Genomic DNA, 60,948 nt, shown 5'->3' with positions numbered 1-60,948 from the left:
TTCTCTGCTTGCACAGAAAATCATACTGAGGCCCGCGTGAATGTTAGAAGGGCTCTTAGAACATAGAACTCATCACTGATTAATTATTGAAGCACTTCGATTTTGGGACATTTACTTGCTCTCTATAATTCTGTTAATTAACATTTCCGAATTCTGTAATTTAGAAGGAGTAATTCAATGTTTATAGTATTTCGTTTGACACGATTTTATTTTTATCAATAATTGCTTTTATTAATTTTTCAATCCAGGAGAATCGGCCAACATCTATGTGCCTATGAAATTGTAAGACCTCGGATTCATCCCAAAAGAATGGCTCAGTCCTTTCTCTCAATAGTTTTAGTACTAACAGCGAATTTTAATAAAATGTCCCTAATTTTTTTTTCGAATTTTATAAGTAAATTATTTATTCAAAAAATATTAAATAGGTTTAATTGAGAAAGAAACGAACAAAATTAAATTGAATTTTTGTATATTTCGTTATTTCGTATTAAAGTTCCGGAATATTTCAGACTGAATATTCATCTAGGAATTGTTATAATTTTTACTTATACATAAAAAAATAATATGAAAATAATAAAAAGGTGAATTTAAAAAAAATGAATATAATTTCTAAATAATTCTTTTTTTAATATGCATTCACAATATGCATAATATGGTCACTAACATTTAACAAAAATAAATAAAGAAATAAAAAAATAAACTAACTGCAAACATTTATCTCTCTGACATTCAGCATAGTCAAGACTGTTCCGCATTTCTGAAAGCTTAACAGCATTTTTGGTTCATTTGTATGTAATTAAAATTAAAAAAAAAAAAAAAGTTTTGAGAGATTTATTGAATAACTTGGTAGTAATGTTGCTTTTTTCAAAATAGAAATTATGATTACTCCTATATAACCATGAATTGAAGAAAAATAGTTGCAAAATATATTGTTACACAAATGCTAATACAAATTAAAAAGCATTTTTTTAAAAGTTTTTATGAAAGCAATGGCCAACTTAGTTTTATAATTCAGATTTATGGTTGCTAAAGTTTACTTAACTTGGCATTGATCGCTTACTCACAAGAGCATATTTAACTTCAAATTCTACTGGACATGTAACATTTACTATTGTTCTTAAAACCGTATACTATTCCGCTTTTTGCGCAATGCATCTTTTTTAATTTTCAGTAATCTCAACAAAAAATGGGAACTTGAAAAACGAAAGTGTTTAAATTTCAACTAATACGAAAACTTTCTCAATCAGCATTGTTTATGAGCATTACAGATAATATACTTATCTAATATTAATTCATTTCACTGACATTGACCCTTATACATACAATAATTTGTTACATTAAGGAGTAACAAGATTTAAAAATGGATACACTTTCTAAAAATTACAACGCTATAACTTCCGAAAATATTAAAACACAAAATTGATTTTTGCATCAAGATAAAGCTAAAAAAATTATCTTTTTAAAGATACCAATGCTTTAATCTACAAATTAAGTTTCGATTTTTAACGTGTTTTTAAAGAAACATTTTAATTATATTTTTCAACAATGTACTTCGCACAAAATAAAAATAAAATTTAATCTGCATGAGCACGTCAATGGGAAAAAAATTAGCTGTTATCCACCTGTTGCCATCACATTGAAAGAAGTTCAAATTAAAAACATAAATCAAATATTATTGTAAATTAAATATATAAAAGTGTAAATTTCAGCTAGTGTCTGTATGAAGCGAACAAATTTGAAATATATTTTCTAAAAAGTAAATGGAGGAAAAGATTTCTATTTTTACAATATCTATATTATTAATTAAATCAAACAATTAAATTTAAGGTAAACAGGGTTTATATATCTATTGGATAGTCACTGTAATCAGCGCCCATCAGTCAATTTTAATCAGGGGCACGCATCTACTAACAAAATGGTCTAAATGAACTAAACAATTACAATTTATGTTACTGGAGTCAATAAAAGCTCCGATGAATTAAGAATTTTAAATTTTTTCATAGGTCCTTTCAATTACCCTTTGTAATCCGTTTACATGTTCATCCTTTTACATTAACCTTTGAATCTTATTTAAAAAATTGTTTTGAGACATGAATATATTTACACTTAGCACTTAGATCTCTCCTCTCAGGAATCATTCAAGGCAGTGCATCATTTTGGCGCTTTATTTAATTATTTTATTAAATTTTGAGTGATAAAAATATGTAGATTAATTTTCTGGGAAAATTCATATACATTAATTTTTCGGAGCAATGAACAAGGCTCTTATTAATAATAATAAGATAAATGATAAGATAAATGTATGTACAAGATCTCATAAATGAAAGATCAAATAAAATTTTTACAAAAATTATCGCCATTTCATTATTACCAATAAGCCCAACCGGAAATGCAGCTATTGAAAACTAAAAACCGTCACCCGCGCCAAGTTTTCTTGCCAAAGGTCCAAATCCCAGTAAACCTATGACAGCAACAGGGGTAGGGAATGATTTACCGAGCGCAAAAGTTCCGATTCCTCATTAACATCACACTTTTACCGTTTCATAATTATTTTCTTTCTGCGATTCATAAATTTTAAAATTTTATTAGTTGATTGCTACATCGCTTATACTATATACAGTTTATCTTAGTTGGTATTAATTTATAATTGATTGATTCAGTTCATATTAATGTGCTCTTAAATTAAACCATATGACTGGCGCAGTATGGCCTCACATGGCTCTTGTGCCAATAAACCATACCTACCTATACTTACCCCAGTAATCAATTCAAGAATTAGAAAACTGAAAATGATTAATATCATGCATAAAACAGCTTTTAGACTTTATTTTAAGGTGAACACAAAAAAGTTACAGATTTTATATATACAACAGTGATTACTTTTGAAGACAAAAGTCATGTTGAATTGACAGTTATTAAATAGGATGTCTCTAAAAGGGGATGGGGAATTTTACCACAGTAGGAATGTTTACCACAAAGAACCAAAATGAAACAAATCAATTTTGAAGTCTCATATAGGAGTCTACTGCAGGCGGTAACTGTAGCTCGCTGATTTTAGTTGAAAACTGCATGTTGTTATTGTTGTTGTTGCTCAGAATATTCCGAATTGTTGTTCGACAATAATGTTTCAGCCGCCGAGGTTGGTAGTCTTCAGTAACATCTTCTCCCGTGATCTGTTTCGTGAAATTTGTGATGTCTTCAATTAATTTTGGGCTTGGTACTCCAGGTAATACAGAAGTCAATTCAGGGAAAGTGATGAAGGGATCAGGAATCGATCTCCACAACATTTGCAGAGCAGTTAATCCATCCGAGGGTGGAAGGGCGAAAACGAGGGCGATCTCTAAGATCAGAAGATGCCTTTCTTCGGTCATCAGTCCATTTTCGACGGGGAAATTTATTGCTCCACCACATATGCGCAAACTGGAAAGAAAATTTTAAAAAATTAAGTACAAATAGAATAAGATTGAATTTTTAATCAATTATTCACAAATTTCCCAATGCTTCACTGTTTTACAGGTTCTTGATAACAATACAATATTTTACCATTATCAGGTTTTAATTACCATTTGATCATATTAAATTTAATTTTTTTATATCGTACACGAAGTGGCATCCAAAACCGAGTCTGAAAAAGTGATATCAAGATATGGAAAATAAATAAAAGAAGAAAATTCAATTTAGTTAATTTATATTGTCAACACATAAACAGCGTGAGTTTCATAGAGTAATATTTTTTATATCATCTGTAAAACGAAAATATCGAGCATTCCGTTTCCAGCGTAATTTAAGCCTTCCATTTCAAGAAATTTCTCAGTTCTCAGCTCTAACTAGGGAACCACACGAATAATGTAATAATGAAAAAAATTTAAATAGCAATCGAAAGAGCACAGTCAGACATTTTTTTTGACGCAAAAATCACATGCCTTCGTCTCCCTAATATCGAGATATAGGGTCTTAAAATCTGGCAATATTTTAAGAAAAGTCGCCAGTTTTGGAGAGAAATGGAAGGTTTTGAAACAGTGATCAGAATGTGGATATCCTGAGTATTAAAGAAGCTACAACGACTGTTCTAGAATATTCCATGCTTGGCTGTGTAAAAAAGTCGCCAACACTATATAAGACAAATGAGACCAAAACTTTAAGATTAGATCAGAGTTTAGTTTGTCAAACAGTAGTAGCTTCCTTTTTATAAGTTAAATGTTCTTTATGTAAATTACCGGTACCACGCGACTTTATTGTTTGCATGTGGCAAGTTATCAATGTCATTCCCATTTTAGATTCAGTATAAAGCGATGCCACAAAATCCGAAATAACTAGCTAACTCAGTACAAAGCGTGTTTATAGTGAAAGATATTTTATGTTAGTTCTCTACTTGTGTGTTCTAAAGCAATGAGTCACTATCAAGCTTTAGGATTGGAAAGTAGAGAGTTTTATCCAGAAGAATAACAGCTTTACAATGAAATTAAATGTAACTTTTATATTCTAGAATTTTACTGAATTTTAAGTATATTTTATTTAAATAATCTCTATATATAAAACGCTAACGCACATGGTACAGAAATCGAGCTTATTTCTAATTAACCAATGGCAACAGTTAAATATAAACAAAACATCATACGAATTTCACTATTCATTCATTACTGAATCAAATGCTTCACTCAGCGAGATAATGGAGCTGCAAAATATTATTCGAAGTATTCTGGAGATATTCCGCCATACCACCAAAGAAGGCATTCCATCTGAGGAAAGAAGATATTAGAAAAATAAAAAAAATAGACTTCAAACAAAAAGTTTAATGAAGTGCAAATATAGGCTTAACCTTTTCAAGATTATCTTAGTAAGACCTACGATTAAAAGTGGGTTTACAATCGGCCAGCTACAAATCATCCAGTAGTGGCATGACCACGCATGCGCAGAAACTATACAGTAGTAAATACTTGTCCCGTCGGGACAAGAACTTTCTATTGTCCACTCTCTCAGTGCATGCGCAATCTTCGTTCTGCGCATGCGTGATTTAATGGAATCTAATAACTGGTGGGAGTGTAAACCCACCTTGACCCTTTAAAGGGCCATTTTTTTGTAGTCATATTATGGTAAAATATTTTTAGTCTTGAAATTAGAATAAGAAAAGGGATTCATTTAGCTTATTAGATAAATTTTGATTAATTAATAATTAAGTAACAAATCAAGACGCATCATTTTGTCTGAGATAAAGAACTGAAGCATCTACGTTTCTGACTTTCTAAAAAAATTTGTCAGAACTTATGCCAACCTACATAATTTCATACAAAGATTGATAAATTGGGTGGGAAGCATACTTCCCACGACCCTAGAAAGGGTTAATGTGCGGTTTCTTGTCAAGCTTGTCAAAATCACACCAATCGTCTCAAAACTCTCCAAGTCTGCAGTACTAGATGTATACTAAAAATGCTAATAGTTTTAAAAACTGCAATAAAAATTATCACGTTATATTTGGTGAGAAAGAGCAATAATTTTTTTAAATTTTGGAGCCATATATTAATCTTCATTCTATGTTATTCTATCGTTATGGCTTGCTTATGGAAATTTATACTCATATCTTCCGAAACAATTATCTTATAAAAAAAAGCTTTATGTATTGTTTTAAGATACAATAAGAGGCCTTTTTAAAGATATAAATTTCACTTTTGTACAATTTTCCTTTTAACTTCAATATTATTTTTAATTCAACTTGCTACACTATCTAAAATTATGTTTTTAAATGCTATAACGGAATTCAAATTCTCCATCGCAACAATCAAGCATTTGCTTTTGCCGATCATTAAATCCACGGTAGGATTTTTATTTCTTAACATATACACTTTGTAAACTGTTTTAATTGAATTCATGTGTTTTAGTAGCATCAAATTATAAGGTGAAATGTTTTTTAAGAAATGCATCCTATATTAAAAATTTAACAATCTAAAGAGTCGGTAATCTAGGTGAACAAACTGATCGCCAAAGGCGGCTAGTTCAGTTTAATTGTTACAGATATAATTCATTAATATTAAGTATTTCTTAACAATGTAGGTGAATTAATATGAATAAGAATAAAATGCAGGCTAATATGAGCTCATATTTAAAATAAAAAGGATAGTCTTTGATGTTGAAGTAAAATGGTCATGAATCATGTTATCAATTCTTCTTATCAGATGAAAATTATTATCAATGCTTGAAGTTTTATCATCTGCACACTTTTAACAAAAATCTTTAGTTTTTAATATAAAATTGAAAAAAAGTTTAAAAAGAAAACGGATAGTAAATGTCAGTAATATGCGCTACAAAATTATCCATGATGGAAAATATATTTCTATTATTTAAATATTTTTTTATTAATGAATGTATTTTAATGTAATGAGTGTAACCCACCGCTCAGGACTATTGAATTCGATGATTGCGTCTGGAAGCGTTGATTTTAAAGTACAGGAAGATTTTTACATTGATGAATTTGGAGATTTTGGTGATATATCAAACGATGGCTTGGTTTTAGTTATATTAATTTCCCGTTTGAAGCAACACTAGGGCTATTTTGGGACGGACCTCGTCATTCTGAACCGCGGTCAGATGATCAGGATGACACCTGAGCTGGCACCCCCCTCTCCACACCACACCACACCAGCGGGAGGACGTTTGATCACGACGGATTTAGCATGCAATAGACCCCCTTAAACGATGGTTCTTTGGTGGAATCGGGTCTCGAATCTGAAACCCTCCTGTTCCGAAGTTGAGACCTTACCACCAGGCCACCGTGATCCTATATCAAACGATGGAGATGAGGTTTTAGAAGACAGCGAAGAGGGGCGAGGGCAAATAATTTATACTTCGAAAATCATGTTTCACTGTACTTTTTCGATTGCTATTTATTTAGATTTTTTTTTAAATCATTACACTAAGGTATGGTTTCCTGGTAAGCAGTTTGGTTTGTTTCTTGAAAATTTATATCAAATTATTTATCCATTTGTATCAAAGTACTCAAATCACTTAATGATCAAAATATATTTTTAAACTTTAAAAATATACTTTATTTATTAAGTGGATTAAAAACCGAGCCATTACGGACCAAATACTTTGACATAAGAGGGTTAGGAAATAAACCACCATGCTTGAAAGAATGAAGAATTTACGGTGAACTCCAAAAAAATTGAACATTTTTTTTCAAATCGGGTAATAAAACTGCTTGCGCTAACAGAAATCAAAAAGTGATTAATTTTTTTATAAGCCTTTGATATATGGGAACACAGAGGAGGATGCCGAATCAAGAAATTACATGATCATAAAAATAAAAATGTGTTAATAATGAACAATACAACAAGGTATTGAAACATTCAGAAAATAAAAAGTGCGATTGAAAAAAGACAAGACATACATACGCCTCCTTAGTTAAAAAACCCGATTTTAAAGGAAATAAAAATGTGAAAGTTTAATAAAAATCGCCAGAATGATGAAATCTCAACAACAATTGATCGTAATAATCCAAAGGAGCTTATAAATAACCCAGAACTTCTCAGTTTTTGGAAGAAAAACAGCTAGGGATTGCAATACCGGTATACCGGGATACCGAATACCGGTATTTTGAGCTATTTGTACGATTTTGTAATACCGGTATTCACAAGTTTAAATACCGGTTTTTCGGTATTTACTAGAAATTTTTAAAATTGTCTCCACTAAATGTTCAGGAATCGCCAACATAGCAAAATAGTATACGTTTTTGCTTTTATATCTCCCTAATGGACGAAATTAATGGCTTAATTAATTGCTTAAATCTAAATTAGCGAAACATGGATTATCCCTGAAAGAAAATATTGTATCCATAACGACTGATGGAGCAACAGTTATGAACAAAGTTAGAAAGTAGATTGGTGCAAATCAGCAATTGTGTTATGCTGATGGAATTCAATTAGGAGTAATAGATATCAAAAAATAAAGAACAGAAGAATCCAAATACTGTGGATATAGAAACTTCGGATTCCAACTTTGAAGAGAGTAAGAGTGAGAGTGAGTGATATTGACAATGAAAATAATGACAATCTCGTTGCTGAAGAAGGTATTTCTAATGAGGATGAAATATTAACTCATCACGAATTGCCTCCTATAGTTTATAAAGTTCAAAAAATTGTTAAGATATTTAAACGTTCCCGTATAAAAAATGACATATTGTTAAAATATATACTAACTGAAAATAAAACAGAATATATGTTAATAATAGATTCTAAGACAAGTTGGAACAGTTTACTCCTAATGATGGAACGATTTTTGAAATTTAGAAATACAATCCAAAAAGCAATAATCGACTTAAACCTGTAAATTAATTTTTCAGATAGTGAATTCGACTTAATAGCCAGAACTGCATCAGCTCTACTTCCAATAAAACTGACTGTTGAGGCATTGTGTCAGAGAGATTCTAATTTATTAACAGCTAATGCAACAATAAATTTCATGTTGCAATCACTGAAAGAACAGCACACATCACTATCTGAAGAATTATATATTACATTGAAAAATCACACAGTTGAAAGGCATACCGAAATAGAAAATGTCTTATGGTATTTACTTAATTATAATGATTTTAAAAATGAAAATGAAAAAGAAGAAAAGAAAATAACCAATTCAAATCTGATTAAGTTTATAGTAAATTTTCTTAAATGTTTTTACCCACAAACCTATACACATTCAGAAGAATACGGTTAACTTATCGAAGATTATGATGACATCAATGTCGATAGTGAAAATGAATTGTCTCGAACAAAAATTAGAATTAGCGATAGATAAAAAAAAAAATTTCAAAGAACCAAACTACAGTACAGAAATCAGCTATATCAAAAACCACCCGACGAGAAATCGATTTAGTTGAAGATGAGGGATATATAGGTAAATACTTGGAAAAAGTATATCGCGCATTGCTAACAGTACCACCAACTAGCGTAGATGCCGAAAGAGCGTTTTTGACAGCTGGTAATTTTTGCACAAAATTACTTTTCAGGCTTAATGATAGTACAAATGATGCATTATGTTTTTTTATTATCAAATTTCAAAAAATTTTAATAGTACCACAGACTGAATAGTGATATTTACACTTTTTTTATGATTTAAATAAATAAGATGTTCCCTTACTTTTTTGCGACTCTTTATATACTGTTATATTTTATAAGTTACAAATTATTTTTTGTAACATTTACACTCTCTAATGAAACTGGCAAATAAAACAAAGAAACACCTGTGTTTTCTTTATTTTTCTAAAATTTCTAATACCGGTATCAAGATCTGAAAAATACCGAATACCGGTATTGAAATTTTGGTCCGGTATTGCAATCCCTAAAAACAGCCTAACATCAGAACTGTTTTGAAACAAATAGAAAATACTGTAAAAATTATAAAACCTATTTTGATGTACATTAAAAACTACAAACTGAGTGAGGTAGGACAGCTTTATACAATATTGCAATGACATTATATTATTCTATATTCAACAACATTATAAAATATTGCGAATATTGTTTAATATTATATAATATATGTGTGTTATTAGGGTAGGGGTTGGCAACTGATTGAAAAGGAAGAGCCAAAAGCAACAATTTGCAAAATTTTCCAATTTTTAAAAAGCCTCTAAAAAATTTCCGCAAATCTTTGGTTTTCAAATCTAGCAACTGCATTTGAAGCGATCCAGCATCAATTCTAAATGGCTCAATGTTGACCTCATTTGTATTTGTGTTGAGATGATTTACTATGAAATCGGAAATGTTTTTTAAAGCTATGCTGAAGTAGGCTCGGATGCCCTTTCCTTGCAGTTTTAGATTTAGTTCATTTAGTTTCATTGTGGTATCTACCATGAAGTTGAATTTTGTGTAGCCATTTGTCTTCTTCCAATTCGAGATGTTCAATGTTTTTTTCATTGAGGAATGTTTTTACCTCTGGAAAGCCATTGCACTTTATTGTGCAGAAGTACGTTAGAAAACTGGCTATGTATTTCTTCAAGGTAATCTTTAAACTGGCGATGGTAGAATGCTTTTGCCAAGATGCTGTTAATAATTTTAATTACCAAATTCGTGACCTCAACTATTTTGGCCGGAAATGTTTGGGCACAAAGCGCTCCTTGATGAATTATGCAGTGAAACGTTAGAATTTCGTGGTTTATTTTTTTTCTCTGAAGAATTGATGTTACTCCTCTACGTATTCCTATCATACTTCTGCTCCATCAATTGCTATAGAAACGATTTTATTTATATCGATTCCATTGTCTTCCAGGCATTTGCTATACCTTCTCCACAAGTTGCCCTGAGTACAGTAGCAATCCTAGCAATTCTTCTTTTGGACCTTCAGACGACATATACCCGACGAAAAGGGTAACTTGCCGTGTCTTTTATGCCCCAAGACTCATATATAGCAAGTGATTAGACAGAATTGCTTATGTGTTACATTTGAAGATTGGATTAGGGTTAGAGATTAGGTACTTAATAATTTTATTTTTTAAGGGGTTTGATAATAAATTATTAATATTTCGTATGGAACTGGAGAGCCGCAACATTACAGCAAAAGAGCCGCAGGTTGCCGACTCCTGTACTAGGGGAATACAATGTTGAATTCTTCTTTCCCCAGTACTTGTATTTTTTACGAAAGTGTTCAATCGGCAAGCATGTTATTGGATTACTTCAAATTTAATCACCTTCCTTTCAGAACTATACTTCAAATTTTAAGAAAAGTTAATAATAAAAAATATAGCCTTCTACATCAAATAAAATTAATATTCTTCTGAAAATGCTAAAAATTAAATTGAAATTTTGTCTTTCCCCTAACATTGCAGGGTTCTTAGACAATGGCTAGTTTGGATAATTTGGCCCTGTTAAAAGATACAGAGATAAATTTCCAGGATTAAATACCTCCAAGGAAAGCAAGTGAGCTAAAATACATTAACAGGGGAAATTCTGAAGGGATCTTTAAGCAATGATGGAGTTCCCTTTTATCTTATAAATAAGCAAGTCGAATTTCAAAACTACACATTTTTTTAAAAATTTAATCATTAATTTAGTAACAAATATTGCAACAAAGTGAGATAATAAAATATCTGATTGTGAGCTCAAAAGAAAAAGAAAAAAAAAAGGCTGGTTTTATTATTATTATATTACATACAAAAAAGTTTAAATTGAATTGAAACACAATGTTGAGCAAAATGGTAAAACAATTACAAATCTTCTCAAAAACATTTCAAATACTATTAAACTAGTCATACTGACTTGCAAACTTTGAAAGAATGCATTATAAAAAGTGCAAAAATATTTTCCTAAATTTAATTGATTTTTGATTTTAATGTGAACAAATTTGAATATATGGCTTTCTTTTATAAAGCAAAACGAAAAGAAAAAAAAAAAAAGGGCCATTTTTATAATATTTTTACAGTATTTACAGTCCCCTACTTAAGCTATTTGATAACCCAGTCCTACATATGAAGAAATTATGTTTTTGGTTACAATTTATTAACGAGATGGTATAAAATATTAATTAATTACTTTATTCATTACTTTTAATAGAATAAATTTAGTTTAATAACAATTACAAAAATTTTACTATTAAAAACTATGACAAAAACCACTTATCAGAAAGAGTTCCCCTCCTTCCCTCGAGTTCAGACATTACAAATAGTACCTTTAAGGGCAGGAATTTATAATCACTACATTTTAAGCAAAACATTCCAATTTTAGTTCCTTAATTTATTTGGGATAATGAATTCCAAACTATGCTTGCTTTATTTCAACCTCTGGTGAATACCTTGTAACAAAACATCATGCAACAGCTCATCAAAACATCTTAAGCTCCATATTCCCAAAGCAAAGTAAGACTTGCATATCAGTTAATGAGTTATTTATTAGAAATCCCACTCCTAAGTGAAAGGGACCTCAAAAAATTATCCAAATAAGCAAGTATTACATATGTTAAATGTACAACTTAAATGAATTTATAAATGCCTGACTGGCATTCCAAGAATGACTATTCCAAATTGCATTGAGTGATGAAAATGCTACTTTATTTTACATTTGAAGCATTAGATAGCCAATCTTCCAATTCATGCTGAATCAAACCTGACTATTTTTCACATTTACTCACAGTTTCAGAGTGCAATAAATTGAATTTAACAGAAAATAGTATAACAATATTCTTGACAACTGGATACAAATATGTACTTCATAATTAAACTCAATTACTTCATTTATTTTTCATTTCAAAAGACTTAAGTGCAGGGGCAGATTAAACTCTTTAAGGATTTTTAAGGCATGCATGTTTTGGAGCCCATTTCCCTTTTGTAATCTCCAAAACTAGATGTTTCTTTATTGAATTTAATTTCATTTCTCTATAAGCAGTTTATAAAGTATGAAATTTTGACAAACTGAAATAGCAAAATATTAAACTTAGAATTGGTTATAAGAGAGATGGTCTCAATATATTATGTGTAAAAAATAGTGCAAAATAAATTAAAAAATTTTATACAGAACAATAAAAATAAATAAAATTTTCTAACTCAATCAAAATATTATTTAATTATGCATTCAAACTTATTTTAAACCATACAGCAACATTTATTTTAGAATAAAAAAATAGCAGAATGCAAAATTAAAAAAAAGTAATTAATTATAAATGCTGTAAGAATAACGTTCCAAAATTTAAACAGTACTTCATTTAATTTGAATAATTTCAAATACATGACCTTTGCAACTTTAATAAAAGTACAAAATTAAACTACTCTGAAAATAAAAAAAAAATTAAAAAAATTGGAGTCTCAAGACCTTTTTTAAAATTATAGAACTTCAAGAAAAATTTACTTTACTCACTCATAATCAAGTCTTTCTTAAAAATTTTTTCTTAGAAAAAAATTACCTTATTTGACTGACCATTGGTAATAATTGACATAATTCATTGATAATAATTGACATTCAATATTCCAACAAATTTGACCATTTTAAACATATTAAATCAAAATTGAAGTTTAAATTCAGAAGCATATCTAATGGAATAATTATAAGGCTCAATTTGTCAATTTCAAAGCAAGCGGATTTCAAGATCAACTAGTTCACCTCAATAAATAGATCAACTAGTAACTCGAATAAATTCACTAAGCAATAATATCAAAAGTACTTACCTGGGTCCACCATTTTTAATTCTGTTATAAACTACCTCACAAAATCTAGGAGCACTGTAATATTGAAAGAGAGCTTCTGTCTTCACAAACATACAATAGCAAATGGAACTATGTATTGGATCTTGGTGAACAGGCAGTGTCCACAAGTCATATCCAGCACGATGTGCATGATATAAAATACGTTCAAAAATATGTATCGAAAGATGAAAAAAGTCTTCTACACTGAAGTTCATAGATGTAAGAAAATCCTTAATGATATTTGAATCTGAACATTGGAAACATAAATAAGCTAAACCTTTGACACGGATGCATTCATTTGAAAGGAAATTCATGCGCTCCAACAGTTTAGAAACAGTGTGAATGAATTTTACTTTGTCTTCGGTTTCTTCAAGAACTTCTGCTATGATTCTATTTAAACAAAGATCATGTATATTGTCTTTATAATCAATCATATTTAGGAGAATTTTTTCTGAAGAACAAGATCTAATTTTCTGATGATGCACAGGACTTCTAAGGCTTGTTTCAAGTTCTTTGGACACATCTAAATGGAAATCATAAAGCACAGAACGATTAATACAAAATCGTTTTTTGCAATCTTCCTCTGTATGGATAGCATTTTTCTCACTTACTCTTAAGTTTAATAAGTGTGCAAGCTTAAGCCTTTTTATCGATCTTTTGGATTTTGTAAATTCACAAAGGCTAAGATCAAGATATGAAAGAGATTTCTGAACGATAAAGCTGTATTTAACCATACTTTTTGCACGAAATATATATTTAATAGGAGGCACTTCATCCATAATGGAATGAAATCTGTAACTAAGTTTTCTTTTCATGGCTCTCCTTGAAACTCCCGGAGGTAATAGTGATAGTATCATGTTAAATCAACGGCAATTAAGATTTATTAGAAAAGTTTTATATTGAACACAAATAGTAAAATTACAGGCCACGAAACACGAGAACACTAAAGCATGTCAGACTCGTACCGATTGTGGAACAAACGAACTTCTTTATTTATTGTCATATCCATGCAAACTATTTGCACTTGGAATGAACGAGTTAGAAACCACTGCAAATAGGATTTATATTACACCAATGATGTTAATTCAAAAGGACTACGCATCCACAGAAACTACAGAATTTTCGTCCCTTCAAGATAAGCATTTGTTATTATCCACTGTTTCAGTACAAACCTAACACCAGTGAACGTTTTCACTGGGTGAATAGAATAGACTGGGGGAGAATAGTTTTATTCATTTCTCGATTGCGGAATACTGGTTCAGGGTCCAGCTGCGGTTCCGTAGTCGTAGAACCGTTCTGGGTTTCGGATTGGAAACTTAAATGGACATATTTCTTACAACAAAATATGGTCTTTTAAAATAAATTTACGGTTCAAAAGAAATCTAATGTATATAGGCATAGCTAGTGAATTGATTCGAAAAAAAAAAAAGTATGTCAGCAATTGTAAAATCAGTGTTTATGTTTTTAAAAATTCCTTTTCTTCCTTCTTTTGCATATTTTAAAAATAATTCTTCTGTTTTTAGGTGTCATTATTATTAGATTTGTGGATTTTCAACAGTCTGCAGCATCCCGAGAAAAATTTTGAAAAAATCTAATCCCTTCGATTGGGAAATAAGCCGGAGTAATAAATAAATTAAAAATCCAATATCGGATAGAGAAGTTAAGTAAGCAAGTTCTTCCTCTTCCTTTTACCTTACTTTGGTGTTGTTTCAACTAAATAAATACATAATCTAAATTAATCTAAATTATTATTTATTAAATTAAAATAGTTCTGGACCTCAAGTTGAAAAAAAAATACATGGATGAACAATAATTGTTGGTTATATTAAACCAGTTTTGAAGAGGAAAATAATAACAATTGGAAAGACACTTTTTCAAACGTATTCGTTCAAAATTTAAATGTATATTAATGTGATAAGCAATAGTTTGTTTAAGACCTATATTTCTTGAAGAAATTTTTTTCTATTATTTTTTTATAGAATAAAATAATGTAAAAATGTATTCATTTTATATTAACTCAAATTTGATAGCATATTTTGATTTCAGAACTTTTTTACTATTTCTACTAAGGACCATGAATAATTAATATTGCCTTTTTAGGTAAATTGATTACTTTTCTCTTGAATTCATCTTTCAATAGTTAAAAGAATTAATGCATATTTGAAATTAGACATTTATTGCAGAATTTTTTCGATACAAATATCCGTTTGAAAATACTGATTTTAATTTTAAATCCAATGAATGAATATGAGTGGCGGAAAGAGAAAGACAAATTCCTGTGAACATAGAAAAGCAAAGAAGTATCACCATGCCGTAAAATAATGCATTTCTGTGCATATACCGTTCATTACAGGATTAGTTTAGTTTAGTTATATTAACGTCCCGTTTTAAAGCAATGTTTGGACTATTTTAAAATGGACCTCGTAATTTTGAACTGTGGATGGAGATAACGAGGATGACTCCTGAGCTGGGACCCCCTTCACCAAACTTCCACACCATACCAGGGGGAGCACGTTTGGCCTCGACGGATGTAACGTGCACCAGACCCGCTTACACGACATTCTTTGGTATAATCGGGCCTCGAACCTGAAGCCCTTGGTTGCGCAACCGAGACCTTACCACCGCGACCCCACTTTCATTACAGGTTCGCTAGAAAAGCACCTTTCGACAATTGTACTTCGTCAAGGGATGATATACATACAGATGATCAGTTAGTATGCCGCCTAATTCTACTATAATGTGTGTTTGCCTTATTATAAATCGTAATCATTCCTTCCTTTCTTCTCACCCCCTTTTTTATGAAATAAGTCCCTCATGCCAATTCACAAAAGTGTAGAGGGTTTTCGAATCCGAAAATAAAGAGTAAAACGGTTCAAGAGCCGTGCGATGACTAACAGTTGCTGGGTAAAACATTTTGTATTGCGACCAAGAAACAAAATAGTAACGAAACGGAAATTGACATCATTTTAAAATGTTGGTAAATAATTTCATTTTTACTTCACTGAATAACTCACTGAAAGAATTCAGAAGTATGATATAAAATCGAAATTAAGAAAATATGCCAAAAAATACATTTCATTCGTTATTATAAAAAAATCATCTTTAGCTGGCATAGAAAATACAATTACGTACATCAAATATATATCTGTTACAAATTAAATTGGGTCGCTAGTTGTAGGCATATGTTTTTGGTGTTTATTATATTTGTTTTACTAACTAAACAATTATTTTTTATTACCTACATTTTTCTGTAAAAAAATTAATTATGATAAATTTCGTTGGACATTTTTTTTGTATTGTTGAATTTAGTTTCATGCAACTTCATCAAAATCCTTTCCTACCAAACAACTTAGTATTATTATTTAAATAATTATCCAGGTTTAAAAAATGCGATACAATCTGGTCTTTAAGTTAAAATGAAATTAATTTTTTGATAATAATGTATATTTAAATTAACCAATATCACATTTATTTAGTAGTTTTAATTTCATTATATATAATTTTTGTTAATTATTTATATTTCAGTGAACCGTCTCTTTTAATCAAGCCTTATTTTGGAATTGTTTAATATTCCTTTTTTTTTAAATGATTGACTTCCTTTGGGAGTAGGCCACTGTAAATTTTTTGATTAGCTAATATTAAGATTGAATTTAATTATTACATTAATTAATCACAATAAAAACAGATAAAAAGAAATGTATGGTTCACCTTAATCATTGAAAATTAAATTATTTCATTGATTTAATTTTATTCAGTATTAATTATCAAGAATATAATGGTTTAAATCTTTTTCTATTTTTTTTGAACTTTTGTTCTCTTTCTTTCTCATATATATATTTTTCTTACAGAGATGTTATAAAAATGTTTATGAAATAAGATAAAAGGATTTACTTTTCTTTGTTTTTACAGGTACTTTTGTTTTATCTTTTTTATATTTTTCTAATCTATTGTTACTATTTAAATGTTAGCTGCAATTTATCCTTTAAAAATATAATATTTTTGATGCATTTTAAATAAATTACATTCATTATTTATATTCAAACTTTTAATATAAAAGTACTTCTGATTTTTATGGCATTATGGCAACTGCATAAAATAACATATTAAATACATTTTCATAAAAATTTTAATCATATATTAAAATAGTTATGTATAAAATAATCATTTATTAAAATAACAATTATAATAATTATTTTATACTGTAATGATACAAAATATATTGATGCTATTCAAGGGAAGGAGTTTTTTTTTAACTAATTAAAAATTATTATATGATTATGAATTCCTTTCTAGTTATTAAATAGGCACATCATGCTTTGTGACACACATCATGCCATTTTCTTTTAACTTATAAAACTTGCTGGTTCTACTTAAGAATTGATAGCAAGATAAAATATATATTTATTGCATATAGTGTGTATTGTATTTAGAAATTATTATTATAATTTTTTTTATTTTAATAAATTATCTGTATTAAAAATATGAGTATTCCTTTATATTTAAAAATGGCATTGATTTTAAATGATACTTTAAAAATTGAAGTCAAAATTCCAATATAGTGTAACTTGTAATGAATCGAGAGAGAAATTCAATTATACAATGAAAGCAGTTTAGAAAATTTGCAGAGGTATAGCAGTAGGATGAGCAAGGGAGAAAAATATGTCATGGTTGCTATTCTGGGGAGGCTGCATGAAGTTAAAATAGTTTTTGTGTGTTTCTTGTTTTAAAGTCTCGGATAACGTGAGGAATACCAAAACAAATTTTATGCTCCAGCTCCCATTTTTCTTTGCTTTAATGGGATTAAATGTAAATTTTAATGAAAAATGTTAATGATATTTATGAATATAAAATCTTTTTTTAAAAATATTACTATGCTTTAAAAGAATACTTTTATCTATTTGTATATTTTTTCAACTAGTTAAGGACTTTTTTTCCTAAGAATTTTTAATGCCAGATCTATATGTATTTTAGAAATACACTGCAGTATAGTAACTTTTTCACTTTTTTTTTTTAATTTCATTATTCTGATGAATTCAAAATGGTTAGTGAGAAGTAGGGTATTTAATTGAAAGACAAAGAGTCAGATTTTATATTGATCTATTTTAAAAGCTAAATCAGTTATATTGACATATTAGAAATAAAATGCCTGATAAAATATATGTAAGATATGTGTAGTTGGTGTGAAAATTTATTCCATATGTCTTAGTGTATTGTGTGTGTGTATATATATATATATATATATATATATAATTGTTAAGAAAGAAAGTGTGATCTAAAATTTTATTCTGACAAGATTCATTTGTATTTAGTTTTTGTTATATTACCAGATAATTTTTAAATGCACACACACATATTTATATACATCAAAATGAAGTATGTTTTGATGATTTTTATTATGAATAATGCATGCAACTACAAATATTTCATTTTGAATTGTTTGAGATTAATATTATATGATGTGTGAGATCAGCAGAATAGGCAGCAGTTTTCGCTTGTTACCGAAAGAAATCCATTACTAAATAGAAGAAATTGTGTTTGACACAGAAGCTTGCTAGAGTTGTGGTGATAAAACTCAAGTATATGTAAATTTAATCATTGCTGAAGCTAAGAAATGACCCAGTTTTTTAAAAGGTTAAGAAGAAATATAAAAAGTAATCTGACTGCAAACAATTTCAACTAAGAGGTTTCTGCACTGAAGTGGCGTCTTCATTTTGTTCAAATTATATCTCTTCAACAATAGAAATCAGTACAATAGGCATCTTTCAGAAACCATATAGGTTATGTAATATTAGATTTTGACATCTTTAAAGTCCTTTAAACAACATGAATTCTTTTCATTTCATTTTTTGGTGGAGGTAACTCATAGCCTCACTTAATCTTATATAACTTAAACTTTTATATAATTAAAATGTCACTTTATTTAAATTATCACTGAAGCTAAAAGACCCAAAGAATCTCTAAAGAAAACATTGTACTCTCTTTTGAAGATTTAAAAAGAGGAAAAACTAATGAGAAAGGAAATACATAAATAAATATAAAGGTTAGAAATGAATTAATTAGAGAGAAGCACCCTTACCGAAATAGATTGACATTACAAAGTAGAGAAATAGTTATGGGATTAGTGATTTATTAATATATGACAATGAATGAACAACTGGGCATTATTATTTAATGGACTAATTGGGTATAGTCCAAGAGTTTCATTGATGAAAAGATGCCAAAAAAGTTATTAAAATGATTTTGTTTTAATTTTTGACACGAATATATTTTGATCTATAGGACTATCTAATTTAAATTATTTAATCAAGTATGATGTATTAGAAAATATAAATAAAATAAAAATTATTAATGAATTCACTAAAAATAAATTCTATAAAAATCTATAAATTAAAATGAGTTTATTTATTTTATACAGAATGTTTATATTTATCTGACCATTTTTATGTTAATTTATATATTATCTATATACATAAAATTTTTAAAGCATTTTTTTACATTACTTATTATTTTTAAGTATTTTATGATATTAATTTAAATTGCATTATTGTACTTTTAAATTAATAAAAATGTAGAAATGAATGAAAATATCTTATGTAAAGTAATTCTTAAAATTAATTAGACATACAATATGAAGGAAGAAATAAAAATTGCTCTGCAAAATATATTTTGAAAAAAATTGCATAATTGTATGGTATCTCACTCACATTGAATCTTTTCATCAATAACATTTTATTGCTCATAACTAGCTATAATATTCAAGATGAGTTTGTATACATGCAAATGTTTTCTTGGAGAAAGATTCAATTTCTGGAAATCCAAGAAAACACCAAGTAGCTTTTGATACTGACTTGAAGCTGATGACATTTTACTTTCTTTCCCTTTCTTTCTTTTTCTTTTTTCCCCCTCCTTCTTTTTTTCTTTTCTTTTTTCCCTCTTTCTTCTTTTTTTCTTTTCTTTCTTTCTTCCTTTTTTTTTTTTTTTTTTTTTGCTATAGATTTCCAAGTCTGAAGCTGGAGCTCTAAATTTCTTTTGCCCTTGGTGCAGAAATTTGTTATAACATCTCTGATAATTTGTGAGATAAGTTCTATAGTAATAAGTAATGAAGTTATAGATATTGTTTTAGAGAGCTATGATTAATTCAGTATATTTCAACATTGCATTTTTATAGCATATTTTTTTCAGGACATTATAGCAAGTAGAGTTATATACAGAACATCATAGAAAGTGCCATATGTTTCAAAACTTTCTGTGTTTCATCAAGTATCTTATGGTGCATTTGCCAAGTGATATAATTGAAGACACAGGTTTTATCATTTATTTCAAGGTTGTAAATATGTTGAATAATCTATCCTCTACTCTATTTGCTTTTAATTCCAACTGTCCAAGCCAAGTGCCTGAATTGTCCTTATTATTAATCACCAAAGAGATATTCTTGGTTCCTATCTGCAAATTATTTCATTAATTGCTATTCATTTGTCTATCCTGTTAGCTATTATTGTTGCAGTCCTACAAATCAATTGTGGCAGTTGTATGGTTACAGAAGCACTGTTTCCTCGGAAAAAAAAAATCATAAATGTAAAAAACTTTCTAAGCTGTGATGGTATTACAGCAAAATATGTTTTCATCTGTTATATAAGTTGATGATGTAAAGAATAGACTTTAGGCCAACATAATTATGCAAGACCAGTATAGCAAAAATTTATCATAGCTATTTACTTTTCTAAAGAATTCACTTCAAATTACACTAATTAGAATTTTTTTTAAAAAAAATCTGCATTTTTTAACATTTTAATTAATATTTCATTAAGCTTTTAGAATCTTAACATATAATTGTAAACAGCATCTCATTTCAGTAAATAATTATTCAAGGAATTCATTCAGAAGAAGCATTAAAAACCATTTATAACTTTTTTATACATTTATTTGATTTGTAGACATCATGTTAAAGCTTTGTTTACTTTGTAAATTGCAAGGCAATGTTAAACACTCTTTTTTCTTTCATCAATTCATTTCTTTTTTTGTAGTTGAGTTTCAACAAATTCAGCTGTTTTCCTAATTATTTCAAAACTGACTAATCTCTATATAGGAATTTGAATGGAATTCTCTAATTAGGCATTTTCTTTTAAAGAACAATTTTTATAATGAATTTTCTTTAGTCTACTATACCGAATATAGCTATTATGTCTCACTTTGCAGGTAAAATAATAATGTTTTAATTTTCATTGAAATGACGTTATTAGACCATAAACAGTTCTAACACAAATGATTTTTATGCACAATTTGATATCTTTTTGGCAGAGTAAATTGCAAGAGCCAATCGCTATTGCACAATGAATGCTTATCATTTTACTCTGTATACCAGCTTTTGAATTGTTTGTTGACTTTTCAGGAACTAACTGCATTTTTTATTTGTTTGCTGATGAGCAACAGAATATCTGACTTTTAGCAAACTATTATTTTATTCTTCTTTTTTAGATAGAAATAAAAATTCCATAAATTAATCAAAGACATTTTCTGTTTTTGTTGCTGTGTTATCACATATTATAAATGGTGAAGAAAATCTGTTACCTACTCCTCTGGGACATTATTAAGTCAACTACTCATAGACTGAAAAAGAGGCCCTAATAAAATATTTTTCTTACAAGAAATTTCACCAGTATCTGTTTGGAAGAAACTTTAAATTATAAACTAACTATCAATGTTTGGTTACTATATTTTATTATATATATATATATATATTCCCTTTTCTGCACTAAACATGACTGCTGTTCGCTTATGTTATCATTATCCAATATTAAACATTTATACGTTACTATAGTTCACCCTAACCGTCAGTGATGTGTGCAGTCAACAGAGCAATCTACTGACACAATAAAAGGACAATTTATGGTTGTTCTTTTAACTTTTTTGTTCATTGACTTCTTTTTTATTTGTGTGCAATGAAATTTTATTTGTGCGCATTTTACTTTGTCTTGAATTTTTTTCTCACAACTATATTTTAAAACAAGTTCGATGTGTTTAATAATAAAGAATTTTCCCCAAGACCTAGTTTATAATCTGTTTTGAGAACAGAACACATTTTATTTTTTTTTATTAGTAGAGACTAAAAAATTTACCAGTTTAGAAGCACCCTGAGCTATTATTCTGTTAACAATACTCCGTCACAGATAATCACAGATTAACTAATGAAAGTTATAGAAGAAAGTAATTGTATTTTTCTCCATGCACTATGATATACAGAATTTCAGAACAGAATTGCTGAGAATAGCTTGCGCGGAAAGAATTTGTGGTATAACCTTTACGCAGGACAGGATAAGTCTGCTACTGTACAACGATTAAAATGCTCAAAATTCGGATGAAATTTTGTTTTCATTGAATTCAACTATATGCTTTAGATTTTCCGGCTTTTACTAGCTCTTGTAGTTATTGGTTGCATTCCTAAAGATGCAGTGCAGGTCTGTTATATAGTATAGAAGATCGTTCTGGCAGCGGTATTTGTATTAGGACCCCCCCCCACACACACACACACTTTGTGACTACAATAAAGCACCGCAACCCTGATACTTACTCTGTCTTTAGGAGTGAGTTAATTGCGATTAATGTAAGGCTTGATGCTATCATATGATCGTAATTTTGGGGAATTATGGATTTTATTGGACTATTGCAGTGCACTACAATATCTTAGTGGCTGGTATTTTGCAAATGATGAAACTAGCTTATCTATTCCGAAGATCTCTCTGAACCACGAACGTCCACCTCCAATGGATCCCATTACACGTAAACATTAGTGGTAATGAGGTCGCTGATAGATTTGCCAAAGAGAGTAGTGAGAATGAAATGGCCACTAGCTCTTCGCTTACTTATCAAGAACTATGCTCAAATGAAAGATCTAAACTCAATTTAATATGGCGCATTCCACCTGCGCATCAATGGTACACGGGAACATCCCCTGGCACTCTGTTGGAAATCAAATATGACGTGGCTGCAAGACTACTGGCTAGACTAAAAAGTGGCCACGTTAAATATCTTTCCTTTGAAAGTGGTAGAAAAATCCATCCCACTTGTAAAAAATGCCGTGACCATCCAGCTTCACCGGATCACATTCTGTGGTGAGGGTTTCTTAGGGAGACTTAACATCCAATCCCCTTATTACTATAAATTTTTCGGCGGTCAGTAACCTACTAGAGCTGATCTAACATATGTCAGATCTTTTGAGGAAAGCAACAACAACACAAAAACAGGAGTTTTCGGCTTTGACAATATTAATTATTTTTAATACAATGACGAACTAGAGTTGTCACGAGCTTTTAATGACCAGTTGCGTAGTGGCGAGCTATAATTGTTATGCAATTAAACCTATGCGGGGCATGTTTAAATATGCATAAAATTTGCGCAATATCGAAATGGTAAAAAGAAAAAAAAAAAAAAAAACATTTCCCCGTAACTTTTTATATTAACTGAAATGCAGTGGGCGTTTTATTGAAGAAAAAACAACAACTTCAGAATTAAATAGAAGTGGCTAGAGCTTAAGTAATAATAGTTTGCCATAACCAACCAACGTCTTTGACAACATTGAAATATACTATCGAAGATCTTGCCTCTCACTAATGCAAAATTTGTTAAGCACTGTGAAATATATGGTTTCAGATCTGACAGAATGCCGCTACATTTCTATAGTTACAACTAGATTTGATCATGACATTAAATTATAAACAGCTTACCAAATACTGTATATCTTATACTATAGTATATCACATCTCTTCACTATTTGCCATGTTGTCTGATGGCATTAATTTTTCTTTATTCTATTTTCACTTGCGATTTATGGGTTTTGAAAATGTTTCTTGATTTTTCAGCCATCTTCGATTTGATTATTTCTTGTATATCTTCATGATTTTCGAATAATAACGTTCAATTATCTTTTCTTAACGACTCAAATCTAGAAAAGAGAAAGCGGTTTTATTATTTATTACAGCAGGTTTATTATTTATTACAGCTTTTTGCTAAATCAGAACATAACTAATTTGAAAATAAATTCTCTTAGTGTGTAGAAATATGCTTCTGAGAAGAAAATCTCACCAAATATTTAATGTTGGCAAATATTCTTTACAAAATGATTTATGAAACGTTCTTTAGATTTTTTATTTGCGGAGATGGGATCTTTCAAATTTGGAGTATTCTTTTCTAATAATCGTGTTTATGGGATTCAATCTTATTCCTTGTAAGCGCTGTGTGTCTTTTTTTTTAATCATTTTGATTTGTTCAATGATTTTCGGTGACTTTAAATGTGTATTCATAAATTATTTTATATTTTTTAGATTTGCATGTTGACAAACTTCATGATGGTGATATTTCAAAATATGTCCTGCTTGTGATAATGACTGCAAAGGCACTGCATCATGCCAACAATTATGAAAGGGCGGGGCCATTGATCTAGGCTGCAATATACGATATATTTTGAATGAAATTAGGCGCCACTACATAGAAAAAAAATTTTTTTTTTCAGTGTATGTGTAAAAATTTTGAATTCTGCAAACAATTTTTTGGTTATTATTTTACATGTGTGAATATTTTTATCAGTGTGCACAAAAGAGAAGTCTTATGCTTATGCGTAGAAAAGCATATTCCCAGCATATGAATGATTTTCTACTTTTTTAAAAATTCATACAGACATATACTTCACGTAGATGACATTTGAAGAATTAATTTAGTTTTTGTTAACGTGAAAATATCATTTACAAATTGAAGTTGAGATATTGTTACATAGTTAACTCACGAGTTAGAGTTTTTTTAAAAACTAATGGTCTGAAAAATGCTTTTTATTTGCCTATGCAAAGAAGCTGTACGTTTCGCAGCATTTTTCTGCTGGACTATTTTTTTAAAATATATAAAAAGAAATCACATGTTTATATATAAAAGTTCAGTAAACCTTTTTCTCAGAGAGAGTGTTTCTTGTTTCAGTAGCGTCATCTAGGGCCTAGAGTACGTCTTAGCTACTCACACGTCAGAACTCTTTTTACGAGGCGAACTTCATTCGTGCATTTCATTCACTCATCCACAGATCGTAATTTAGACCTGAATCAGAGAATGATCACCTCTGAACCAGTGCTCCCAGTGGTATTGTCCCGGCATGGAGGACTTTATGACCACGGCAGATTTATGCTTGCGCCAGCCACCCCATACACGGGAAGTCTTCAGCCGGCGGGGTACGAATTCACAACCCAAGGGATGCGAATCCAACGCCCTACCAACCAGGTTATCCCAGCCCCCATTCATCTTTTAAAACTATGAATCATAGTGGGACAAAAAAAATTTACTCATACACAAAAGAAAAAGGCCTATCAAATTAATATGTATATATTAAATCGGGCATCATGTAAGGCAAAGTATCAAAAGTATCTGTTGGCGCGTTTGTGTGCCTTTGAATCTTTGATTTTTGGCAGGGTTGGCAAGATTTAACCCACATTTTAATATCTCTCTTGATCTCCCTTGGCCACACGAAACGTTGAGTAGCCATCTTTATTAATTATTCAATAGCTGTAATAGCCTCATTTGTCCATAAAAGAGCTTCTTCAGATATGGAGCTAACTTTTTTGCTTTGGATGCTGTTTATTCTTTATGCCCTCTAAAAATTTTACTAAAGAGGTAACAAATATGTGCAGTTTGCCTAATGAAATGTTTGTAGTAGTTTAACCTGCCAAGAAAGCAGTGTAACTATGTGATACCGGATGATCCTAGAAATTTTAAAATGGCATCTACTGTATCTGGTAAAAGTCTTATTCCAGCACTACATACTTGATATTCCAAAAATTCTAATGTCGATTTTCCTTAATGTACATTTAGAGGGATTTGTAGACAATCTGTACTGATCCAAACGCTCAAAAAATAATCGCAGATGTAGGTATTCTTCTTCTAAGGATGATGCATCCAAAATATTGTCAATAAAAAACATATACAAAATTTAAACCTTTCGGAACTTAATCAACAAAATTTTACCTGCCGGCAACCTGACCTAAGTGTAGCTTGTCTTCCCCGTAATCCAGTGGTTCTTAACCTTTTTCCCAAATTTGAGAAACCGCGACCCAAATTTGAGAAATATTTGAGAAAAAGTCAAAATTTTTTCATTGCTTTATTTTAGATCGTATTTTTAAAAAAATCTTCAATCCTACGATGATGATTTTTTTTAACTTACAAATTTTTTATTTATTTTTTTAATAATAAAGATAAACAAAAGTACTTTTCGATCCAAGGAAAATTTAATTAATAATCAAGTGTTTTTAATAATTTTTATTGACCAAATTAAAATATATTTATAACTTTTTGAAAATAATTGACATTTTAACTTATTCCTAAAAAAGAAGTATCAATACATATGTTAAGTCTTTTAAATTTTAAATGCAAGTCTTACAGTTTTAATGAGAACCTTGTGCTTGAATACATTTTGAAAGATCTTCAAACCTCGGTTGAATGCTTGTCAAAGAGCACCTTATATCTATTTCAGGATTTAACTTGTTCCGGTAATTGTTTTTGATTACACACAGAGCCGAAAAGCCAGCCTCACACATATACGTTGTTGCAAAGGGCAATAATACTTTTAGGGCTTCTTTGACAATTATTGGCTTTTTCGTTTTTAATTTTAACCAGAAAGCACATACAGATTCAATGTTTTTGTAGAAATTGTATCGAAGTGCTTGGTCACTTTGTATTTCTATTAATTGTTCTTGAAATTGATTAATATTAACAAATTCCTCATGCAAATCACTTACATCAAAATTAAATGGCATTCGAACCCAATTATATTTGAAAACATCGTCTGCAGGGAAATATCGATCAAAGTCTGCTATTAGTTTTTCTAAATGATTAATAATAATTTTCTGTTTTTCAAAATCTGTGATATCAATATTATTGTCTTCAACAAGTAAATTAAGAGTCGGGAATGAAGCAAGTTTCTTTACTTCAACCTTATTTCTCCATAATTTGAGTTTATTTTTAAAACATGTCATTTTTTCAGTTAATTCAATAATAGTATGATTACGTCCTTGCATAGACGTATTTAGATTATTTATTTCAAATAAAATATCTGACAAATAAGCAACTTGAGTAATCCACTTCAACTCGGAAAATTTAGATGCTAATGGGTGTTTCTTTTCTCTCAAAAATAATTCGACTTCTGTCCGTAATGATAATACTCTTTGAACGACTTTGCCCCGGGACAGCCATCTAACTTCAGAATAATATAATAAATGTTCGTATTCTGCACCAAATTCGAAACACAGTTCGCGGAAAATTCTACAGTTAAGAGCTCTTGATTTGATAAAATTGACTACCGCAACAATTTCATCCAAAACGATACATAATTCGGGTGATAATTTTTTCGCCAGCTTTGCTCCATTTAGTTCTCACCGTTATTATCATCACACGTACTTTTTTTGCTCTCGCTTTTTAATCAGCTGATATTTTTTGATCTTGTTAATCACATTCATTTTCGATTGTTGATATTTATTCAAGTCGTCATTTCTAAAATGTCTGAAATTTGGTGTATTACTAACTTTTTTGGTTCGACTCAGCGCGACCCATAGGTTAAGAACCGCTGCCGTAATCTGAACGTCCCTGGTTCGAGCCCTGGTTTGTGCCCCGTAAAAAGGGTTGTGACGCATGAGTAGCTAAGACGTACTCTTGATCCTAGATGGCGCTACTGAAAACAAGAGACGCTCTCTCGGCTTAAAATCGTTGACTTCGTCAGCGGGCTTGTCTTGGACAAATGCCATAAGAAACAACAAGAACAAATTTTACCGTATTCGGAACTTAATCAATAAACAAGTTTTCCGTATAAATCGTTATACTGCCGACGGTAGCTTGTATTTGTAATATGTTATTAACTAGTCAGTATTGGAGACCATCTTGTTCACTCGGAATATTGATTATTTGACTGTTAAACAGTTAATAAGAAATGCAGTGTTTGATAAAATTGAAAGATACAAAATTAATAAAAATGAAATTTATACAAAATTGTTTTACTTTTTTCTTTGTTTGCATACGAAATATTGATATTAAGTACTTTGAGATGAATGCCTGTGTAAAGCAAAATTGAACAGTAAATAAGTAACAGATAAGGATGTTGTTATAAATCTGCTTATTGGATTAAAGGATAACAGGATGTTTTGAAAAACTCAATGAAATAAACTAAAATAAACACCAAATTTCCAAAAAAGAGTTCTAATATCATTTAAAGGAGCTAACTGCCAGAATTTTTCAAATAATACATTCTGTGAAGAGTAAAAATTTCTTTCCAATACCTTCTTCCCCTTTCTTTAGTTAAACTGTCTAAAAGAAAAAGAGCGAAATTGTGATAATTGGATGATTAAAATGAAATCGGAAATCTGTAGTTAGAAACTGAAACAAGAAGCTCAAATCCATTATTCCACTACAGAAAATACTAACGTGGAATTACCGCGAAAAAATATTTCCCAATGCAAAATTTATTAATAGATTAATTAAACTTTAAACAAAATTTATTAATAATAATATTAATAGATCTCTTCTATTGATAAAAAGCTGAAAAACACATTTCAACCAGTGGGAATGATTTCCCCAAAAGTTTTGGTATTGGGACTCATCCGTACGGACATTTCCGTACAGGTCATAAACGTCCAATAAATCATTCATAACTCATTGAAAAAAATGTAGGCGAGAAAATATATTAGTATTTTAACTAAATTTCGATGCTTAAACATAAGAAAAACGTTGCTGTCTGTTTGTGTGTGTGTATATGTGCAAACTCCGTACAAATCGGACCATTTGACTATACCTATCTAATTTGGCAAATATATAGTTTGGAGGGTAGAAATGTGCTTTTCTGGACGATTTTTTAAAATTTTTAATTATAATTTTAATTAATTAAAAAGTAAGCGAAATTGTGGCCATTTTTCGCAGTTTTCTAAAATATTATGGTAAAAAAAAAAAAAAAAAAGTTTTTACATCATCATAAAATTTTTTAAAAAGTTATCTTTTTAATGATGCCAAATTTTTTACTGTATAATTTTTCTTTCTATATTAAAAAAAAAAAAAATAGAAATATTTTAAACATATTTTGGAACAATATATTTCACTGTCGAAAAGAAACTTTAAACCGTTCGCAATATTGTTACTAATATTTCATCTTGGCTTTTTTTCTATCGTTATAACCAGGGTATGAAGATTAGGTTTATTTTTCCATGTCGAGTAGGCTTCAATATTAGTCATGCTTTAAATAATTTTTTTGTATTTATAAATAAGGTTTAATTTCAAAAGCAAGCAATGTTGGAAAAAAATTTTTAAGTTCTTCCATTTTAAAATATTGTTGCTTTTTCCTGTGATATAATTGTAAAAATAAATATTATATGTATAAAGTATGACAAGAAATTGGGCAAATACAAAAAATAATGAAAAAAAAAAACATTGTAAGGCTTAAGTAAATTATATATAGAGTATGTATACAAATAGATATCAAAATTTGAAATGTAAGAATGATTTTTTGAGGGAAACAATTGAAATTTTCATCAACCATTAATCACAGTGAAGCAACTGGTTGCCAAAGGCGGCAAGTTTAAAATATACATTTGGAAATCATATCAATTCTCGGAAACATTCATTCACAGTCAAAGTATATCAAATATAATTCTAAAATGAAAATCAATTAACTGTAAAAGAAAATCTAAAATAGTGAAATTCTATTTTAAAAAGATAAACTTGAACTTAATTATTTCAGACGTATCGATTCTAATTGTTTTAAGATAACTAAATCATTTCAGCTAGTTAATAATCTATGAATTTATAACAGTATTTAATAGATGATAAATTTTGTATTATTTGAAATAAAATATATCCAAAGCTTTAGAATTTCAAATAATCAAATAAATAATTCATATACATATAAAATAAATAATTTAACAAACTTAATATAATTATGAAAATACACCAAATTTTATATTTAAATAGTATACACGTTTATATTTAGATATGAAAACTTTATCTTTTCACACATAAATTATTCACTTTCGTTTAGCAAGTTTATTAATATTATAAACGATACGATTGAATTAAAAATTTATTTGCTTTAGGAAAATTTATTTTTCTGTAATTTCTTAAGAAAAAGTCTGAATCTCTTTAAATTAGAATAATATTAAAAAAATGTGTTTATTTTGTATTAGCATAAATATTTTTGCTAGATTTCAGGATTCCAAACCTAGTCAATAATTAATAGAACATTTTTAGGAATTTGAATTAATTATTCTCTTTAAAAAAAGTTGATGTCATTTCTTTTTCTACATTTCAAAAAAACAAAAACCCACCACATATATGGAATTTTACATTTACTACAAATGCTATTGATAAAAGATTTGTACAAAGATATTTGCTTTAAATTTATTAAATTAAATAAATGAAACATGGAAATTAAGTTCAGAGAGGAAAAAAATTTCAAAACAAACATCATGGCAAAGCAGTGGAAATGTCTGCACGCCAGCGGCTTAAAATTATATATACTCATGGCGAAAGATTCAAAAGCCGATCAACGACTACCAGTCGGACATTTTGATTCCGTTAGAAAAAGAAGGAAGATTTTGAAATACTCTGTGGGAGGGGGGAGGGGGATAGCTCTAGAGGAGGACTGGTTTTATTCCGGTAATGGTGGAAGGAGGGGAAACCGCGCGTGCTCTATGGTTGCTTGAGAAAATGGAGGATGTGCTAGTCTGAAAGGCACGTATTTTTAGTTGAAGGTTGGCAGATTAGTTGAGGTTGGCATAAAATCGGCAGCTCTATAGAATAATGGACTCACGCGTTTGCACGTTCTTTCGTAATTAAAATCTACACCCTAATATGATTTAATTATATAAACTCATAATTAAGTTTTATGAAAATCATTTTTTATTGAAAACGAGGTTTTGAATGTTGTGATTTAGAGCAGTACAAGCATGGAAATTTTTAATGTATAAACTCAGAATTAAATTTAATGGAGCTTATCTTCGATTGGTTTGTTAAATGAAATTGGTTGTTTCCAAAGAACAATGAAATTAATTTTAAGCATTCATTTAAAATGTAAATGGAAGCCAAAAATAATGTCTCATTTGAGATACAAATTTGATGCTGGTATGATATTATTTCTGTCAATATTAAGGGGATTCGGTTTGGGAAGTGTCTTAATTTGTTTTATACAAATAAAGATTCCTTTTCGAGTACATAACTTTCAAAATATGTAAGACGCTTTGGTATTGTAAATATTTTTAAAATAATCGATTCTAAAAGAAATAGATGTTACAGGTTCAATTTGGATGTTAAAAATTAAGAAAAAAAATCTGCTGAAATCAAGAAACAGACCAAGAATATAATCTACCATATTTTCACAAAACAGCGAAAATATGGTAGATTATATTCTTGATCTGTTTCTTTCAGAACAAAATTGCCTTTTATTTCTAAAGAAATGCGATAATAATTTCTGTTCGCAAATGCATAGCATAAAGAATTTGTATTTTTGTGTTTTGAAATCACATCTAACAAGAATTCTGTAATATGTTTCTTATAATTGTATTTAATTCGCTTTTTTTAATATTTTTTATTTGACTGACATGGAAAGCATATTGCAGAATTTGTTAAAACTGGAAATAATAGAACCCTAAGAACAAAATTCGGCAATTTAAAAGATAATAATCTGTCTAAAAGTTAGTTAAGAAAAAACTAAATAATTGAGGAGCATATAAATAAAAGGAATAAATAAAAAAAAAATCAATCAATAAATAAATTAAAATTATAAGAAAATTTGCATTTTCAATCCAAAGCATCAGAGGATTGAAATGTTTTAGATTCCTTTAGGTTTGTTTGTCTTTATATTATTTTTTTAAAAATTTACTTTTAATTATAACAACAATAATGTGCATATAAAATGCATTTTTTTAAATCATTACAATGTTTATATATCTAAGAATAGTTAAATTAGTAAATAGTAATCAAAATAAAATATTTTTGTAAAATACACTTAAAAATATACAGAAAAAAAAAAGTTATTTGGAGAGAGATTTTGAAAGTAATGAACAAGATATTGAAAAACTATTTTTTTTGAATTTCAAAGTAGTAAGCACTGTGTGAAATTAATTATAATTTTTTTTACATATTTTTTTAGCACAGAAGAATCGATAGACTTCGATTAAATAATGAAATTGATTTGTCTTTCACGTTAACAATGAAATTATTGCTCAAAATTAATATTTAAAAATTTGTTGAAATAAAAAGAAAGACATTTTATAAAGGAAAGTTTTTTTTTTATCATTATAAAGATATACGATATCATTATAACGATATACATTTTTTAAATCGTTATATAGATATAGCTTGATTCAAAATTGCAGGAGTAGCCATTTTATTTGTAAACTGAAATGCGGGAAAGGTGGGAAAAAGAGAGGGGGGACATTGCTAAATGAGAAATGGTAAAGATCAGAATAAATCACCATGAATATGCTCACTCGCCAAACATTGCAACCCCTATTTTAACTATAGACCTGCGCAAGGCGGGTACTTCTTCCTTCAGACGGTGTTGATATTCCGGCGTTGGTTTTTGTGTTCTACAGTTAGCGCCATTCCGATTTGAACGCGGTGACAACCAGCTGGCCATTTTGAATTGGTAAAACCTACTCTTTTGTTCTGAAATAATCCCGGTGTTTATAATCTGATGATATATTTTAAAAATAAGGATTATATGCATTTAAAATGAATCATTCATATTAGAAAATGAATCTTATATAGTTTAGATTGAAAATATAAGCCGGTACTTCGTCTGACAACTGTCACTGTATTAGCGGTAAGCATATGTTTCTGAAATAGGTATCATCTGCATTATGATTCAGGCATTTTTTTTATTGCTTCACTGATTTAGTTGTAAGCATATGTTTTTGAAATAGGTATCGGCATTGTGATTAAGGTCTTTTTTTTTTTAATTACGCATCTAACTGTTGCGAATTTTGATCTAAGAATTCTTTTGTATTGTCTAATTTAGTGCTATGCAACTTTGTTAAGCCTTTGTATGAAATAATTTAACTTTATTTAAATTATCAAATAAGCATCCTACAATTCAGTCACCAAATTAATTTGTCGGTATACTATGTAATTAAAGTAATCAGCATTACATTTATTTCATTTCATTGGTATTAATTTTTATTAATGGATAGAGCAAATATTTAGAATATAGAATATTTGCGATTAAGAACGCATTATTTTTCAAGGATTTTTTATTTAATAAATATTTTTTCTTTTTAAAATAATTTACTTGCATTGACCAAAATAATTTTTTTTTCTTCAACCAACATTAAGAATGTATATTATTTTTTATTTAAGAATATTTGAAAAGTCACAAGAAACATAAAAATTTTAAAAAATTAAGTTAATTGGACAAATATCACCCAAATGTAACTTTTTATAATGTTAAGGCAGGAAATTTGATAATATATATATATATATATATATATTTAAATTTCCTACTCTGTTGGCTAGTTCAGGAGTTTCCATAGATTTGGCTAGATTGTTTCTTGTTTATCGAGAACCTTGTACCTGATTCTTCTGTTAAATACTTTAAATCTTTTTTCTCTTTTATTGTATGTTTTTTTTCTCCCTTTCAAATATATATTTTTCTTATAGAGGGGTAATTACAAGGTTAATGAAGTAAGAGAAAAGGATTAGTACTTCCTTGTTCTTGCAGGTATTTTACTTTTATTTTTTCATATATTTTTTTTTTACTTGTTGATACTTGTTTAATATTTACTGTAACTTATGTTTTAATAATGTATGTACATGTAATATATTTCAAATAATTAGATTAACTTTTGTTTTCATTAAATTTCGTTTTTAATTTTTAATATGAAAGTAGTTTTGATATATTCTATTATTATTCTTATAGAGGGGTAATTACAAGGTTAATGAAATAAGAGAAAAGGATTAGTACTTCCTTGTTCTTGCAGGTATTTTATTTTTATTTTTTCATATTTTTTTTTACTTGTTGATACTTGTTCAATATTTACTGTAACATATGTTTTAATAATGTATATACTTCTAATATGTTTCAAATAATTAGATTCACTTTTGTTTTCATTAAATTTCATTTTTAATTTGTAATATTAAAGTAGTTTTGATATATTCTATTATCAATCAATATTCTATATGAAAGAGCACATTAAATGCACTCTTGTGAAAATATATTCTGTCAGCTATAATGATCATTTTCTACTTTAATGATACAAAGTAGCATTTTGCTACTTTACAAAGTTGCATTTTGCAAATGCTATTTTATTTAAACTATTGTTAATATAAAACAAACATTTTTAATTAAAAATGTTATAATGAATAACAATTTCCTTTTCTGTGATTAATTAAATAGGCTCTATATATTTTTTTTATCTATATATGTATATTCTAATATTATTTATCATACTCTATATTTTTCTTTCTTCTTTTAAAAGCTGTTTAAAAATAGATAATTGAATCAAAATGTATACATACAAGTATTATATTTATACATTATTTGATCTATTTTTTAAAATTTTAAATGGTTATTATTTGTATTTATATATATAAATATTATTTTGTGTTTAAAATAGTGTTGATTTTTATTAATTCTTGAGTAAAATGAAGAAAATAATGCTTATCTGAGCAACTTGTTGTGCATCAAAAGAGAAATTTAGTTACATAATCAAAGCAAAAGATTTTCTTAAAATAATAATTTTTTTAAATAATAATTTTTAAAGTTATTTGCAAAATTAGGAGAAAAAAAGAAATAACCTGGTTGCCATTTTCAAGGTTTCATAAAGGTTATGTGTGTCTGTTTGAAAATCTTAAATAAGATCAAGGAGGTCAAAAATAACAGTGCTACAAGTGTCATTTCTTTACGCAATTGTTTTAGTGAGATTAAATGCAGGGTTTTTAAAGGAAAAGTTTAAGTAGCTTTAATAATTCTTCAGTTTCATAAAAAAGAAACAAAAAAACAAAAAAAAACACCCCACTTTATGCTACTTGCATTTAAAGATATATTTTTGTTTTTATTTTTTTGACTTGTTAGACTTTTTTGATTGGAATTGTTGTTAAATTTCCTGTAATATGTATTGCAGAAGTATTTTTCAGTATGATAATATGAGTGTCTTTTATTCTGTTCTTATTTAATCAAGTATCCTTATTCTATTCTGACCTGATCAATTCAGAATGATTTGGGAGATATATGCTGTGATAGTTAAAACATAAAGCATCGGACAATCTATAACATTTTTGTATATTTGTAGACAGCTATGATGATGCTTTGCTTACCTTGTCAGTCCAATGGCAGAAAAGTGTTACCCTTTTTTCATTCTTTCATAAAATTGCGTTTCAGTTCAAATAATTTCTCCTGATTTTTAGTCATTTTTCCCAAATTAACTTATGTAGAAATCTGAATGGAATTCCCTAATTGAATATTTCCTTTTGAAAGACTTTTCATTTTTAAAACGAGTTAGTTTTCCATAGGCAGCCAAGATGAATATAATAATAATGTTTCATGTTGCAGGTGAAACAATAGTGTTTTTTGCATTCAATGGCCTTATTAGAGCTTAATAGCTCTATGATTTCCTTGTATGTTTTCAATAGAGAAAATTGCAAGTAAATTTTAGCAAAATGTTGAATTATTCTTATTTTTTAGAATTCCACAAATTAATCTAAACAAAGTATTTTTAGTGTGATTTTATATTGAAGAGTGGTACATGACTTAAATTTTATTATTGTTTTATAGTTTAATGATTTGTTGATAAAAAGCAGATTCTTCTCATGATATAGGTAAATTTTAATAAAGAACATATATTATATATGAAGATTTTTTTTCCATTTTTGTAATAAATTCTTTTAATACAAAATTACTAGAATGTTTTGGATATAATGTTACATAGGACCAACTTATATACATATATAAACAGAATACATTATTATTTCACTTATAACAATTTTTAGTATTACGGAAAAACATTTTTCATATATTTTACATTTTTAATATACTTTTTTTCAACTATAATTTAATTTTTTCAATTCTTCAATGTACTTTTTACCTTTAATGTACAGATATAAGATATGAAGAATATAACATTTAAATCTGTTAAGCTGCTAATCCCTTTATGATAAGGAGTGTTTACATTTCAAAATGCAGTTTCATGTTTAACTTTTTTTTTAACATTCATTTTATATTTTCAATTCTTCATCTGAAATTTGTACATTCTTAGTTTTCTTTCACCTTGACAAATGCTTATATAACTACTGATGTTTTTTCAACATTCCCAGATAATTATTTTGCTAAATGCTTTAAAGGAAAAAAAAAGTATTTTTGAATATATTAAATTATTTTTATTTCTTTTCTCTTCACTCATGAATAAATTGCTACTTTCATTTATTCATTTTGACAAGCCTGATCAGCCTTCTTTGAGAGAAATTTCATCCACTGTTCTCTAACATTTAAAAAATATTCTTGATTATAAATTTATTGAATCTCATTCCAACAATTTTTTATCCATAAAAAGATTCATGATTTTGATCTTTCTTGACATTATTTCGGATATGTAATAATGTTGCCCAACGCAACAAATCTCACTTATATCTCAACATAGTTTTACCGATAACTCTAATAGATGTTAAAAAGGTACCATAATGACAAAATCGATTCCAAAATCTGCAGGAGTCTTGGTGATTATCCCAGAAGGACACGAGTTGCGAGATCTTTCTAAAATCTGCATTTCTATATCACAGAAACTATTTAAAAGTCTATTTGCAAAGTAAAGCTTATACAGAAACTATAGCGAGAGCTGAAGTCGGGGTTAGTACCGAGTTAACAGTTGAGCTTAGGTGAAGCGAATAGTCAATTGAGAATAGATGACGTTCGAGAGACATGAACAATCCGTGAGGTCTCTCTTCTGCTTTGTCCTCTGTGAGGGCTTAGATTTGTTTCTGTTGTTTACTACTTTGCTGCTATTTATTATGGGTACGTTTTAGCAGTGTATTGTTCCATAAATTTAGTTTTTTCCTTAATGCATTTTTAAAAAAAAATCAAAATCTACTATAACTTTCTGGAATGTCTGAGTATTATCTGCTGAGTTGATAAAACTATAAACTGTTTGCAACTTAAAATTTTTTAAAAGGAAAATTAAAGATCTAATTGAAGGAAAAAAAGTTGGAGATTTTATCAAAATAATTGTTATTCTTTCATATGTGACTGTATATTTTATCATTACTGGGCTTTTTCCAAATTGCTTAATGTAATGAAATTTTGTATAGAATGCATGCTATTCCAACATCTTACTTATTTGTATGGCTTCTTAATTATTTAAATGTAATACATCCACTGGGATTATTATTATTATTATTTGTCTCAATAGGTGCTATTGTAATTGTTTTGAATTCTTCAGAAGCTAATATTCTAGCAATAAACTCTGGCTTTGTGTGTAACTGATTTTTTTCTATTTAGGGAACTCTTATCCTGAATTTCAATTATGATGCATAATTCAAATAAACATAGAACTTTTCTTTATAATGTAATCACTTCCTAAATCTAGTAAGACTAAAAATAATTTTTTGTATTGAATCTGACTGATTTTGTATTCTTTGACAAAATTTTTTCTGTGGTTTTTTTTTAAGATTTTAATCACTATTTTTAAATGTTCTGGTATAGGATATGAAGAATATAATATTTAAATCTATTAAGTTGCTAATCTCTTCATGATAAGGAGTTTTTGCATTTCAAAATGCAGTTTTGTGTTACAATTTTTTCCAACAATAAATTTTTCCATTTTTTATCTGAAATCTGTACATTTTTAGTTTTTTTCCCCCCTTAACAAATTTTGATTATATAACTACTTAAGTTTTTTCAACATTCTCAGATAATTATTTTGCTAAATACTTTAAAGAAAGAAAAAAAAGTTTTTTTGAATATATTAAATTATCTCCATTTCCTTTCTCTTCAAACATGAGTAAATTGCCATTTTCATTTCTTCCTTTCGACAAGCTTGATGAGACATTCCTTGAGGGAAATTTCATTCACCATTCTCTAATATTCAAAAGTTATTCTTGATTACAAATTTATTGAATCTCATTCCAACGATTTTTAATCCGTAAAAGGATTCAAGATTTTGTTCTTTCTTAATACCAGGGGTGTTTGTGCTCCGGGGAAACCCCGGAATTCCGGGGATTTTGAACTTCGATACCCGGAAATTCTGGGGATCGTCGTTCAAAAGGAAGTAGGAATAATAATAAATTATTTATTTTGATCTGGGCAATTTTGTTTGCTTTGAAAGCAGAAAACGCCAGGTCAGTGTGTGTGGTGAAAACTTTTCCTTTCTTTCTCCAAAGGCAGTGATAATGCGTGAAAAGGGGGAAAAAACTTCTTTTTTGTTTTTTCCTTATTGCGAGTTAGACTCTTCCCCCGGTTCTCGGACATTCTCTTCTGGATTCTTTTCGGCAAGTAGGCGCGGCAGAAAAAAAAGGGGAGAGACTTCGTTCGACCAGATGTGCGATCACGTGACCTGGGTTCAAAGGTCTTAATTTTGCAAAATTATTGGTTATTAATTTTGCAAAAAAAGTAATTCATTGAACTTTTATAATTAGGTCATTCAATACTTCATAATTGTAATTTTTCATTCCCCCCCCCCCCGAAACTCCAAAATGTCGGTAGTAAGTCCGTAAAAGTTTCAGGGGATTTTTTGGGGTCCCACAAACACTCCTGTAATACTATTTTGGATATGCACACAACAAATCTTCATTATATATCTCAATATAGTTTTTAGCTAGTTCTAATGGATGTTAAACAGATGCCGGATCGACGATTCTCGACTATGGCAACAAAAGCGATTCCAAAATCTATAACAATCTGGTGATATCTTCGTTATATATCTCAATATAGTTTTTAGATAGTTCTACAGGATGTTAAACAGATGCCGGATCGACGATTCTCGACTATGGCAACAAAATCTATAACAATCTGGTGTTACTCCAGCAGGGACACGAGTTGTGAGATCTTTCTAAAATCTCTATTTCTCTTTCACTGAAACTATTGAAAAGCCTATACATAGAGAAAAGTTATACAGAAGCTATAGCGATTTAGAAGGGTCATGGTCAGTTATGAGCCGTCGAGCTCAGCTGAAGCGAATAGTCAATGCAGAGTAGCAGACGTTCAAGAGGCATGAACAATCGGCGAGGTCTCTCTCCTGCATTTTTCTCTGTGAGCGGTTTGAATTGTTTAATACCGATTTGCTGCTTGTATGCTGCCATTTACTGTAGGTATACTTTAGTGGTGTGTTGTTCTATAAATTTAGTTTTTCCCTTAATGTATCTTTTCTTTTAAAATCTTCCATACTTTCATGTATGCCTGAATATCATCCGCTAAGTTAACAAAACTATTATCTGGTTGCATTTTAAATTTTTTAAAAAGAAAATAAAAGATTAATTAAAAGAAAAGGTTAGAGTTTTTATCAAAATAATTGTTATATTTTCGTGCGTTATATTTTATCATTGCAAGGTTTTCTCAAATTTGTTTAGAGTAAGGAAATTGTGTATAGAATGCTTTCTATTCCAACATCTTATTTATTTTTATGGATTTTTAATTATTTATATGTAATTCATCCATTGGAGTTGTTTTTTTATCTCAATAGACACTATCGTGATTTATTTAAGCTCCTCAGAAGCTAATATTCTAGCAAAAAACTGCAGTTGTGTTCAACTCAGTATTTCAATTTCACTATTTAGGGAACCCTCCCTTATCCTGAATTTCTATTATGATACATAACTCAGATAAACATAGTACTTTTCTCTATGATGTGATCACTTCTCAGATCTAATAAACCTAAAAATACCTTTTTTTTAATTGAATTTGTGTGTTTCCTTTGACATTAAAATTTTTTTCTATGGTTTTTCTTAAAATTTTTGGGACTATTTTTAAATTTACTGATATAAGATATGAAGAATATAATATTATCCCGTTAATGAAGTTAGCATAGATAGTGATTCTCAACCACTGTGCCTCGGCACTTTTGTATGCCGCCAAACTTTAGAAATGTATATAGTAAAAATTATAATTTTTTTTCATTACGTGTAAAGTTTGTTTAAATTAAAAAAAAAAAAAACCTCTGTAAAAGAAAACTGTTGTTTTTATAACAGTTAAAAACTTTTCTAGAAAAACAGTTTTTATTTTCGGTAATTTTAACCTTTCATTTTTATTCAAACTTTTCATTTTTATTCACAGCTGAAATTTCTCATTAAAAGTATTCTTATTATTACCTTGTAATTAATCCTTTAATAAACGTACTGTTGTTTTAATAGTACATATTATATTATTTTATTTTACGTTCAAAATTATTATCATAAACTATTTTACACAGTGAATTATAGGTAAGTAAATAACTTTTAAACTTATATTTTTCTTTGTGTGTTGCCAAAATTTGAAATCGTTAAAAGTGTGCCGCGACAACAAAAAGGTTGAGAATCACTGGCGTAGATAAACCGTGTGTTAGCTAAAGTCAAATATAACACTCGTTAATCTCAACTCGTGACTTTATTTCAGGAACTAAACTTTAGATCTGTTTTTATCCACAAGATGAAATGAATGGTATCTTCCAGATTTGGAAAGATATAGAGATTATAAGAACATTCTAGAACAAACGAGAAATAACAGAAAGTAAATCAATAACAAAACAATTTTTAGGCAACTTGCCTGCAATCAGATGCGAACTGCCGCTTTCAGTTCATAGCATGCTACTCCTGAGCCATTGAGCTAGAACAAATTTCGTTACAATATGTAAATCTGTTAATCTTCTAATCCCTTTACGATAAGGAGTGTTTGTATTTCAAAATGCAGTTTTGTGTTCAATTTTTTCAAACAATAAATTTATCTTTCCAATTCTTCATCTGAAATCTGTACATTTTTAGTTTTTTTTTACCCCCTTGACAAATGTTGATTATATAACTACTTATGTCTTTTCAAAATTCCCAGTTAATTATTTTGCCTTGAAAGTTATGAATTAATTGCCTAATTAATTATTTTGCTTTGAAAGATAACAAAAATATTCTGGAATATATTATATTATTTTTAATTCCTTTCTCTTCACTCATGTATAAATAGCTACTTTCATTTATTCATTTTGAAAAGATTGATCAGGCCTACTTTGAGGGAAATTTCATTTACCGTTCTCTAATATTTAAAAATTATTCTTGATTATGAATTTATTGAATCTCATTCCAACAATTTTTTATCCATAAAAGGATTGTTGCCCAACACAACAAATGTATTTTATATATCTCAACATAGTTTTACAGATAGCTCTAATAGATGTTAAACAGGTGCCGGTTCGACGATTCTCTACCATAGCGACGAAATCGGTTCCAAATCTGGAGGAATTTTGGTGATTATCCCAGAAGGATACGAGTTGTGAGATCTTTCTAGAATTTCTATTTCCCTATCACAAAAATTATGGAAAAGCTTTTATGTATTGAAAAGCTTATACAGACTCTATAGCAAGAGTTGAAGTCAGGGTCAAGAGTGAGTCAAGTCAAGCTCAGCTGAAACGAATAGTCAGTGGAGAATGGCAAACGTTCGAGAGGTGTGAACAATCGTCGAGGGCTCTCCCCTGCATTGTTCCATATGAGCGCTTTGAATTTTTTCGGTGGTTTACTACGGATTTGCTACTTGCATGCTGCTATTTACTGTGTGTATGCTTTAGCGGTGTGTTGGTCCATAAATTTAGTTTTCCTCTTAATGTATTTTTTCTGTCAAAATTTTCCATAACCTCCTTGAATGTCTTGAGCGTCATCTGATGTGTGAACAAAACTATAAATTTATTGTAACTTAAATTTTTTGTGTGGAGTTTATGAACTTTTAATTCTTTGCATAAAACTCATAATCACTACTAGCATTACTATCTCCATTAATCAAATTTTTTGTAAAATAAATATCCTTGATGATAGTGTAAAATTTTGTTTTTAATATTTTCATCACAGTTTTCGAGGTCTTGACATTTTGTTGTTAAATGCTTAAAATTCTACATCATGGAAATTGTGTCTTGCATAGTTATGTTGTGTGGCTAGACTTTATATTTAACACTCTAGCTTGTAATTTGCAGTTATCATATTTTAATTTTCCGATAAAATGACATCACCATTTTCTTCATAACTAACAAATATATCTTGTATACTCTTTCTATTCCAATTTGTTATCTTTGTATCTGATCCTCATGTATCAGCACAAAATATTTTGATTTTTCTCCAGCCTTTTTATTTGCATTTTTTTTTTCCAAAAATGCTTTTTTTTTAAGGGGAATCAAATATTGGTTTGCATAATAAGATGATTCATTTTTCAAGTTTTGAAATAATACAATTGCACAACCGTCACAATTAGGCTAAACTGGCTAATTTGGCTCTTTATTGTTGCTATTAAGTGATGAATTGGCCAAGTTATTTATTTATTTTTTAGGTCTATTAGTAATGAATTTATATTTATGGAACTTAAGACTTCACTAAATCCTATCAATTGGTATTAGAAAACATTCTCTTCAATGGCTCTTCTTTGTGTTTTTTTTAAATGTATATTTCTTTTGGAAAAGAATCATTTATATACTACTAATCGATTTTACCAATTCTAACTAATCTTGCATTCTACAATTTTATTTTATGTGTCCATAAAAAACAATGAGATGGGAGTGAAACACATTCAGTTTATTTCTCTCTCTTAAACCTAACCTTATGAGTAGTAAACAGATTATCTCTGGGACACTTTCAAAAATTTGAGCTCTCGTCTCAGTCATCCCTCAAGTTTTTAAAATATAAAAGTTGTTCATCATTAAAAATTGGAGTGATTTTTTTTTTTTTTTGAAAATATGTAAGATTTTCTTCATTAAAAAATATGAAGAATTTTTACTCTTAAAGAATAGGAATGTTTTTTTTAAAAAAAGAAATATAAAGGATTTTCATCCTTAAAAAATGTGTAAGTGTAACTTTTCTGTTAAAATTTCAAATGAAAATAATTGGATGATTAACACATTATGTCTGTTTCTATTAATTTGGTATTGTATCTCAAGGTGGTAACTTTTTGGTTTAAATTTTAAAGGCTTATGATCTATTCAAACACTATAACCCTATATCTTAATTTCAAACGTCTGTACACTTTATGAAATTTTTCATCAGAAAGTTTTAATTTCATCATAACTGTACAATGAGTTTTTTTTATTACAAAATCAGAAGGGAGATCATCTTAATATTTAAACTTTTCATTCCAGTCAACCGACTTATCGAATATTTCGATTATATTTTCATCCATATTTTGTTATCTAGAAACGAAAGTTACATTCAGCTTTCAGACATTTTCAAAAATATTGATCACTTAATGTCCGATATCCTGAAATAGCACCCCAATTGATTTTTATGATCATGCAGTAGTTAGAATTTTTGTGATAATCATTGACATTTAAAAATAATATCACAATCCTGTAGTTTACATTTTATTTTTTATTTTTTATTAAGCTGAAACATTTTTTTAGTTGATTTTATCTTTTGATTCTAAAGTGAAATTTTCTGATAAATACTGATATCTAGCAACTAAATTCAAATCTACTTTTTCTTTAAAATTTCAGATCAAGCTTCCAGTCAGACCGAGATTTTTGAAAGCTTCATTCCATTTGAAATCACCCATTAATAGGGAGGCGAAAAAATTTTTAACATGACTTTTTCAGTGTAAAGGTAAATTTTCATTTCAATAGTAGTTTTATCATTACTCGATGTATTTTTAATTGTAAGGTTTTCAGCTTACCTTCTTAATCTTGTTTTCTACTAAATGTAATTAAATTTTTAAACATATTTTAAAAACATTTTTTTTTTCCTTCTTTCAAAGCAAAATATATAATCTTTTTGCACATTGATTTTCAGTCGCTAATTGAATTTTAAGGTTAGCTTTTCTGAAGAACTAAAATTAGTTATGACGTGACAAATCGAAACAGATAATTCGATAGAATTCTCCAAATTGTGTATATCACACGTATTGTTTTTGTTTTAATAGTATTGAAACCTTTTTGTAAAAGTATATATAGTTGTTTATTATGTTTTCAGGAAATTCATTTTACAGTGACTGTCTTGATATTCTTGACCATTTTTAATAATATAACATTTACTCATATGTAAGTAGAAATACTAAATTATTTTTAGCATATTTGTTGCATCGACTGTACCTGATTAAAAAAAAAAATCATAATCCTGCGTAAAATGAAAGTCTTAAAACTTGATCGAAAATCGAACAACAGTTGTGATTGGATTCAACTGTATTACTCCCAATAATTAGTTTTTTAGCTTTATTCAAGTACCCCCATTCATTAAAGTAATTTTTCCATTTGTTATCGGATTGCCATTAATTTTGATGATTTCCGAGTGTTGATTTTGACTATTTTCAATTATCAAATAATCTTCTGAATATAAAATATTATCATTCCACTTCGATTATCAAACTTATAGCATCTTTTGAAGGATTAGAATCTTTATTTTCCTGTTCTATTTCCATATATTCAACTTTTTCGATTTCATCATTTTAAAAATAATGAGTAATTTTCTATTACTTATGAGAAAATTTATCTCTTTGTTGTTTTACTTTTTTGACAAAATTTAATTTATCACAAATAAATATTTTTTTTTACTTTATCTTCTGAAATAGATTTAGCATCTTAAGTGAGGCTTCCAGTTGATAGGCAGATTCTGCCTTTTTTAAAAAACTTTTTTTGATTTAATCTATTTATTCATTAATTTAGGATGAAAAGCTTTTAACTTGACCAACTTTAGAGACGAAAGACTCTGTCTTAAAATGTAACAAGTTGTAAATTTACCATACATGTAATCGAGACATACACAAAGCAATATTAATAATAAATAGCAGCACACTAGTTAATCAGTAATAAACAACCACAACAACACACAAAGCCGCAGGCAGAATTCAGCAGGAACAGAAACTTCACACAACTACTCACGATGGTCCCTCCAAACGTCTGCTATTCACCACTGTCTAATCATTTCTAGCTGAAGCAACTGCCGACGCAGTATTATGCGACTGGCTACTCAGTACATGACACGATGTTGCTTTAATACTTGACTCCAAGGCTCAATCCTTAATTCACAAATCGCTTGAGCTCCACTCAATGCTTGCACTTCACTGGACTGATCCAACTGACTGAACATTAACATACTGGCTCCAGCATGGTCTGCTGCATTTTATAGTTTGTTAAGAAGGGTACAGAAAGTTCCAGAAGTTCTATAATTCGTCTTCTATTGGTCATATTATGAAAATTCCTGGCGATTCTAGAATCCCCAATTTTGTCGCCAAGGCTGGCGACCACTTGTCCATCATCCATTCAGCAACCAACAGAGCTGTCCATAAAACTGTCTTTCTTACTGGAAACTAATTGCACTGTCACAATATTGTTTCACTTGATCATAAATCATATTTCTCTCTTTTTTTTAATAATTTAATAATAATTGTCTATTACGACTTGATTATATATTTTTTAAATGGACTTCTTTTATCAATTTTATCTATTAATTTATTTAAGCCTTCTAATTTTTCTGGACCTTCTCCAAGATATTCACTATCTATCTTTAACATGTTCAATGTTTTTATGTATTATTTCATCATTTTCATGTTATAATCTATTTTGTTTAATGCATCAGTTCTCGTTGGGTTGTTTTCATTTCCCTTTGCACGTTGATAAGTATCACATGTCTCTGCCAAATTTATTATATTATCTAGTTCAGCTTCTATTTTATTTATTAATTCTGTTGGTAAATCTAATTTCGATAAAATTTACATCTAAACCTTTATTAAAATAAAGTTTCACATTACCTTCAGATATATCGAATATTTTTACAGCATCTAATGAGTAATCTTATTTTACTAATAGATCTAACATTTCTGATAATTTATGTTGAAGAAATAATGATAGATTATCTGCTAAATTTAGAATTGCTTGTATTTGTTGCTTCTTAATTGTGTCTTGTTTTTCTATTTCTTCTAAAACTGGGTTTATGAAATCTTTTTAAAGACCTTTCAATTCCTAATTCATCATCTTTTCTTCATATCTTTTTCTTTTTTCCTTATTTAATTTTACGATTTGTTTTAAATCATTTGATTCTTATTTCTGCTTCTCATTCATTTATTATAAGTGAAAATCCTTCGTATTTTAGTTGAAAATAATTTGCAGTGAGCTAAAATATGAAGGATTTTCATCCTTAATAAATGATAGTCATTAAAAATTACATTGAAGCAGAAGAATTTGCAGATCCACTTCAAAATTCACTCTTGTCTATTCATCTTTTCGAAATAGTAGTTATTTTCATCTTCATAACTTGCTAAGTAGTCTCAATTCCATGTTAATACTCATATCATTGCTCAGGCCGGAGGTTAAGAACCTTAAGTTAAAGAACTCTATGACACATCCCTCAAATCGGCAGTCTATTTATCCATTTTCTTTACTAATTACAGGGACTTCAGGTTAAAGAACAGCGAATGTATTACTTGATTTAGTTTTCTACCGTTTAACTTTTGATGGTTTATTTATTTGCGCTAACAATTTATTTGAATCTGAATTTTTTTAAATTACTTGAAAATTATATAAGATATTAAAAGAGAAGATGTTATACAATGTAAAAAAAAAAAATTAAAAAAAAGTGCTATCAGATTTATATGACAAGTACCTGAAAATCAAAAAAGAAGTTTTGTTTTCATCTAAATTAAATGAGTATATTGCAGTTGAAAGTTTAGATTTATCAATAAGAAATTTAGTATTTCAATGTATTCAATGACTGTGTCACAGAAAAAAGATTAAAAAATCTGTTGAAGATCGATTCATTAGGGGAAGGTAAAGAATGTTTAAATTTCTGTTGCAATCTTATTATTCAACGCTTATCACATTCGAAAGAACTATAATTAGTTTACTTCCTTTAATTTTCAATTAAGAGAAATCGATGGTGAATTAAGCTTGAGAGAGTAAACTATCTATACTTATATATAAAGCTCAATGTGTGTGTGTGTGTGTGTGTTTGCGCTCTACAGAAAAGACCATTTGACCTACAGCTACCAAATTTGGTACGTGTATACCTTGGAGGTCGGAAATGTGCACCTGGGGACATTTTATGAAATTTTAATTATTAATTAAAAACTAACTTTCTCGCCAAAAAAAAATCTTTCATTTTCCCCACCGCCAAATGAGTAAGGCTCCAGTTTTTTTTTTTCCAACAGCAATGAGGCTAGGGCTAACATTTTTCGGCGATTATTTCAAACGATTCTGTTTATTTTCTTAATGTTTTATGCATTTAAAATTAAACATTGTTACTGAATCGATCTTTCAGATTCATTCTGAAATAGTTTTGAATTATAATAAAACAGATGAAAGGAAATTAAAAATTTTTAATTTACATAGTGTTACTCCAACTGGCGTAGAAAAATCCACGCATTTGCGTTACCATAACTGGCGTTGAAAATTGACGCATGCGCATTGTATTCTGATTGTTTACATTTCAACGGAAGCGGATTCGATTTAAATTATTTTTAGGTTAGTTGTATGCTTTTGTAATTAAATTGTGTTTATGTTAGTTTAAGTGCATCGTTTTTTAAGTAATTTTTTTAACCTGTTTTCGATCGATTATTTTAAACGATTCTGTTTATTTTCTTAGTGTTTGATACATTTAAAATTAAATATTGCTAATTAATAGACCTGCTCATGATGAATCTGAAAAAATTTTGTTGAAAAATTCTTGTGATATTACATAAATTAAGAAAGATATTCTTTAGTGCCCATAAGGTTTAAATGCTCAGTGACTCTGTTTTCAGTAATCATATTACAAAATAAAAAAAGCTTTGTTTCAGTAAAAAATATTATTATATTAATTGCAGATTAATCATTTCTACTTTAATTTAAAGCATAAATTCTACGGGAGCTAACAGAAAATTGGAGAGATACAGATTACGTTATGACTGAAGGCCTTTATATTATTCTGAGTGAATTGAAATTTGAAGTTTTAAAATATTTTAATGTAGAAGCTATTAAAGTAGGAATTACATAAAATAGTTAATTATTAAAATTTTAACGAGCATTAAGATTGGCGAACCGGCTGGTCGCCAAAGGCGGCTAGTTATATAATAATTGCATTTGATAAAAAATTTTCATGTTAGATTTAATGAAAATGAAAACAAGATAAAAAATAAAATTTTAAGGATGAAAATTCTTAGTATTTTAAGGCTCTGTTATTTATGCAAGAATATTTAGAAAAATGAAGCTTTATTTGCAGAAAGAGTGTAATAATTTCTTTCACAAAAAAAGCATTTCTTTATTCGTAAGTTAATTTTAAATAGAACTGATTTATCAGCAGTCACATTTATATCCTTAGTAGTTAAGTGTAAGAATTGTTGAATGTATTTTAGAATACATTCAACAATTGTATGTATTGTTGAATAATTTGTTTGATATGTATTTTAGAACGAAAAGAAGAATACACATAATGTTATAGAATTTAGGAAAATTTGTTAAATTTATGGAGAGCACAATCCATTTCTGAAGAAGAGTCCTATCATGACAACAAGATATTATATATCTTTTAAGCTATTTTCTTGATGAAAAAAAATGTTAAAAAGAACATATTTAAGTGGATACAAATATGTAATTTCATTCTAAATAAATGGCATGTAATATATATATATATTAATAACTTTTGAAAGAAATGAAGGGTTTAGGTATCATTTGAATTGGTAACGTTCGTGATATTGTTAATTATTTTCAAGATAAAATCAGTAATTCTGAAATTCACATTGCTTGTTATCACTAGTATGGATCATTTACGAAATTAAATAAATGTCTAGAAAGACGTGGTTCAGGTTTTTCAAACTCAGGTGGTTGTAAAACGTGGAAATGAGTCAAAATTTTGAGTTCGAATTTAAATAATTAATGTATGCCTGTATTTTGCCATCATTAATAATGATGCCAGGACACTTGCCATGTTTGCCCTATTCTGATTATACCACTTCTATTAATGAGAGTTCTTACATTATTAGGATGAAATCTCGCTTAATATTTAAAGTTTGAGACTGTATCTCAGAAAATAATTTATAGTAAGAGTTATAATTTATAGTTTTTATCTTATAACTTTAAATGAACAATTCTTGTGTATGTATATATATATAATGATTTTTAAACTTTAATTTCAGCTTAATTAATTTTCCAAGATTTTATCTTAATTTAGCCCATAGTAACTTCATTCTAAAAATATTCTCTTATTTCGTGATCCAATTCCACTTTCGCTACTTAATTAATTCAAGATAAGCTTTATAAAACTGCTGAATTGGCTCAACACCGATACTTTCACCCGCTCGGCGTGAAGGGGTAAAAAATGTCCAGTTAGCACATTCTTTCTTTAAAGATCCCTGTGTTTCCCTTACATGTGATTGACATGCGTCAGAAATCTCTATCAGAATCTTAATAACATATTAGCACAATGAAGAAATATTTTCCCTATCAAAATCTCAGGTTATATGAGCGAGGGAAATTTATTTCGGCCCTTCTTCCCCACGTCCGCTTTTGTGCTGCGCTGTGGCGGACGTCTTGTCCACGTCTCTGCTTGTAAATAATTATGCTTTCTCGGTGGATATTAAAAAAAATGTAAAAAGTCTCTTCACTGTCTTCAAACTGCATTTATATCGTGCATCTCGGAGACGGGTCTAACGGTTTGGGTCGAATTTTATATTTAGATTAGGTTTTTTGTTTTTTAAGTTCATGTGTATAGCTGTCTTTCCTAAAAAAACGCGCTTTTACACACATGCACATACAAAAACAACATTTTTTTTTTTTAAAACTAACTATTAGAGCCTTTTTCTATCTACTCATGCTGACAATGTCAAATAGCGCCATCTCGTGACTTTTTGTGCTACTTGCATGGTCACCATAGGATGGTAACCTACTGCTACCTCAAAATTTTGTGATATGACACTGATGGATGTGAGATGAGGAAAGATTAAAAAATATTCATATGTAATCAGTATGTGATTCATATTTCACTTGCCGAGTGATGCTTGGTCACCTAGATATTGGAAATTAACTGTTGAAATGTGGAGTATACATCTCTAATCATTTTGTTTACGAGATATTCAACCTTGTTACTTGCAAGCGCTATACGTCTATTTCAAACTTTTTGATTTGTTTGATGATTTTTGGTAGCACTGAGTGTAAATTTCATAAATTATTATTATTATTATTTTTTATCTTTTAGATTTGGACATGGTGATGGCATTTCAAAGTTTGTCCTGCTGCAAAGACATTGCATCTTCCCAGTGGAAACTGATATCCATGATGAAGGCAAGGCTACACCACTAGGTTGAAATATTGGATACATTTTGAATGAAATTCCATCTTCATGAAATGAAACAGAAAGTAATATCTACAGCTCTATGTGTTTACAGTTTTTGAGCTCCTTTAGATATTTTGTTCATTAATTTATCTGTGTATACAAGTGACACCTTATACACAGGATTGGTAAAGAAAAGCATATTCTCTTCGAACAAATTCAGCGACTTTTTTATTTTTTCATTCATATGAAGAGAAACTTCACATGTGTGTTATTTGGAGCAAGAGACTTATTTACTAACGATTAAAATACCGTTTGCAAATTGAAGATAAAAATTAGTACTCTAATTAACTTCGAAGTTGTTTCCAAGATCAATGGCTTGAAAAAAGCATTTTGTTATTAATACGAAGAAGAAGCTGAACATTGTGGAGCATTTTTTCAATTAAAACGTTTCTTAAACACACACAAAAAAGAAACAGTGTCCATATGGTATGAGCAGTAAAACTTTTTTCTGCTATAATATTTAAAATTCCGCACTGAAGTAAAAACATTTACTTGTGACAATTGCAATAAATAATTTGTTTTGTAATATTATTTAAAGGCCAATTTACTGATGCTTTCGAAAGACAAATCGTTTGTGTGTCGCATATATGATAAAGCGTTTCCTCGGCAGTAGAATTTGAAACAGGTTTACGAAGACATACGAAAGAAGATGGATGTATACGAGATAAATAATTTCCATATTACTTGTATGATAAACCGTTTTCTCAGCTGTAGCATTTAAAAGCGCTTATACGGACGCATATAAAAGAAGACGGATGCATACTAGATAAATAATTTCCATATTACTTATATGATAAAGTGTTTTCTCAGCTGCATCATTTAAAAGCACCTATACAGACGCATAAGAGAACACTCTTTGCATATCGCCTATGTATTAAAACTGTCTCTCAAGCTGTGTAATTTGAAAAGAGATTTACAAATGCATTCAAAAGAGAAACCGTATGTCTGTATACCGCGCGGTAAAACAATTTTTTTACTGGAAAATTTAAAGACACAAGTATCTACAGAAAACAATCACAAACCATTTGTTTGTAATGTATGTAAAAGGAAATTTGCTCAGGAAAGTCAGCTAAAGACACATACATGTTCGCTTACGGAAGAAAGTCATGTCTGTCACGTTTGCAATACAAAATTTTCGACGACAGAGCTTCTAGCAAGTCACTTATGTGTAAATGCGAAAGAGAAAAACTTTGCCTGCGATGTGTGTGAAGAAAGGTTCTCTCAGGAGAATGAGTTGAAGGATCATTTATTAACACATAGGCATGAAAAAGTTTGTCATTCTTGCAATCAAACCTTTCCCACATCAGAACTTTTAGAAAGTCATGTGTGCTCACATGCGAAAGAGAAACCTATAGATTGTGATTTAAGCAAAAAAATCGATTTACTTTTGTTTTCAAAAAAGAAACCATTTGCATACGCATGTGATGTGTGTAATAGGAAATTTGCGTATCTAAGTAGCTTAAAGGCACATTTACGTACACATACCACAGAGAAACCTTTTGCTTGTGACACGTGTATAGAAGTATTCTCTCAGGAGAATGAGCTGAAGGAACATTTATGTATGCATAAAGAAGAAAATCCTATTGCCTGTGATTTTTGCCTTAAGACATTTTCCACAGAAGAACTTTTTGACTGTCATTTGTGCTCAGATCCAAAAGAGAAACCTGTAGACTGTGATTTAAACAGTGAACCACGTTTACCTTTGCAAAATAAGAAAAGATATGCATATGAATGTGACGTGTGTAAGACGAAATTTGCTTATGTAAGTAGTTTAAAACAGCATTTACGATTGCATACCAAAGAGAAACCATTCGCTTGTGACAAATGTATAGAAATATTCTCACAGGAGGATCAGCTAAAGGAGCATTTATTTATGCATAAGGAAAAGGAATCTAATGTTTGTGATATTTGCAAGAAAACTTTTCCCACGGCAGAACTTTTAGAAAGTCATTTGTGCTCAAATGAGAAAGAGAGACCTGTAGATTGTGATTTAAGTGATCAAACACACTTACCTACGCCTTCAAGAAAAAAGCCATTTGCATATGAATGTGACGTGTGTTGGAAGAAATATGTTTTTGAAAGTACTTTCAAAACGCATTTGCTATCACATGCTAAAGATAAACCATTTGTTTGTGACAATTGTATGGAAATATTTCCTCAGGAGAATCAGCTAAAGAAACATTCATGTAAATATACAGAAGAAAATTTTATTGTCTGTGATTTTTGCCGTAGGACATTTATGACAGAAAAACTTTTTGACTGTCATTTGTGCTCACATACAAAAAAGAAACCTGTGAGATGTAAATTAAGTAGTAAAACAACCCTACCTTTGCAGTCTAACAAGAAACAATATGCATATGAATGTGATGTGTGTAAGAAGAAATTTATTTACGAAAGTAGTGTAAAAGCGCATTTACGGACGCATATTAAAGAGAAACCTTTCGCTTGTGACCTGTGTATAGAAGTATTCTCCCAGGAGGATCAGCTAAAGGAACATTTGTGTACGCATAAAGAAGAAAATCCTATTTCCTGTGATTTTTGCCTTAAGGCATTTCCCACAGAAGAACTTTTAAACTGTCACTTGTGCTCAGATCCAAAAGAGAAACCTGTAGAGTGTGATTTAAGCAAGAAAAAACACTTACCTTTGTCTTCAAAAAAGAAACCATATCCGTGTAAAGTGTGTAAAAAGAAATTTGCTGATGTAAAACTATTGAAAGCGCATTTACGGACGCATAAAAAAAAGAAGTTGGTTACTTTTGACAAGTATGTAGAGGTATTTTGCGAAGAAACTCAGTTAAAGGAAAAATTTATTGTTTGTGATTATTGCTATAAAGCATTTCCCACAACAGAACTTTTAGAAAGTCATTTGTGCTCGCATGCGAAAGAAATTCCTATCGAACCCGATTTAAGCGGTAACACATACTTACCTATGCATGCAAAAAAGAAACCATATGCATGTCCAGTGTGTAAGAAGAAATTTGGTTATGAAAGTAATTTAAAAACTCATTTACGGATGCATATCAAGGAGAAACCATTTGCCTGTAATTTGTGTTTAGAAGTATTCTCTCAGGTGAGTGAGTTAGAGGCACATTTATGTACACATGCGAAAGAAAACTCCAATGTTTGTGATGTTTGCAGTAAAAAATTTTCCACAGCTGAACTTTTAAATAGTCATGTATGCTCGCGTACGAAAGAAAAATCCTCGTCCCGTGCCATTAGCAGTAAACACCTCCCTATACAATCGAAAGAGAAAAAGTATGCATGTAAGATATGTGACAAACAATTTACTGTGAAATCTAGAATGGAAACACATTTACAGACGCATGATAAAAAGGAACCGTTTCCTTGTTATGTGTGTGAAAAAACATTTTCGCAAAGGAAACATTTAAGGATGCATATGCGGACTCACATGAGTGAGAACTTGTATGCTTGTGACTTTTGCGTTGAGACCTTCACCTCAGAAGAACTTTTATTAAGCCATTTAAGCTTGCATACGAAAGACAAACAGATAGCGTCTGGTGTCAGCAGTAGCACGCAATCACCTAGAAGTTCAAAAGTGGAAGTGCGTGACAAGACATTTCCGTCTAAAAGTATTTTAAAATCGCATTTAAAAACGCATGACACGGAGGAAAAACGGTTTCAATGTTCGGAGGAAAAACGGTTTCAATGTTATCTGTGTAAAGAGCAATTTTCAGATGATGGGTGTTTAAGAATTCATTTACGGACGCACGGAAAGTGGGATTTGTATGCTTGTGTTGCTTGCAATGAAACATTTCCCACATCAGAACTTTTAGAAAATCATTTGTGCTCGGAGGAACCTGTAGCATCTGATTTTTATAATACTAAAACACAGTATTTAAAAGCGAAGTCATATACATGTAAAGTGTGTAAGAAGAAATTTCAATTTGAATGTAGGTTAAAAGCACATTTTCCGACGCATACCAAAGAAAAACGGGTTGCTTGTGATGTGTGTAAAAAAATATTTCAGAAATGTAATATAAAGATGCATAAACGGACGCACTTGAAAGAGAAATCGTTTCCTTGCGATGTTTGCAGCGAGGCATTTTCCACAGCAGAACTTTTAGAGAGTCATTTGTGCTCGCGTACAAAAGAAACACCTATAGAGGATGACTCTAGCAGCGAAACAACTTTACTTGCACATTCAGAAGATGGGCCACATGCAGGTGGTTTGTGTGACAAAAAATTTGCTCATGAAAATGCGTCAGAAACGCATTTGCAGACACATGCTATTGAGAACCGGATTCGTTGCTACGTGTGTGAAAAACCGTGTTCTGACAGTGACAGTTTATCAAAGCATTTGCGTACTCACACAGCTGTGAAATGTTTTGTTTGTGAAAATTGCAATCTGTCATATACCTCGATAGAACTTTTTAAAGAACATTTATTAACGCATACGAAAGAAGAAATTGTAAACTGTGAATTTATTCGTGATTTTCGTAAACCAGGCTTTAAGAACTAAGTCGTGATGTCACACGCTGTTAGCGCTGCCATCCAACTTACGTAAACAGTACACTTTGCAGTAAAGAGCTTTGGAATTCTTTTTTTTAATAGATTGGTATTTTTGAATGAAAAAGAAAAGGATCTCATTAAAGTAGTTTTATTTTCAACAAAGTATTATAAATCTGATTGAAATAATATACAGAAGCTAATTCAGGAAAAACATAATATTGATTAAAAAAAATAAGTGAAGGCATTAATAATTGAGAATTATTGTTGTTTCAATTGAATTTTCAGCTACCCAAACCTCTTTTGTGATGCACATTAACAAAAAACATTTGTTTTGTCTATTGTAAATGTTTATACTTTTTATTGAAAATTGAGATATGTGAACAACATTTCATTGTATAACAGATCTTTTTTTTTAATAAAAAGAATTCATGTTCCTATTTGTCACGAACAAGAAATATTGGAAACTTTTTTTTCTTTACTTACACATTTGTTTACTGATTCTAATTAAATATGGAGGAAAAAATATATATATTACATTCTAATATCAAAGAAAAATAATAATTATTTTGTTTTTTTAATTTTAGATATCCGTTTTGAACTATGAATTAGAACAACAAATCAACAATATGCAATAACACAATAAACATTAAGAAACATGAAAACGGAGAAAAATTTGCTTTATATAGATGGATTTATTATTTTGTGTCTCCATCTTTCTCTTGGTAAATTGATTTTTAAATTTCTTTTTTGTGTGAGAATATAAAATTGCATTTTTTTCCCCACAAAAATTACTTAAAAGAATATTACACTGACACTCATATAACTTTTTTTAAGACTAAAATTATTATTATGCAAGTTGATACAATATACTTCACTTAAAAAAAAAATCATATTATCTTCTAGTATGTATATTACTATTATTGCAGTTACTATATGTTGATATTTTTGCATTTTTAAGAATTATGACTGAAAATTGAATTGATTTTTAAATTTCTTTTTTAAATGAAAACATAAAATTAATTTTTTTTTTACAAAAAATTACTTAAAAGAATATTACACTGACTCCCATATAACTTTTTTTAAAACTAAAATCATTATTCTGTAAGTTGATACAATACACTTCACTTTAAAAAAAAATCGTATTATCTCTCTGTATATTATTATTGCAGTTACTATATGTTGATATTTTTGCATTTTTAAAAATTATGACTGAAAATTAAAGCCTGTTCAGAATGATTTAGGATTATAAAACAATATTTATAATCTGTTTCCAAGGAACATTAACAGAACCCCCCCCCCCCCAAAAAAAATCATAATTAATATTTAAATCTAATTTTCTTATCAAGTAAATGCATTTATGATGGAATAATTTCTTTTTAATACCGAGTATATTGCTAAATAAATAATAAGGATAAAGTAAGTTTGATATTACTTACATGATGTTTCCAAAAATTATCAGAAGTATTGCTAACAGATTTAATATTTAAAGGAACATTTTCATATCTTAAATCTTTAATTTCAGTTTCACCTAAAGTTTTATTTTGTAGAGTTATTTTCAATGTTAACTGTAGTCCCATTTTTTTTTTTTTTTCCACACTTGAATAATTGCATCAACAAAATATTATATTGACTTTTAGCTAGTTATCCATAAAAATTTTCATTTGTTGGTTTTATCTAACTATTTAAAAACTTATCAACAAAAATAATTTGTCATCAGAATCTTCAAATTTTAATGAAATTTGATTCATATTATTTAGATCCTAGATACCTTACTTGTAAATTTCACATGAAATATCTGCCAAAAAGTGAGAATTAATGTTATGAAATCTATAGCATTTTTGGAATGCTCTAATATTGCTTATCCTCAAGTTCAATTAATGTCTGAGCAACAAATTCTTTAAATAATTTGCAAACTAAATTAACATTTTTCCTTTCTAAATATAATGCATAAAGGGCTTTAAAATTTATTTTATTTTCAAATTTATGGATATAAAGTAAATTGTTTTATATCCATAAATTTTTATGTATATAAAAAATTATGGATGTAAAGTTTTAGTTTCTACAAGTGTTTTTAAAATTATGAGTACTGATATTAAAATCGAGATAGTGGAAATACTGAGCTACATTTTTTTTTTACTAGTTCTTGATGCATTTAGAAAAAAAAAAAAATACTTTTTATTAGGCAAAACAATAGTCTTTGGCTATTTTGGTGAGGATACACAATCTGCATCTTTAATGAAAATAGAAAATGGGATCTGGCTTTTCGATTAATTGAATTGTTATCTGTGATGGCACATGAAACATCCAAACCAAACCAATATTCCAAAAGCAGTTATCACTTTTTAAAGAATGCTTTTCCTTTCTAAATATAATGCGTAAAGGGCTTTAAAATTAATTTTATTTCCAAATTTATGGATATAAAGTAAACCGCTTTATATCCATATTTTTTTATGGATATAAAAAAGTATGGATGTAAAGTTTTAGTTTCTACAAGTGTTTTTAAAATTATGAGTACTGATATTAAAATCGAGATAGTAGAAATACTGAGCTGCATTTTTTTTTTTTTTACTGCGTTTAGAGGGGGGGGGGTGCTTTTTATTAGGAAAAACAATAGTCTTTGGCTATCAGGGTGAGGATACACAATCTGCATCTTTAATAAAAATAGAAAATGGGATCTGGCTTTTCAATTAATTGAATTGTTATCTGTGATGGCACATAAAGCATCCAAACAAATATCCCAAAAGCAGTTACCACTTTTTTAAAAATGCATGTAAATTTTCGAGTGCCTGAAAAAAAATACTCATGGCTTTTCTATTAATTGCATTGTTACCTGTGATGACGCATAAAACATCCAAACCAATATTCCAAAAGCAGTTACTATTTTTTAAAGAATGCATGTAAATCTTCAAGTGCCTGAAAGAAAATAGGCATTTTCGATTTATTGAATTGTTACCTGTGATGATACATAAAACATCCAAACCAATATTCTAAAAACAGTTACCACTTTTTAAAGAATGCATGTAAATCTTTTAACTGCATGAAAGAATATAAGACATAGCTTTTAGATTAACTGAATTGTTACCTGTGATTAGGGATTGCAATATCGGACCAAAATTTCAATACCGGTATTCGGTATTTTTTAGATCTTAATACCGGTTTTAATACCAGTATTAGAAATTTTAGAAAAAGAAAGAAAACACAGGACTTTCTTTGCTTTATTTGCCAGTTTTATGAGAGAGTGTAAATATTACAAAAATAATTTGTAACCTATAAATTATAACAGTATATAAAGAATCACAAAAAAGTAAAGGAACATCTTATTTATTTAAATCCCAAAAAAGTGCAAATATTCAGTCTGTGGTACTATAACAAATTTTTGAAAAGTGATCTTAAAAAACACAATGCATCAATTGTACTGTCATTAAGCCTGAAAAGTAATTTTGTGCACAAATGACCAGCTGTCGAAAACGCTCTTTCGGCATAAACGCTAGTTGGTGGTACTGTTAGCAATGTGCGATATACTTTTTCCAAGTATTTACCTCTAAATCCCGTATCTTCAAATAAATCGATTTCTCGTCGGATGGTTTTGGATTTAGCTGATTTCTGTATTGTATTTTGGTTCTTTCAAATTTTTTTATTTATCACGAATTCTATTATTTCTTCAAGAGACAAATCCTTTTCACTATCGACATTAGTATCATCATAATCATATCATATCGACATTAGTATCATAATAACTGAACCGAATCCTTCTGAATGTAGATAGGTTTGTGGGTAAAAAATTGTAAGAAAATTTACTATAAACTTAATCAGATTTTAATTGGTTATTTTCTTTTCTTCTTTTTCATTTTCATTTTTAAAATCATTATAATTATGTAAATACCATAATGCATTTTCTATTTCGGTATGCCTTTCTTCTGTGCGATTTTTCAATGTAATATATAATTCTTTAGATAGTGATGTTTGTTGTTCTTTCAGTGACTGCAATATGAAATTTATTGTTGCATTAGCTGTTAATAAATTAGAATCTCTCCGACATAATGCCTCAATAGTCAGTTTTATTGGAAGTAGAGCTGATATAGTTCTGGATATTAAGTCGAATTCACTATCTGAAAAATTAATTTGCAGGTTTAAGTCGATTATTGCTTTTTGGATTGGATTTCTCAGTTTCAAAAATCGTTCCAACATTAGGAGTAAACTGTTCCAACGTGTTTTAGAACCTAATATTAACATATATTCTGTTTTACTTTCAGTTAGTATGTATTTTAGTAATATGCCATTTTTTATAGGGAACGTTTAAATATCTTATCAATTTTTCCAAATTTATAAATTATAGGAAGCAATTCTTGATGGGTTAATATTTCATCCTCATTAGCAATATCTTCTTCAACAATTACATTGTCATTATCTTCATTGTCAATATCACTCACACTCTTACTCTCTTCAAAGTTGGAATCCGAAGTTTCTATATCCACAGTATTTGTATTCTTCTGTTCTTTATTTATTTTTTTTTTTTTTTGGTATAACGCATCTATTACTCCTAATTGAATTCCATGAGAATAGCACAATTGCTTATTTGCACCAATCAACTTTCCAACTTTTTTCATAACTGTTGCTCCATCAGTCGTTATGGATACAATATCTTTCAGGGATAATCCATGTTTTGCTAATTTAGATTTAAGCAATTAATTAAGCCATTAATTAGCTAATTAATTTCGTCCGTTAGGGAGGCATAAAAACAAAAACGTATACTATTTTGCTATGTTGGCGATCCCTGAACCTATAGTGGAGACAATTTAAAAAATTTCTAGTAAATACCGAAAAACCGGTATTTAAACTTGTGAATACCGGTATTACAAAATTGTAAAAATGGTTCAAAATACCGGTATTCGGTATCCCGGAATACCGGTATTGCAATCCCTACCTGTGATGACACATAAAAAGTCCAAACTAGCATTCCAAAAGCAGTTATCACTTTTTAAAGAATGTATGTAAATCTTCATCTGTTAAGGTTATACAAGGTAAAATATCTGCAACAACTGTAAATTTTGGCGTAAAATGCATGATTTTTTATACATATCTACTTGAAACATAAATGTTTATATAATATATTACAACTACTATATTACCTCATTTGTATTCAACATAAATATATTTCATTATTTAAATATATAATCTTTAAAAATTATTTTTCATGTATGTTTAATGATATCTCTTAATTAAATTTAAATTCTAATTTTCTTATTTTTTAAAATTTTAAATTAATTCATACTATTTTATTATAACATTTTCTCATATTTCCTGATCAAAATCCGTCTTCTTTATTTAATTAATTCTAACGCACTCTTTAAAAAAATGATGATTATATAGATCTCATGGTGCTAACGCACGGATAAAAATCCCTAACGCCCGCATCATTCCTTCCAAAGATACCTAAGATTCCCTTTCCTGAATCGATACTTGTCAAAGAAATTCCTATTAAGAATCTCTCGGTAAAAGCGTTGAGGGTAAAACTTTTCATACTTTTACCCTTGTGTCCCATTGTAAAAGGATGTGCGTTTCACCGGTCATTGCCTTGCATAAATTATATTATTTTGTGGAAAAAGAAATTCAAGTTAATTCTAAAATTGTCTTCTTGACAGCATTACATTTGGAAAAATATGTTACATATACAATGCAAAAGGGTAGCTAGCATCCTTTTGTTTCTTTTGGCGGATTTAGATGAAATGTAGCGGTCAGATAATGGTTAGTTCTTTGGTGTGGCAGATTAAGACTTTATTCGATTTATGAAGCTCTTCCTTAAAAAAGACAATAAGCTTATGGAGCAGTGATATACTATAACGTTGCAAAAATTAAAGTATCTGTTAAGTATCGAAATC

The 60,948-nt window shown here is 29.0% G+C and overlaps 2 protein-coding genes across 12 annotated transcripts; one reads left to right on the top strand and one right to left on the bottom strand.

Annotated features, from left to right (window-relative positions):
* Window positions 1-2,806: 2,806 nt before the first annotated feature.
* On the bottom strand, window positions 2,807-14,388 carry LOC129988563 (uncharacterized). Of its 2 annotated transcripts, XM_056096816.1 has the most exons (3): window positions 13,145-14,388; window positions 4,642-4,739; window positions 2,807-3,420 (listed from the first exon to the last, which is right to left on the bottom strand). In XM_056096816.1, the coding sequence occupies exons 1-3, from the start codon at window positions 13,155-13,157 to the stop codon at window positions 3,265-3,267; spliced, it is 267 nt and encodes an 88-aa protein (XP_055952791.1). In that variant the 5' UTR covers window positions 13,158-14,388; the 3' UTR covers window positions 2,807-3,264. The 2 variants fall into 2 exon arrangements, with proteins under 2 accessions (XP_055952791.1, XP_055952790.1); XM_056096815.1 differs by lacking the exon at window positions 4,642-4,739.
* A 1,680-nt stretch (window positions 14,389-16,068) lies between these two features.
* LOC129987892 (zinc finger protein 728-like) lies at window positions 16,069-55,445 on the top strand. 10 transcript variants are annotated; one of them, XM_056095873.1, is made up of 7 exons: window positions 16,069-16,135; window positions 17,011-17,071; window positions 24,481-24,669; window positions 33,824-33,884; window positions 34,083-34,143; window positions 43,801-43,906; window positions 50,462-55,445. In XM_056095873.1, the coding sequence occupies exon 7, from the start codon at window positions 51,519-51,521 to the stop codon at window positions 55,077-55,079; it is 3,561 nt and encodes a 1,186-aa protein (XP_055951848.1). In that variant the 5' UTR covers window positions 16,069-16,135; window positions 17,011-17,071; window positions 24,481-24,669; window positions 33,824-33,884; window positions 34,083-34,143; window positions 43,801-43,906; window positions 50,462-51,518; the 3' UTR covers window positions 55,080-55,445. The 10 variants fall into 10 exon arrangements, with proteins under 10 accessions (XP_055951848.1, XP_055951853.1, XP_055951852.1 ...); XM_056095876.1 differs by having other exon boundaries at window positions 16,105-16,139; XM_056095878.1 differs by lacking the exon at window positions 17,011-17,071 and having other exon boundaries at window positions 16,074-16,135.
* Window positions 55,446-60,948: the final 5,503 nt, after the last annotated feature.

The sequence above is a fragment of the Argiope bruennichi genome, chromosome 10 (assembly GCF_947563725.1).
Source record: "Argiope bruennichi chromosome 10, qqArgBrue1.1, whole genome shotgun sequence".
In the NCBI taxonomy this organism is placed as follows: Eukaryota; Metazoa; Arthropoda; class Arachnida; order Araneae; family Araneidae; genus Argiope; species Argiope bruennichi.
The sequence above is the reverse complement of the archived record's forward strand: the minus strand, read 5'-3'. Positions and strand labels throughout refer to the sequence as shown.

Coding starts and splice junctions, on each gene's coding strand:
- LOC129987892 (XM_056095873.1), top strand. CDS start 51,519: ATGCATTCAAAAGAGAAACCGTATGTCTGTATACCGCGCGGTAAAACA.
- LOC129988563 (XM_056096815.1), bottom strand. CDS start 14,019: ATGATACTATCACTATTACCTCCGGGAGTTTCAAGGAGAGCCATGAAA. Junction 3,421..13,144: donor ATTAAAAATGGTGGACCCAG/GTAAGTACTTTT, acceptor TTTTCTTTCCAG/TTTGCGCATATGTGGTGGAG.